The sequence below is a fragment of the Panthera onca genome, chromosome C2 (genome assembly GCF_046562875.1).
Source record: "Panthera onca isolate mPanOnc1 chromosome C2, mPanOnc1 haplotype 2, whole genome shotgun sequence".
NCBI classification, from domain to species: Eukaryota; Metazoa; Chordata; class Mammalia; order Carnivora; family Felidae; genus Panthera; species Panthera onca.
This window is the reverse complement of record NC_138347.1, coordinates 1,830,892-1,901,597: the sequence shown is the minus strand read 5'-3', so window position 1 is coordinate 1,901,597 and position 70,706 is coordinate 1,830,892. Positions and strand designations below refer to the sequence as shown.

General features: G+C 55.7%; 1 protein-coding gene across 4 annotated transcripts; it reads right to left on the bottom strand.

Moving 5' to 3' along the window:
• Positions 1-29,531: 29,531 nt before the first annotated feature.
• Positions 29,532-69,904, bottom strand: UBE2G2 (ubiquitin conjugating enzyme E2 G2). Of its 4 annotated transcripts, XM_078452683.2 has the most exons (7): positions 69,772-69,896; positions 69,166-69,254; positions 52,707-52,742; positions 52,567-52,612; positions 37,276-37,394; positions 33,595-33,735; positions 29,532-31,174 (listed from the first exon to the last, which is right to left on the bottom strand). In XM_078452683.2, exons 4-7 carry the CDS (start codon positions 52,605-52,607, stop codon positions 31,062-31,064), a joined length of 414 nt encoding a protein of 137 aa, XP_078308809.1. In that variant the 5' UTR covers positions 52,608-52,612; positions 52,707-52,742; positions 69,166-69,254; positions 69,772-69,896; the 3' UTR covers positions 29,532-31,061. The 4 variants fall into 4 exon arrangements, with proteins under 4 accessions (XP_078308809.1, XP_078308807.1, XP_078308808.1 ...); XM_078452681.2 differs by lacking the exon at positions 69,166-69,254 and having other exon boundaries at positions 69,772-69,904; XM_078452682.2 differs by lacking the exons at positions 69,166-69,254; positions 69,772-69,896 and adding an exon at positions 68,885-69,062.
• Between the last annotated feature and the right edge of the window lie 802 nt (positions 69,905-70,706).

Sequence of the window (70,706 nt, the reverse complement as noted above, 5' to 3'; positions counted from 1 at the left end):
GGCCTGGACCCCACCCACACGAAGCTGGGTGTCCACGGGCTCTGGAAACTGCCGTATTTGCGGTTCCGGGAGGGCCCTGGAGTTTCCCTTTGAAGGCGCTGGGCTCGGCCAGGTTTGCTCACTGTGGGTCTCGACGCGCTGTTTGGAGAGCAAACGCGGGCCGTCCCGGGGCACGTCGACTTTCTGACCTCGTGAACACCAAACCCCGTGAGGACGTCCAGGGGCACATTTACTGCTGGCACGGCCCGCTCCAAGGGGCCCCACCTGCTTTGTTTCCTACGGAGAACCGAACAGAGGGGGGCAAGAAGGAAACGTTTCCCGGGGCGCCTGGGTGGCTCGGTTGGTTGAGCGTCCGACTTCGGCTCAGGTCACGATCTCACGGTTTGTGAGTTCGAGCCCCGCGTCGGGCTCTGTGCCGACAGCTCGGAGCCCGGAGCCTGCTTCCGATTTTGTGTCTCCCTCTCTCTCTCTGCCCCTCCCCCACTCATGCTCTGTCTCTCTCTGTCTCAGAAATAAACATTTAAAAAAAAAAAAAAAGAAGAAGGAAACGTTTCCCTCCCTCCCCACCAAGTGGCCTTGGGCTTGTTTCAAATACCAAAAGCACTCGTATCCGTTGTCATCACTCAAGTGAGTTTTATTAACTGGTTATAAGGAGAGGGGATGCAAAAGGGGCCGGCCGGCGAGGCTCCGCCTCGGGCTCCGCTCTCCAGGCGCAGGAGGCAGGGGGCACGTTTGCTCCGGGGCCACCACCGCACAGCCGCGGCCTCCTCCCCTCACCGAGCCTGTCATCTCCAGCTTGCCCACGGCACCAGGTGCCACCTCCGGGCAAAGCATGTTCTTAAAATTCTTTACAGATTAACCTAGGTTAACCTAACCCCGATAAAAGCATAGGTTTTACCTTCTCCTGAGAGCTGCATTGTAATTTCCCCAACAACCTGCTGAAAAGACCCAGGAAAACTTAGCAACCGGCCTCGGCCCGGAGGGAAGCTGCAATTACCCGGGTGCGAGGCCGACGGGCAGCGGCGGCCGCTTCAAAGGCGCGCGGGCGGGCGCGGGCAGGGCTATAATTAGCACCGGGAGCCCCGCGCACGCAGAGCCGGCGGGAACAAAGGCGCCCACTGTTTGATGTGAATCACCCGGAGTCGGGGCAGAGCGAGGCGAGGGCCTCACCCTGCACCGGAGACCCCGCGGGCCGCCCTCCCTTTGCAGAGGCAGGGATGCAACCCGGAGGCCAGGCTTTGCGGAGACCCACGGCCTGCGTGCGTCCCCGCCCTGAGCGCCCCGGGCAGGAGGGAGACGCACGCGGCCCGAGCGCCCACACGTGTGGGACCGGGGGACCCTCGTGGACGGGGCCCAGTCTGCACAGCACCCGTCCGGGGCTGGGTATGCCCTTGGGTGCCCGCAGAGCAGGGGACCTTGATTGCTGGGGAGGGAAGCCCCCAGAAGGACCCACCCCCAGAGAGAAGGAAGTGTGGGATTCCCAATGGCCACTCTGGCCTCCGTGTTGGTGTCCTGTCCTTGTTATCTTAAGACATCTGTAAAACCGTGTTTGCAAGGACTCAGGGTGTGTGAATGCTATCACTGAGGCACCCACGCGTCCAATGGAAAACTGTGTTTTGTGGCCGGTGGTGACGGCGGGGCTCTATAATTAGTTCGGGCATAATTGGTTAGCTCCAATAGAAAGAGAGTTGGGGGCATTTGGGAATTTTCTTAGTCCTGAGCCCAGATTTTCTACGGCAACGTCCCCCTCCTTGCCTGTGGCCCCGGGCGAGTCTCTCTGCTGCCGGGGCCGGAGCCTCGTGCAGTCACCAACACCATGCCAGGCGCCTGCCTCTCCCGGACCCCCGCCTGCTGCTGGCCTGTGAGGCCCAGTGAGCAGAGGCCCCTGTGCTCTCCTAGGCGGCTCGAAGAACTGTCCCCTCTGGTCCCCCGTCCGACAGGAGGTGGGCGTCTGCTGCCTCCCCCACACGGCCGCACACCTGCCGTCCTGCCCGGCCCCCTGGTCCTGTGCACGAGGCTGCGCCCCCTCCCAGGCCGTGCTCGACACAGCCACCCAGGCGTGGTCCGCCCGCCTCCCCAGTCGGCCACCTCTTCCCTGCGCTCAGGGACTTCTCCAGGGCAGCCCTGCTGTCCGTCTGCGGCCCAGAAACGCCACCAGTGTCCTGACGCCGCTGGGGGAGCCGCTCCAGCTCAGCCCTCTCCTCTGCCTCCAGCTGGCACCTCTCCTGCCCGAGCCCTGTGCCTGTGCCCCCTCCACGCCCCTCCACCCCTCCTCCTGCGTCTCAGGACCGGGAGCCCCTCGCTGTCCCAAGGAGGTGCCGAGTGTGTGGACACGCCTGCCGGGCTGTGCGGCGAGGCCTGACTGCAGTCCTCCGGGACGAGGCGCTCCCGTCCCAAGACCCGGGGGCCCCTCAGGTACCAGGCTTTCCAGCAAGGTTGCCAATAACCTGAAACTGGCGTCCGTCATGCGCTCTGTACGTCTCGATGGAGCGTCTGCACGGTGCCAGGCGAGGGGCTGGGCCGCAGCCACCACGGGCAGGTGGCACCGAGCTGGGGGGCTGAGGGAGGGCCGGGGGGGGGGGCCGCAAGAGGCGCGGTGGTGGGCACACCCCGCAGTGTGTGAGCGCCCACCCGCCCCCAGGTGGGGATGCGCTGATGCCGGGACAGGCTCACGGGCAGCCCGCCGTCTGGGGGGCACACGCTCGAGGACAGGAGAAGGAGCGGGGCCGGGCCCGGGAAGGGGGCGGGAGGCCATGGGCGAACGGTGCAGGGGTGTGAGCCACGAGGAAAACGGCTTCTCCCCGAGTCTGGGTCCTCGCCTCCTCTCCTAGGAGGATGCCAGCCCTGGGGGTCAGGCCCAGCCGCGCCTCCCCTGGGCCTCAGTCGCCTCTCCGAGGCCGCGACTCCAAACACCTCCTGGGTCCTGGGGGTCAGGACCCCAACGTAAGACTCTGGGGGACGCAGCCCCTCGTACGAGACACAAGGTGCCATTTACTGAAAATACAAGTAGACCCAGGAAGCACACCTGGCGGGGCGCTGGCTGGCGTCCGAGCGCGTCGCGGCACTGGTCGCACGGGACTCGCACACCTGCATTTCTTCAGGCAGAATTCGGGAATCCGCACGTCCGCGGCCCGGGCCCGACCTCGCCAGGCAACGCCCCTCGTGCTGACGGGAACGGGCTCGTGTGTTGTGTGCTCTGTGAAAACAACAGTGACAGAAGGGCCACCGCACGCTTCGGCATTATTCTCCGCGGACAGACCTGACGGGCCATTATCCCCAGCAAACAAGTTACATCACTTAGACACACATTTGCTTTTAAAAATGACTGTAGTTTTGTTACACAAGGAAAAATGGGGTCATTGTTGAAACTTCGTATCACGTGGTGGCAAAAAGGAGGAAATAAAAAGTATCCATAACCCTACCGTCAGGGAGAATCGCCTGGCACCTTGGTATATGCTGCAGCAGGAACGTAGCACATTCACACACACACACACACACACGCACACACGCACACACCACACACGTGTGCATTCATGCATGTGCACACACACCTGCACATGCACATGCACATTCACACCCACGCACACACGTGCACACCACGCACGCGTGCACACCACACACGTGTGCATTCATGCATGTGCGCACACACCTGCACACGCACATGCACATTCACACACACGTGCACACCACACACGTGTGCATTCATGCATGTGCACACACACCTGCACACTCATGCATACGCGCACACACACCACACCCACACACAAATGCACACACACGCACCACATACCCCCCCACACCACACACACCACACATGCTCTCGCGCACACACACACACACACAACATACGAGGCAGCTACACGTGGACCCACACACGTCTCTTCCGCCCTCTCTTCGGAGCCGGTGCTGCAGCTGACCGTATGGGCCCCTCTGCCGGCACAGCCGCCCTGGCCCACCCTCACCGAAGGAGGCGTGCCCCTTCCCCGAGGGGACACGGGGCGCGTTAGTGCTCCGGCCTGTCATTACGGTGAACTTGCTTCACGCTGACACACGCCTCGCTTGCTGACCTGAGGCCCCCGACCTGTCACAGGACTTACTCTCTTTGACATCTGCTGACCACGGCCCCGAGGAACGTTCCCAGGCCGCAAAGGCCACCACGCCTGCTGAAGCTGCTTGGCTTTTTTCTTTTTTAATTTACCTCCAAGTTAGTTAGCATCTAGTGCAACAGCGATTTCAGGAGTAGATTCCCTAATGGCCCTTCCCCATCTAGCCCATCCCCCCCCACAAGCCCTCCAGCAACCCTCTGTTTGTTCTCCATATTTAAGAGTCTCTTCTGTTTTGTCCCCCTCCCTGTTTTTATCTTATTTTTGCTTCCCTTCCCTTATGTTCATTTCTTTTGGATCTTAAAGTCCTCATATGGGTGAAGTCATATGATTTTTGTCTTTCTCTGACTAATTTCACTTAGCATAATACCCTCCAGTTCCATCCACTTATATATATATATACACACACACCACATCTTCTTTATCCATTCATCCATCGATCGATGGACATTTGGGCTCTTTCCATCCTTTGGCTATTGTCAATAGTGCTGCTATACATGGGGGTGCCTGTGTCCCTTCGAAACAGCACACCTGTATCCCGTGGATAAATGCCTAGTAGTGCAATTGCTGGGTCGTAGGGTAGTTCTGTTTTTAGTTTTTTGAGGAACCTCTGCATTGTTTCCCAGGGTGGCTGCACCAGCTCGCATTCCCACCAACAATGCAAAAGAGACCCTCTTTCTCCGCATCCTCGCCAACGTCTGTTGTTTGAGTTGTTAATGTTGGCCATTCTGACAGCTGTGAGGTGGTATCTCATTGTGGTTTTGATTTGTATTTCCCGGATGATGAGTGATGTGGAGCATTTTTTCACGTGTCGGTTGGGCATCTGGATGTCTTCTTTGAAGAAGTGTCTTTTCATGTCTTTTGCCCATTTCCTCACTGGATTATTTGTTTTTTGGGTGTTGAGTTTGAGAAGTTCTTTATAGATTCTGGATACTAACCCTTTATCTGATATGTCATTTGCAAATATCTTCTCCCATTCTATCGGTTGCCTTTTAGTTTTGCTGATGGTTTCCTTCACTGTGCAGAAGCTTTTTATCTTGATGAGGTCCCAATAGTTCATTTTTGCTTTTGTTCCTGGAGAAACGTGTTGAGTAAGAAGTTGCTGTGGCCGAGATCAAAGAGGTTGTTGCCTGCTTTCTCCTCGAGGATTGTGATGGCTTCCTGTCTTACACTGAGGTCTTTCATCCATTTTGAGTTTCTTTCTGTGTCTGGTGTAAGAAAGTGTCCAGGTCCATTCTTCTGCCTGTCGCTGTCCAGTCTTCCCAGCACCACTTGCTGAAGAGACTGTCTGTGTTCCATCGGATACTCTTTCCTGTTCTAAGATTAGCTGCCCATACGTGTGTGGGCCCATCTCTGCGTCCTCTGTTCCATCCACTGAGGTGCCTGTCCATTCCTGTGCCAGGCTTCAGCTTTCTGATGAGCCCAGCGATCTTCTAGCAAAATGTCTTCTTTTTCAGGGCACACAGATGGCTCTACAGACCTCTCTTTGCACATCTGAGGACCTGGCTCCCCTTTGTAGCGAGAACCGAGCCTTCCTGCGCCTCACGACACGAGAACGGGAACCCCGCACACCCCCGAGCACTGAGATGACTCCAGGGCCGGCACCATGGAGCCTGCGGGTGATGAGGAATCACAGCCGTGGCGCCCCCTGGGCCGGCCCAACCCCTGGGCCAGGCGCAAAGCTCGGAGACGGCTTTGGGACAAGAGTCTGCCTTCTCAGGCGGCCAGCCTCGTCAATACAGCTCAGTAACAGGAGGGGAGCTGCCCCCGGGGTGCCCGGCCCGCTCCTGCCCCGTGGGGCCGGGCAGTGCTGACCCTCTCCGAGCCCCTCACTCTAACGGAAGCCAGGACGTTGCCGCTCACGGGACCCCCCTCTGCTGCCCTCAGACCCAGCAGCGCTGGGACGGGCGGCCCGGGAGCTGTGGGGCCGGAGCTGTAAGCACACACGGCAGGTGAAGAGGCACTAGGCGCTCTGAGCTGGAGAACGAGTGACGGGCCGGGGCCTGCTTCTGGGGGCTGCCAGGGGCGCCAGGGCTCCCTTGTCCAGCCGCCTGCAGCCCAACCGGCCAGCCTGCCCAGCCAGCACCCACTCTGGGCGCCCCCCACCCCATGCTCCCCGGACACCTTTAGCCAACAGAGGCCCTGCCTTCTGACGGCAACTTAACATCGAGAGGCAAGAAAAAGACGCCGCGTTTTTCTGGCTCCGTCCCACAGCAGACGGCGGGGACTCTCCTGAGACACCCCCACTGCTGCCGTTGGCTGAGCTCCAAACCTGCAGCTCGCCTGCCGAGAGGGGAAGGGTGACAGGCTCTCTCCGTCGGGCGTGTCACGTGCCCTCGTAATTCTCAGGGTCTCTGTTCCCCACGGGGTCATGGGGACGTACCACAGGCAGGCACCCCAGGGGAGAGAGGTGCCAGCTCTGTCCACGTGATGGCCAGGTGGGCCTGGGTGGCTCGGGATGACAGGTGTATAACTTACTTCGTGGGGCCACTACACGCACACAAAGGGGCAGCTTAGAACAACGTGGATTTATTCTCTCACATTCCGGAGGCTGCAAGTCCAGGGATCAAGGCATCGCGGGGGCGGGGCCCCTTCTGAAGGCTCCGGGAGGATCCGTCCTGCCTCGTCCAGCTCCGGTGGCCCCAGGGCCCCCTGGCTTGTGTCACGTCACCCTGCTCTGCCTCCATCATCGCGTGGCTTCTCCCTGTTTCTGGGTCATCACTCGGCCTCCACCCGAGCCACTGGATTAGGGCCCATCCCGCCCCAGTGTGAAATCTTCTTAACTAATCACACCTGCAGTGACCCAGGTTCTAGCTGAGGTCACAGTCACAGGCACAGAGCTCAGGACTCCGATGCATCTCTTTGGGGGACACCGTCCGACCACAGTAGGTGACCACCAAGAATCATGTGTGCTTTTACAGGCTGACCTGAGAGGTCATGAGGTCCATCCTGGGCAGCTTAGGCAGAGAGCCAGGGGCTTCTCCAAGGGAGCGAGGGCCTCGTCCCTGAGTCTCCTAGGCTCTCTAGGAAAGCGTCACCTTGGAGCTGTGTGTCACCCCGTTTCCACGCCCCTGGGTCCCTGGGCCCACCAACATCCCAACTCTATCCTCTGGAGCCACCGTGAGGCCCTGGGCACATGGCCCTCCCTGCAGGGCTGCCCCTGGGTACCAGCCCAGAGACGCTGGCCCTCCGTGAAGAGCAAACCCCTCGCCTCACCACCCACCGAGCGCCCGCACAAGGAGCAAACACGAGGAACACGCAGGAGGCCGTACCTCTGGAGGCCCAGGGGGAGGAGCCGGCAAGGTCAGGGCCACTGCATGCACAGGTGGCCTGCAGGAACCCGCACCTGGGTGTATGTCACCCCTCCGCCCGCAAGCCTTCTCTGGGCTGCCCCACCCGCACAGCCCAGGACAGGGTCCCTGTCCCGCTGGATGATGGAAACCAGTGTCCCAGAGGGAAGGGGAGGGGAGGGCTGCACATGGGGAGCAGAGAGTGATGGATGGGCTGGGTTAGAGAAGTGACTTGACAGAGGAGTCCGTGAAACAAGAGGAACAAAGCTCGAGTTTCCAGAAAACAGCTGGAAAGGGGGAGAAATGGGGAAGGGCCAGTGGTGGGGGAAGGGGGAGGGGAGGGGCCAGGGAGAGGATGAAGGACAGGATGAAAGGAGGAGGGGCTGGGAGAGGGGGAGAGGGGGAGGGGCAGGGGCAAAATAAGAGAAGGAGGGGAGGGGCGGGGGCAGAGGAGTGGCAGAGGGGGAGGGGCAGGGTGAGAGAAGGAGGCGAGGGGCGGGGGCAGAGGGGGAGGAGCAGGATGAGAGGGGCAGGGGGGCAGGAGTCTGCAGGGCCTTCATCCTTGTGGGCCAGGGAAAGGGGTGAGGTCTTAGTCCAGGGCAACAGGGAGCCAGGGGGGCTTTGAGCAGAGTTCGGGGCACAATCTGAGACTTGGGGGCAAGGACGGAAGCCCGTGAGGAGGATTTGGGATGACAGAGGCAGAGGCCACATAAGACAGACACCCTCTGAAGGCCAAGCAGGCAGAATGCAGGGGTGTGGGAGGCAAGCAAGAGAGGGCCCTTCCCTGCACACCTCTGCTCAGCCAGACTGCGGACAACACGGTGACACCACATGGCCTCTGTATCTTTCTCACTTTGGTCAAAAACTGTGTCAAGAGTGATCTGGGGAAATGAAAAATAGACCTACCCTATGACCCAGCAATAGCACTGCTAGGAATTTACCCAAGGGATACAGGAGTGCTGATGCACTTGTACCCCAATGTTTATAGCAGCACTTTCAACAACAGCCAAATTATGGAAAGAGCCTAAATGTCCATCAACTGACGAATGGATAAAGAAGTTGTGGTTTATATACACAATGGAATACTACGTGGCAATGAGAAAGAATGAAATATGGCCCTTTGTAGCAACATGGATGGAACTGGAGAGTGTGATGCTAAGTGAAATAAGCCATACAGAGAAAGACAGATACCATATGGTTTCACTCTTATGTGGATCCTGAGAAACTTAACAGAAACCCATGGGGGAGGGGAAGAAGAAAAAAAAAAAGAGGTTAGAGTGGAAGAGAGCCAAAGCATAAGAGACTCTTAAAAACTGAAAACAAACTGAGGGTTGATGGGAGGTGGGAGGGAGGGGAGGGTGAGTGATGGGTATTGAGGAGGGCACCTTTTGGGATGAGCACTGGGTGTTGTATAGAAACCAATTTGACAATAAATTTCATATATTGAAAAAAAAAGTGATCTGGGGAGAAATAAGTTTAAAAGGGGTCATATTCCAGATAAAGCATTTTGAACAATAAAGGAAGATGTTTCTAGAAGTATGTGGGAAATAAATGACCCCCAGTCCTGCATGGCTCCCCGACCTGAGAAGCAGAGGCAGCCCCCTTCTGCCAAACGGCACACTGTAACAGAGTCTGTGCACAAGGTTGGAGGCTTTCTGGAAGAGAAGGCACTTGAGCCAGGCCTCGAAGGATGAGAAGGTGTGTGGGGGTGGAGAGAGGAGGGGACAGAAAGTCTAGGTGGAGAACATGCAGGAGTGTCCCATCCAGACATGCTCACAAAAAAGCCGCCTCTCATCAGAAAGTCCAGTAGAGGCCTTAAGAGCTCACCACCAACTGCGGGGAAGGGCGGGGGGGGGGGGGGGTCCCAAGCGGTACTGCTGTTTGCGCCAGGGGGCGCTGGTGCTCTTTTATCTGGCGGGAGCGAGGCCCACGGCTAGTCTCTCAGTATTTACAGCAGCAATCCCTTCTGACCCAGCAAATCCCGTTTAGGACACGGTCACATATTTACTCCCCCATCTGCACAACGATGCGTGAACAGGGCTGTGATGGTGGTGTTGTGTCCGAGAGCAGAAGATAGAAACAAGGTGACCGTCAATCAAGGGTCTCGAGAAAGGTTGGAACGTCCATGTGAGGGACACACTACAGACGCTAAGAGAAGAGAGGTACCTCTGCAAGTTGTCCATGGCACAGGAGCCCAGACGGGTCCTCAAGAAGAACAGGGGCAGTGGACGTCCCAACCAGCCACCCGGTGAATGCACAAAGCGGGCAGCTGGCAGACGCTGGTAGGGACAACTCAGTGTTGTGCAACTTCAGGCCGTGTGCATGCACTGCCTTGAGCCCGACAGGCACCAGGTGAGGCACCAGTGGCCCTCCTGCAGAGACCCCTGAGTGCAGCTGCCCAATGTCCCTCCACAGGGCCAGCCTGTCATCTGGAAGACCCACTCAGCCCACAAGAAAGAAGGAGGACCCATCCTGCAGCTGAGATTTCTCCTGTCCTGGGGCCAGGAGGCTGGACCTGACCCCCCTGGTTGGCGTGGGGCCCGAGGCCAGCAGGCAGCAGCTAGCAGGGCACAGGTGAGGGGCCAAGGCCATACACAGTCCTGCAGAGAAGGCAGCAGTGACCCCAGGGAGAGAGCAGCAGAGGAGATGGGGACAGCACAGCTGGACAAGAGATGAAGCCTTGGAGCAACGTCCTCAAGTGTCCTGGAGCTTCAAGGGAGAGACTCATCCCTGGGAACCATCGAGCGAGAGTATAGTGTGAGAACGGGGGCACTGGGGCTGCAGGGGGAGGCTGTATGGCTCAGGGACGGTCCTGTGTGAGTGAGAACAATGCCAAGAAGAACCCCAAGGTGTGGCCACGGGGGTCGCTGTGCCCGCCCCTCGCCCAACCACTGGCCACCCGTCCATCTCAGAGCTAGGAGACCCATGCGTGCAAAGTGCACCTGGTGTCATCCCTGTTCCAGGCAGCGAGAGGCCTCCCGCCCCCACCCCCGCTGCCCCTCCCCACAGCCTCCTGTCTGTGCAGGAGGCAACACACACGAGCACGTCTTTGGGACACCAGCCCCCCAGCATCTGCTCGTCTCTGGGTCTCGGAGCGTCCTTCTCTCACATTAGACAAGGCTGCTCTCTGCGGGGCCACGGGAAGTCCCCGCCCTGGTGGGACCACGTCAGATCATTGGGGCCGGTCCCCGCGGCTCCTGCCAGCAGGTGGTCCTCCTTGTGCCACATGGGCATCGGCTGGGAGCTCCTTAGAAGGCAAATTCTCAGTCCCCGTCAGACCCTGGAGGCCCTCTGGGTGGTTCTGGTGCTGGGTGAGGGCTGGGAACCGCGGAGGGTTGAAAGGAAACTCAGCGGTGATGAGGGCTTAGGAAAGGGAGCCCGTGGTGAGGAGGGTCCCGGGAGCCGGGGTGATGCAGAGGCGGAAGGAGGATGTGGAAACTTCCACACAAAGTCAGAGCCCCCAGACCCACAGGCCCGCAGTGCACGGACAGGACAACGCCGTGCTCCACATGACGTCAGGGAGCAGACGTCACAAAATAAGGTCAAGAACCATTTCCCCAACATGCAGCCCCTGCCCGGGGGCCACACCGCACCCACATTTCCCACAAAACGCTTAGTTGTTCACAAACCCACGCTCGGGACAACCAGGCCGTCCCGGGGTCAAAGCCACAGCAGCGAGAGAAGCCAGACCCCAAAGAGCAGAGAGCGCGGGACTTGGCTCCCATGAAACACCCAGGACAGGCACAGCCGCGGGGGGGGAGGGGGGAGGTGGACTGGGGGGTGCCAGGGTTGGGGAGGGGATGCGGGGACCGCTAGCGGGCTCGGGGCTTCCTCTGGGTGACGGGAATGTCCTGGAACTGATAGAAGCCACGGCTGCACAAAAGTGTGAATGCACTGAATGCCGCTGAGCCGTTCACAATAAAGTGGCTAATTTTTTTGAGCGAGAGAAAGGGCGCAAGTGAGCAAGGGGCAGAGAGACTCCTGGGCGGGGGAGGGGGAGGGAGGGGGAGGGGAAGCGGCGGGAGAAGCGGGGTCACCCGGGGCAGGACTCAGAGTCGCGATCCGAGCCGAGAGATCGCAAGCTGAACTGAAGTCAGATGCCTAGCGACTGAGCCGGGCGCCCAGGAGAACGGTTACTGTCACGTGCATTTCGTCCGGCCTCACCAGCGCGGCTGAGCTCCAGAGCAGCGTCACCCCTCGGCCTGGCTGGACGGAGCCGCGTCCGGAAGCAAACGCCGGGCAAGCCGAGCTGCGGCGAGGGCACCGCGTATGACGGCCCGGCCGCTGCTCCCTGGGGTCCACCTGCCCGTGCCGGTGACGTTCTTCCCAGGGCCGGACGCGTGGGGCAGGGGACGTCCCCGAGGGAGCGGCGCGTGGCAGGCAGCGTTCCCATGGAGCTCGCCAGAACCCCGCAGGGCCGACGAGGGTAAGCGCGGAACGAGGAACGTCCGGGCGGAGCCCAGGCCCCTCCGGCAGCAACTCTGAACACTTTCCGGGCAGTTTCGCTTAACGGGAGCTGCGCCTCTCACCCGCTGTCCTTCGGACTCGGGACATGTGCGTTTACAACCGCGTGGGGTGGGCGCTCCAGGGTCTCCTGTGGGGAGACCGAGGTGGGGGGAAGGCTTGGGGTCACAGAGCCGCGGGGACGTCCATCCCGAGACGGGCACGTGTCCCCGGGACCCTCGGCTCCGGGCTCGCACACCACCCTCCGGTGTCCTGCCCGACCGCACGCTGTGGAGACAGGCAACCCCCACGAGGGAACTGGGGGAGGCCCTGGGGAAGAAGCAAGGCCCCTTGCGGACCGGACCGCACGGCCCCGGCACCGACCACGGCTTCAGCCAGCGGGCCCCTGCCCTGTCTTCCGCTCCTGACCCCTGGGCAAACCCTGTCGCTTTGCCCTGAAAGCCTCTCGGGTGCGCCCACCGCCTCCACCCCCACAGCTCCCAGCTGACCCCCTGCCCCGCCCCACCCCACCCCTAAACCTCCTGCGGGCCCACCGCCTACAGAGTGACAGCCAGTGCGACGGGGTGGCCTGTCCCCGCGCAGCCGCGCCCAGGGAAGCCGCCGCTCACGGCTGTGTGTATGTGATGTGTGTGCATGATGGGGGCACGTGCCGCGCCCGCGCGTGTGTGCGAGTTTGTGTGTGTGCGTGCACGTGCGTGTGCGTGGCCGTCCAGCCAGCAGGGACAGCGGCCCCACTAGACTCCGAGGCTGCGTCTGAGTCACCTCCCGCCGCAGGGAATGCGAGCTGGGGGCAGGAAGGCAGGATCTAGGCAGACGGTGGATGATCGCATCTCCAGGTGGCTGAATGGGAGGAGGCTGGACACGTTCCGAGTGTGGCTCTGGCTCCGAGGGTGAAGCACCGGGAGCGACACCGCCGTGCGCCGTCGCTCATGAGGCAGCTCACGACTGGTCCGGGCTCGCGTCTCCCGCACAGGAGGAGAGAGGAGCCCCGGGGCTCACACGTCACCCCAGCGCCGCTCGGAGGCCCGGGCCCGTCCCGGCGTCCCCGGCGGCGGGCTGCTCCCGGAGCCGGTCATCGGGCTGTGGGGGGGTGGGCAGCACGAGGGAGCAGCTTAGTGGGAAGTCGACTGTCCACGCACCGGGCCCCCGAGCCCTCGGGGGGTCCCGCTCTGTGCGCCGCGGGGGCAGCGTGGCGGACAAGGGCAGCAGCAATAACGAGCTCCGTGTGTCGCACACGCAGCCTTTTAGCGGTGGGGCCAGAACCAGACCCGGGTCCGCCGGTCCCCCGGCCAAGTTCCTGACCGGCCCCGGGCCGCCCCGCCAACGCCGTGGTCTGACCTCGGAGTGACAGCCGTCGGGTGAGCCTCCATCAAGTCTTCTCTGGTCACGCGGCGCCCCCGACAGGCCGGCTCCTCGGGGCGCCCTCGACACAGGACGCAAGCCCCAGGCTGCCAAGGGTGTGAGGGAGGCGAGGCGGGACGCGGGGCTGCAGGGAGGGGACGCGTCCGCCTCCGCACGGCAGCCAGGTGGCCTGCTCTCTCCGCACGCCGGGGGTGGCTCACGGCTAGGAAAACGGGACGAACGCCTCGTTGACGCGACTGCACAGCAACAAGTACAGGGCAGCACGAGGCCGAGACCCGTGGGGGGCACCAAACGAGAGAGAGGGAGGCCGGGGCTCGGAGCCGCTGTGCTCTGGTGGGGGGGCGGCCGGGAGCCCCGGCTCTGACGACGGCAGGCAGGCCCGCCCCACAAGGGGCCCCAGGGGAGCACCCCCCGCCCCCGTCTGGCCTCGGCCCGGAGCTCGGCACCCCCAGAGCTACTGTCCGCAGGGGCCCAGCACGGCCGTCCAAAGCCCTGCCCGCAGGGTAACGTCCCGGGCCTCAAACTCTTGTTCCAAACACATCTTAAAACAAAGTGCCCAACAGACGAAGGGAACAGACACGCAAGGCCACACCGCCACGTGAACAAAACCGGCCAAATTACCAAAAAGCGGAGACGGGCCCTCAGAGACGCCGCCGTGGGAGCAGCGGGTAGACGTGAAAGCCGGGACCGGGTCGGAGGTCCTGCCAGAAAGCAGAAACCGTGGAACGTGAAATGTCCATGTTCGAAACCCCCACACGGGAGCCACACGGGAGCCACACGGGAGCCACACGGGAGCCACACGACCCAAAACACAGGGACTCTCTTAGCTTCCCACAGCAGCACACGAGCCGTCACAGGACTCGCACTCTGGGCTCTGGACGAGGTGCCGGGCCTAAAGCCAAGGAGCCCCAGGAGACTTCCGTCTCCTTCTACAGGCTTCTAGAGGCGCCCCATCCCTCGTAGCAGCTCCCCGGCCCCCGTCACGTCTCCTCTGACGCGGACCCTCCGCCCGCTCTTATGAGGACCCGGTGATGCATGGGACCCACCTGGATAATCCAGGGTCACCTCCCAGCTTGAGACCCCTAAGTGAATCGCACTCGTGTGAGATGTGAAGACGGGGGAGGCGGCACGTTCAACAGGGCTCGGCTGGGGCGTGGACATCTTTCGGAGACATTGCCCTGCCCGCCTCAGCTTCCCCCTCACTCAGTCACAGGACAGGGACTTGACGGATGGGTCTGACAGCGAGTTTAAATCACAGCTGAAAAGACACGTAGCAGGGTAGGAAATAGATGAGAAGAAAACACGTCCAGAAAGACGTGGGGACGAAGAAGGGACGGAAGGCACCGGGCAGAAAGAGACAGAGGGCACCGTGCGGCGGCTTCTGTAGAGTCCAGGAGGAAAGAGGGAGAGGTGCACTGATCCACAAGCCCCAGAAACGCACAGCTGGGAGCACGGGTCCCCGGGGCCGAGCTCCCGCCCGCCCGCCGCTGGTGCCCTGGACGACTTTCTCCCTCGTGAGGCAGCTGGCTCGGAAAGCGGGGACCCCGAGATGCCGTCACCCGAGGGCACCACTCCCTCCACGAACATGCACACAGCAGCGGCTCCAAGCCGGGCACCTGTGTCAAGGCGGGTGAGACGCCGTGGGGCCTGAATGCTCGTGTCCCCCGAAGCCCCACGCCCAGCACGTGGGTTTAGATGCAGTCATGAAGGAGGGGCCCCCGTGGTGGGACTAGTGTCCTTACAGAAAAGAAGAGATTCTGGGTCTGCTTCTCTCTGTGCCGCGTGAGGACACAGTGAGCAGGAGGCCGCCGGCGAGCCCGGGACGGAGGCCTCACCAGAAGCCGACCGTGCGGCGTCCTGATCTCGGCCTTGCTGCCGCCGGTCTGTGAGCGCCGTACGCAGCCTGAGCTAAGACACGTGTCCCCTGTTCACGTAGCTGAGTCAGACAAACAAGACAAACGGGGGCTGCTGGGGAGGGTCCGATCTAGGAGTGGTGAGGTCAGACAGCCCGCAACGACACTGGAGGGAAGGAGGCGAGGGAGCGACCACTGGGTGTGCAGAGAAGACAGGCTCAGCGGGCAAACAGCAAAGGTCCTGGGGTGCGCTGTGTCCTGAAAATCAGCCAGGCTCCCGAGGAAGAGGCAGGATGGTTTTCAGTATTTTGCAATGGATTAGAACTACCATGTTGACTTGCCCGTCATTTCTTTGAGATTCCCCAACCAAAATACAAGTTACTTTTTTAATTTTTAAACTCTACAGTTTTTTCAAAGCTTTTTTTTTGAGAGAGAGAGAGAGAGCATGCACATGTGCACATGGGTGGGGGAGGGGCAGAGAGCGGGGTGGGGGAGGGGGTGGGGAGTGGAGAGAGAGAGAATCCCAAGCAGCCTCCATGCTGCCAGTGCAGAGCCTGACGCGGGGCTTGAACTCATGAACCGTGAGATCGTGACCTGAGCCGAAACCAAGAGTCAGGCGCTTTAACCGACAGCCCCCCAGGCGCCCCTCAAACTTCGCGTTTAAATGAGCAGGACTGGAGTGACGGAGAAGAGGGGTGGGCATTCCTACTGCAGCTCAGAAGTGTGGGAAAGTTCTAGATGGCCAATGGCCGGAGTATGCAAGCCCCTGGACGAGTAGGGAGGTCCTGGATGCCAGCCAAGGCCCAGGCACCCACGATCATCTCCCCAGGGCCTCAAGACCCGTTTCCCACCGGGGCGTCTAGACGAGGTCTCAGGGGCCTCGGCCTCCGAGCTGCCCGCGGCACGGCCCATTCACCCTAGGTACGATCAGGACTGCGAACAAAGGTGTCATTTCCCCCCGGGTTTTGTGGGAGCAGAGGCCGGGGCTCCACGGGGAGGCCTGGCCGAGCGGCGGTGGTGTCTCTGGGGCGGGAGGGCTCTCTTGGAAGGGCGCAGGTGCAGCGCCCTGAGGGCAGTGCCCCCGCTTGCTGCAGACGGGGCTCCCCTGGAGGGGGACCGTGCACTTGCCTGAACTAAAGTGTGAGTGCAGGGACCAGCGCAGGGCAGGCCAGGAGGCGAGAGCCTGGACGGGGGGTGGGTTTACTGCAGCTCCCGCTCTGTGCTAACCTTCACCTTTCCCGGTTGCTCAAACTGGGTTTCCAAAATGAACACAAACTGATTTTGCATTAAGCATTTTAAACTTTTTTCACTTTTTTTTTTTTTTCTAGAGGCCACGGTCACGGTCCAGGAGAGGGAGGGCGAGGTAGGGAGGGAGTGGAGTGGTCTGAGTACACAGGGCGCGTGTGAGAGGTGGCAGGCTCCGAGGCCGCAGGGGCTGCTCCTGGCTCGCAGGTTTGGGGCAGAAGAGCTGGAGGCGGGCAGCTGCAGGGCAGGTGCCCGGGGAGCAGGTGGCCACGGGAGCCAGGCTGGACCCGGGGAGGCGGTGTGTGTGGGGCGGGGGGGGGGGGGGGGGGAGTCTGAGAAGGCCCGATGCCCAGGAGGGCAGGGCGGCTGCAAAACCAATCGGCCTCCTCCGTGCGTCCGAGGCCGACCCCTGGGCGGGAGCCCCAGGCCGTCGGGGAGAGGAGGCGAAACCCCGCTGGCTCCTGAGGGCTTCTGGGCTCCGGGCCTGGCCGAGCCCACCAGACAGAAGGCGGGTCCCAGGGCCCCCGCGACGGGATGTCCCCTAGATCCCACGCCCCGGCGAGCTGGGATGCCCCGAGGGCGACGCGTCTTCACGGCCACAGCCCCAACGGCGGGGGGGGGGGGGGGGGGCGCCTGGGAAAGCGGCCCCTGCGCTGAGCAGAGCCGGGGAAGCCTGGGGGAGCGGCCAGCAGAGCGGGTGTGCCACACACGCATCCTCTGGGTGATCAGAACCAAACCTGTCCAGGCCGAAACGGGCCGGCAGGGGCACCGAGGCTCGTCTGAGGAGGAACAGAGCCAGTGGTGCGCCTGCACCCACAGAAGCGAAGGCGAGCACGGGCCGGAGGAACAGGCCTCCGGGGAGCACTCGGGACACCGCGCGCGCGGGGAGGCCTCGCGAACCAGGACCCGCAGAGACGACGGCCGGCGGGGTGGAGGCCGACCGGCCTAGACCTGGGACACAGAACCGCCGGACTCACCCTGTAACCCGCCGGGCTTGCTGTGTTCGAAAAGTGGCTGGGAAACCACTCTTCACTTCCTGACGGCCCCCAGGGAGGGCGGCCCACGCCTCTTCCACATGGACCTCTGACCTCCTGGGCAGGGGGAGGGGACATGGGACTGGTCCAAAGAGCCACGTTTGTCACGTGCGTTTGCAAAATTTAAAAGGCAACGATAGGGTTTGTTTGGTTGGTTTTTTTTATTTTTTTAACGTTTATTTATTTTTGAGACAGAGAGAGACAGAGCATGAACGGGGGAGGGGCAGAGAGAGAGGGAGACACAGAATCCGAAGCAGGCTCCAGGCTCCGAGCCATCAGCCCAGAGCCCGACGCGGGGCTCGAACTCACGGACCGCGAGATCGTGACCTGAGCCGAAGTCGGACGCTCAACCGACTGAGCCCCCCAGGCGCCCCCGTTTGGTTTTTAAGTACAGCTGAGCAAAATCCGGGCTGGCGGACTCCGAGCTGGAAGACACCCCGATTGCAGGTGCGCCCGCACCCCGCGAGTAGGGGTGTCACAGCCAGGCGAGGGGGGCCCCGAGAGGTGAGCCCCGGTCTAAGACCCGTGTGGGCACCACTGGTCCCCAAGCCTTCCAGGCCCAGGGAGGCTACGCCCTGGCACCAAACTCCAGTGCGATCGCTCCTGGCCGCAGGCCGTGCTCGAAGTGACCCCCACCCCAGAAGCCCACACGTCAGACTGCAGGTCACAAACAACACGCCGACTGCAGGGCAGGGTGGGGACCCATCACAGGGACTGGCTGCCGCGCCCGCCCCGAGGCCCTCTGCGGCATTCTCCGCACGGCTACCGCCCAGGTCCCGGGGCCACAGGCCGTGTCGGAGCCGCTTGATGGAGGGTCGTGCGGAGTTGTGCGCAGGTGACGAATCGGCACGGGGCCACCGTATCTCGGCTCCACTTAGCATTCTAGCCCGTGGCCTCGAGGGTCCTCAGGGGCGGACCTCAGGTCACCCTGGGGGCACTCACATCCTGAAACCCCCGGGACCGGCTTGCACGACAGCCGGTGACACCCTCACGCAGAACATTCAGATCACACGTGGTCTCTTTAAAGCACCTCCAAGTCATTTTCAAAAACTTGAGAGTATCAAAAGGTTACATTTAATAATTTTTATTTACATTTTATATTCATTAATGTAATCTGTGTTTTACAAATTATAATTTGCGTTTTTAATCTCAGGATATACATTTAAATGGTTTAGCAGAAAATAACTTTGAAAACACTGAAAAATACTTTTTAATTTTTATATCTAACTTTAATTTACATAGTACATGGAAATGTATTCACATTTGGTATACTTTGAACATAATTATAGTTTTTAAACATATTTTAATTTTTTAAGTTTTATTTGTTTTGAGAGAGAGAGAGAGAGAACAAAGGTGGGGAGGAGCAAAGAGAAGGGGACAGAGGACCTGAAGCAGGCTCCACGCTGTCAGCACAGAGCCCGACGCGGCACTCGAACTCACAAACTGCGAGATCGTGACCTGAGCCAAAGGGGGACGCTCATCCGACTGAGCCGCCCAGGCGCCCCAAGATATTTTAGACCAACACTGTTAATAGATATTTAATGAAATTCTTAAATAATATAATTAATGATTGTGTTGAAATAAGGGTAAGGAATATAAATTTTATGGGATAAATATATAACATGTAAATAATGCTCATCTACACACAGAAAACCAGACGCGCACGGTAACAGTTAAACTCCGTGTGTTTTCACGTTTTGCTGTCAGGCCCGGGAGTATCTCCGTCAAGATGGGGGATGGGGGGGGGGGCGCCTGGGTGGCTCAGTCGGTTAAGTGTCCGACTTTGGCTCAGGTCATGATCTCACGGTTTGCGAGTTCGAGCCCCGCGTCGGGCTCTGTGCTGACAGCTCGGAGCCTGGAGCCTGCTTCACATTCTGTGTCTCCCTCTCTCTCTGTCCCTTCCCTGCTCATGCTCTATCTCTGTCTCAAAAATAAATAAACATTAAAAAAAAAAAATTAAAAAAAAAAAGATGGGGGATGGGAACTTATTTCATAGTTTGTTAGCCCAGCGTTTTGGTCTCCCCACGTGCCCCTGCGGTAGCCCCCTTGTGCGCTGCCTCTGAGCCCTCTGCTGTCTCCCTGGAGGGCCACGTGGAGCGAGGGGCTCCACCAGCCGGTCCACGTGGTCCTGTGGGACCCCTGCACCGGCACAAAGCCCTGAGGTTTGGGGGTGCCTCCGCACGGCACCAGGCCACCCTGGCTGACAGAAGCAGGTCCCGCTGTGGACGCCCCACCAAGTCACACGCAGTCTGGGGACACCCAACGGCAGCACGAGTGGCCACCGAGGCTGGGCCCTGAGACACCCTCACCCCCCCCCCCCACGCCGGGTTCTACACCAGAGGATCCCCTTCCTGGAATGCAGGCTCCTTGGGCCACACTGGCCAGGTGGGGGGGCCGGCCCGTGCCCAAGGCAGACCCCCTGTCGTGCGGGAGCTCCGGGCAGGAGCCTCGGGTGTGACCCCGGTGCCGCCCGCGGTCTGCCGAGATGCAGGCAGGTGTGCGCAGGGGGTCCGCCTCCCCCGGTGGAGGCGGCAGGGCCTCTCCCCTGCGGTGACATTCCCCTGGAAGTCGAGCATGTGCAGGCTGGCACGCTGCACATGATTCGTGTGGCTGATTTATTACGACAAGCAGGCTAAATTTAGGTTAATTACTTTTTAATCGTTCTCTCGAGGGTATGTGGAAACACCTGAAGGCGGTCAGGCCCTACCTGGGGGACTGGACACCAAGCCAGGCGCGGTGGTGGCGGGCACAGGGGCGGCCGGCCGGCTGGCCGGAGGCAGCCTCCATCGTGCGTCTCTCGTCCGGCACACAAAGCGGTGGCCTCCGCGCGGGCCTTTCGGACGCTCAGACGCGAATCCGTGCACAGGGAGCTTGCCTGCTTGTCCAGCCTCCTTGTCCAGCCACCTTGGGGTGGCCTCTCCCGTGGCACCAGCTGGCCCCTGGGCCCCCTCGCCCCTGCCCGGGTGCTCTCCCAGCTCCCTCTCTCCGGCTCCTCCTCCCACCCACCTTTCCACTCAGCGGCACGAGGGAACTTTCCAGAAGGTGGATCTGGGAACGCTGGGACAGGGCACACCCACCCTGGACTGCCAGCGCAGTCTCCCAACCCCTTCTGCACCCCAGCCCCTCACCTGGCCCCTGTGAGGAGGCTTCAGCACCACCCCTCCCCCTGCCCCCAACCCCCACCCCACACTGGCTCAGCCCAGCTCCCTGCAGAGCAGCTCTGAGGGGCACACACAGCCAGGGCCTGCACGCCCTCTGTGCTCCAATCTATCCCCTCCCCCAGCCATGCCGGCAGAGTGGCCGGAAACCCCGTGCCGCTCCCCAGGACCGCACCTCCCGGGGGGGCCTGGCCCGGATGGCGGACAACCCCTTTGTGCAGTCCACTAACCACGCCCCCCATGGTCCAGCGGGCCAGGCACAGGCGCTCAGTGGCCTTGCCATGTTGGGGCTCGGGTCCTCTTTGCCTCTTTGAATACGTCTGTGTGAGGCCCCAGAACAGCGTGAGTTCATACAGACGACAGTCTAAGCCAAAAATTTGTGTGAAATATACTTCAAAAGTGATCTCAGGGGCACCTGGGTGGCTCAGTCAGTTGAGCGTCCGACTTCGGCTCAGGTCATGATCTCTTCATCTGTGGGTTCGAGCCCCGCGTCGGGCTCTGTGCTGACAGCTCGGAGCCTGGAGCCTGCTTCGGATTCTGTGTCTCCCTCTCTCTCTGCCCCTCCCCCGCGCATGCTCTGTCTCTCTCTCTCAAAAATAAACATTAAAAAAAAAAAGTGATCTCTACAGGGTGAAAAACTGGAATCAAAACCGTATTTAGGGTGCCGGGGAGGTGGGGGACTCCGACAGCTGAGCATCTGCCTCTTGATTTCGGCTCAGGTCACAACCCCAGGGTCATGGGATCAAGCCCCTGGTCAGGCTCCACACGGAGTGAAGAGCCTGTTGGGGTTCTCGCTCGCTCTCTCTCGTCCTCTGCCCCTCTCCCCCACTCACATGCCCTCTCTCTCAAAATAAAGATTTTAAACTTAAAAACAAGTAAGAAAACAAAGCTGCATCTACTTCGGTACCCCCTTCCCAGACCCAGTCTGCGAGGAGGCGCGTGAGCCGGCCCAGCAGCCTGGAACCCGGGCAGAGATGCCCCAGCACAGGGCAGGCAGCAGCTCCACCAAGGCCTGGATCTTTGTGTCTGTCCAACTATGAAGACAACACGCATCAGCCACAACAAGCCAAGACGACCGTCCCCGGGGTTCCCGCCACGGTTGTGACGGCGACCGGTCCCGGGCCAGTGCCTGTGCCCCAAACCGCCGGCACACGGGGCGGGCACCGGGCACGAGGGGCCCGGGCACAGCGGACGAGGTCTGGAGGCCGTGAGCCCCAGAGACGGGAGCGTGAGGCTGCGGGTGCCCGGGTCCCTTCCCAGGGAGCTGGACTCCAGGCTGAGCGCGCCAGGCAGGGGTCGGGGCAGAGTGAGTGCGGAGGGCACTGGAGAACGAGCTGCAGGGCGACGGGGCCCCAGGTCCTCGGCTGAGGACGAGTTCCGGCCAACGGGGACACGCGTGACGGAGCGTCAGCACCCGTCAGGGGAGGAGATCCCAGGGCCGGCACCGTCTCAGCAGCAAGTTCAGGGCACGCGTGTGGAGGGAGCGTCCCGCCGACGGAGGGGTGGGCGAGAGGCACCCCCAGATGGCACAGGTGCAGGAAGACCGGAAGCAGGTGTTGAGGACGGCCAGATAACGAACGGAAAGGAGAAGCATTAAGACAAAGGCGAGCAATCTCGGCAGAGAAAGAGAAGCTAAAACAACAAAAATTCCACTTCTCGGGTCCGGAATACCCGAAATGAAGAACTCACGGGGTGGGCCTGACCAGCACACAGGTGAACACAAATGAGCCAACTGAGGAAGAGGAAACCAGGCCGGTGACAAGTAAGCAGCCTGGGGACCCGGACGATCCTGAACGTCGCATCCCTCGTGTGGCTGGTGTGCCCGAAGGAGAAGGGAATACGAATGGGACAGAGAAATACTGAGATCGTGAACAAAACCTCCCCAGTTTGATGGAGAACTTAATGAAGGCACCAGGAGAGAGGGGGGCACGGGGAGGACCCTGCGAGGTGCTGACAACTGGCGGGCACAGCGCGGGTCCCACAGCAAGGCTGACTGGTGGGACGAGGGCGCCGCTCAGAAGCCGGAGGCCGGGAGGGTGCGCACGGGAGGCACCCGCACGGAGCCGCCACGGCCTCTCCCCCGATGACGACCCCAACCTCACACAGACAGAACGGGAGAAGCAGCCTTGGACCCACGAAGCAGAGCCGGGTGGACGGACCAGGACGGAGTCGGGCTCAGCCGGGACCCACTCACTCACGGGCCCGGCTCCCTCCCGCTCCCCCCGCACCAGGCACGCCCCAGCAGGACTGCGGGCGGGGTGGGCAGGTCAGCAAATCCCCCAAGACAAACCCTCTTTCCAGGCAGAGGTCCAGGCAAAGTCGGCCACGGGCCAAGGAACGAGGGGAACCCTCTCCTCTCCTCTCCTTCCTCGTCCCACCCCACCCTGCCCCGGGGCGGCCCCCCTGCAGCCCCAGCAGCCCAGAACCCAGGAGAACACCCACATCTCTGGCCACAGGGACTAGGAGAAAGGGCTGCGGCTGCCCAAGCTTGTGAGGGAGCTGCTGTTTCCCTCGCCCCCTCCACTCCCTGGCCTGACGGCCGCTCCAGCAAGCTGGCCGCCCGGAACTTCGGATTGTGCCAGGAGGGCGCGGGGGGCCCCGTGGAGGGTGTGGGGACGGCAGAGAGGGCGCCGGAGCAGGGGGTCTGCTGGACCAGGCCCTGCCCCCCCACCCCGACGCCACGCACAGAGCGGGCCTGAAGCACAGAAAATCTTGCGAGCCCTAACGTGGGATGCCAGCCACCCCCAGGCCCCTTCTGCCCCCGACACGGCCGGGCCGCACAGCCAAGGCCGTGGGACCCGGGCTGGCCCCGGAGCCAGTGCCCAGAGGCTGGGGGGACTTCAGGGCGCACCTGCGGGGCCGACTCCCCACCTTGGAGCAGCAGATCCCAGACACCCTGACCGAACCAGAGTCAGCAAACACGACGCTCAGAACATCCTCATACGACTGAAACCTTCCCGCCAGCAGGACATGTAATGCTCCACGTTCGGGCCACTCAAGGGGTCATGCTGAGCGGGGCCGAGAGAGATGTTCTCGCCACACACACATACACACCCCTAATGCTAGAGCAAAAGAGAACACAACACGTGAAACAAAGATTTTACCCTGAGGACTCGACGGCTGAGTGGAGACGGCACGGAGGAGCGTCAGCGGACTCAAGACCGTCGGGATGAAGCATCCGTCCTGAAGGACGAGAAGAGGCTTCCAGGTGACGGGCCTGGCGTCCACGCACAGGGGCCCCAGGCGAACAGAAAAGATCTGTGCAGAAACAACCGTTGAAGAAACGATGGCTGAACACTCCCCAAACTTGGCAAACACAGAAGCCTATGTACTGACACAGCCCAGCGGAACCTCAAGAGGACAAAGCCACCGAAAGCCACGACCAGAAACATCATCCAACTCCTGAAACCCAAAGCAAGGAAGGCGGCCTGCAAGCGGTCGGCGGGCAGGGTGATTACACCGAGGGGGCAGCCGCCGGAGTCCGCGGGCGTCTCTCATCCGAAACCAGCTGAGTGCGGGCAGCGGGCTGCAGCACCGCGGTATGAAGGCGGGCAGCCCCAGTCCCGGAGGGAGACACCTGCAGGAAGAAAGGCAAACGAGCCCCGTCCCAGTCGACGAAGCACAGAGAATCTGCGCTGGCAGCTTGTTCCCATGCTGAAGGCGCTCGGCAGGCCCAGCACAGCGACCCCGGCACAGGGACCCCGGCACGAGACCCCAGCACAAGGATCCCAGCACAGGGACCTTGGCACAGAGACCCCAGCATAGAGATCCCAGCACAGGGACCCCGGCACAGTGACCCCAGCACAAGGATCCCAGCACAGGGACCTTGGCACAGAGACCCCAGCATAGAGATCCCAGCACAGGGACCCCGGCATGGTGACCCCAACACAGGGATCCCAGGACAGGGACCCCGGCACGGTGACTCCAGCACAGTGACCCCAGCATAGGGATCCCAGCAGAGGCGCCTTAGCACAAGGACCCCAGCGCAGGGACCCCGACACAGTGACCCCAGCACAGGGACCCCAGCAGAGGGACCTTGGCACAGGGACCCTGGCAAGGCGACCCCAGCACAGGAACCTTGGCACAGGGATCCCAGCAGAGGGACCTTGGCACAGGGACCCTGGCAAGGCGACCCCGGCACAGGGACCTCAGCACGGGGACCCCAGCACAGCGACCCCAGCATGGTGACCCCGCTGGAGTGTTGGCCTTCGGACACACATGAAGAAAACAAATCACAAATATCTCAGTGAGTGTAATATGCTCCTTCCTCCCTCAGATTCTTTAAAATAATCACTGAGAGGGAAAGCCAGAGCATCCTCTGGGGTGGCCCGGTGGGCGCAGATGTGACAAATCCAAAGGCAGGAAAGGGTCCTGTGTGGCTGGAAGGGTCCTAGGTTTTACTTAAACTGGTAAAATAGCGACTCTATATGGACTGTGAAAAATTTCTCTAATCCCTCCAGCAACCGCTACAAGATCAATACAACACCCAATAAAACACTATTTATTTACTAATACAAATAAGTTACATTTAAAAAACAAATAAGCTAAATGGAATACTAACAATTATTCAAATAGTCCAAAAGAGAGTAAGAAAGGCAGAACAAAGTAACAAACAGAAAGCAAAGAATAAAACAGTAGACCAAATCCAAACATCTCAATAGTTACATTAAACATAATTACACTGGTTACAAGATGGAGATTGTCAGATTGCAAAAAAGTAATAAAAACTGGTGTCCCACTGGCTCAGTCGGTGGAGCATGTGACTCCTGATCTCAGGGCTGTGAGTTCGAGACCCACGTTGGGTATGGATTTTACTTAAAAAATACATCTTAAAAATTCAAAGAAAAAAATGAAAGATTTTTAGTACTTTTTAATGTTTATTTTCGAGAGAGACAGAGACAGAGACAGAGCGTGAGCAGGGGAGGGTCAGAGAGAGAGGGAGACACAGAATGCGAAGCGGGCTCCAGGCTCTGAGCTGTCGGCACAGAGCCCCATGAGGGGCTTGAACTCACAGACCGTGAGATCATGACCTGAGCCGAAGTCGGACGCTTAACCGATGGAGCCCCCCAGGCGTCCCAAAACAAAAGAGCTTTAAAAGACCCAAATTTACGCTATCTATAAGAAATCCACTTTAACTATAAGGCTATAGATGCTTTAAGTGTTAAGGAGTTTTTCCCCAAAGAGAGCAGAGCCGAGAGGGTTCACACCTGAGTCCTATAAACTCTCCGGGAACGGGTTGTCCTGCAGGAGCAAAGAACGAACGTCACTCCCCGAGGCCCGTGCCACTCCGGTGCCAAAACCAAGACACGACAAGCCGGAAAGAGCCGAGTCCACACTCACCGGTGCGGACGGACACAGCCACGCGACAGGACACGAGCCGGCCCACGTGGGTCGCGTGCTCCGGGGAGGACGCACCCCAAGCAAGCTGGACGACCCCAGAAACAGGAGGACGGCTTGCACACAGAACACCCGCAGGTGTAACCAACCCACTGGTAGGTTAACCAGGAGGACGAGGGGCTGCGGGACGCGGGCGGGGGAGGCTGGCAGGACGGCACGCGTCACAGAGCCACGTCTCCGCCGCTCCCCAGGAACGACCAGGAGCGGGGGTACCCGGGACTCGCCCGGGGGTGAGCGAGGCGGCTCCCTGTGGCTCCTGGGAGGGTGGGGTGAGGCAGTGGGGCTTGTGCTTTATGGGGCCACTTAGATTGCCTACAGCCCCCTCTGCACGTGTCCCCTCAGCCCCGGGCAGCCCCGGCCGCTCCCTGAGGGGCAGCAGCGTCGCAGAAGGCGGTGGCCACGCTCCCTGCGGCACTGGGACAGGGTCCTGCTGCGTGTCTGCTGTGACCCGACACCAGATGCACGTAGCTACGCAACCAGGTCTGCACGTGTGCGAGCGTGCAGGTGTGAGTGTGCACGTGTGAGGGGGTGTGCGTGTGTGTGCACGGTGCATGTGTGCACACGAAGCCCCCTGGGCCCGGGGCCCACCTGTCAAGCACAGCCCTGTCTCTGCCCGCCCCGCCCCCCTCCTGGCCCACTGCCCCTCCCCCATCTGTTCCACAGCAGGGGGAGGGAGGGAGGGAGGGAGGGGTCGTGCCTGAGGCAGTTGAGCCGCACCCCTACCTCTGCCGATGGAATCCGCGGCGCACACACCTGCCCGTTGTGACAGCCAGCCGCGTCCGCGGGCCGTGTCCAGCGGGTGCCGGGGGCCAGGCTCCCCGACCACACCGAACGGGGGTTGTGCCTGCCAGTCTCTCGCCAGAAGCCCCGAGAAGGTGGGCTGACTGCAGGGTCTCTGGCCGGGAGGCCACTGGCTGTGACGCCCCGTCCTGCTCCCAGGGCGCGGCACGTCGACCCGGACCGAGCCCACCTCTAGTGGTTCTGCTGAGCCCGCCGGGTGCCGACAGACGGTCAGGACCCGTGCCACAGGTCGGGGGGGGGGGGGGGGGGCCGGCCCACCGCAGAGACATGACCACCCCTGCCCCCATGCTGGAGCCAGGAACACAGCTCCCCAGGCCCCCGGGGCCACAGCATCGCCACCCAGCCCCGCGGCCTCTGCAGGCAGGCTCGCGATGAGGAAACGCTAAGGGCACGAGTCGTCATGACCCAGCCCCGCGGGTCGCAGGGGTGGTGTTCTTGCCACAGGTGTGTCCCAGCTGCCGCCACGGCAGCAAACAGCACCACGGTCCGGCAGCGGGCGCCGGGTTCTGCTGCTCTGGGGTCCCAGGTGGGCGGACCCCCGGCGGGACCCCCGGGCGGGCGCGGCCTCTGCCATCCCTCCGGGGACCGTGCTTCCTGGGAAATGGCTGGGAACCAGCCCCCACAGCTCCAGGGGCTGCTTGCCGTGGAGGAGCGGTGGGTGAGCGCGTGTGCAGGAACGAGTCTTGATGGAGGTCTTGATGGAGCCGGGGGCACGCTCGGGGAGGAGGTGCCCAGGGCCCAGCGGGCGGGAACTGGTCCAAGGGAGAAACCCGGGAGAGTCCCCGAGTGGGCTGTGCTCCAGTCCGTTCGCCCATTACCCGGGGTTTCAAGAGCCGTCAGCAGGGGACGGGCCCTCAGTCTCTCGTGTCCAGCGCAATGGGTTCCAACAGCAGGTCCGCTGCCAGAAAGGTGAACCCGTGCACACGCACGCCACGGAAGGAACCTGTCAGCACTGCCTGTCTGCAGCAAGCAGGAGTCCGGGGACCACGGCGGGCACACACAGCTCACCACGGGGGCCGGAGGGGCAGGCCCCGAGCACCCGCCGCTGGAGCGTGGGAGACCCTTCCCCTCTGCCCCGCGTGGGAGAGCCTGCGCCGTCACCCTGGCGGGGCCCTGGCAGCTTCCAGGGCCACGACCCCAAGCCGGCAGGGCCCAGCCCCTCTGAGACCCGCTGGCCCCGCTCCCCACCTTGACAAGGCAGGCGGCCCCACAGCTGCGCAAACTGCCTGCCCACGGCGGGGCCGGCGCGACACAGGGGCTCAGCACCTCCCGAGGCCAGCACGCAGGTCGACGGCTATGGCAGCAGCAGCCGCCTCAAGAGAGACAGCACGGTCCCGCCATCTCCCACCAACTGAGACCCCCGCCCTCGCCAGGCCGTGGCCCAGCCTCTCCCAGCCCCAAGCACTGAGCCCCTTCTGAGCAGGACCCAACGCCCCGGGACTCCAGGGGAGAAGCCAGAACTACAGGGGCCCCCTCGTGTGCGGCTAAGGCAGGGGATCCATGACCTGTGCATCCACTGGGCGGGGGGGGGGCACGCGGGGCTGCTGCCCACGAGGGTCCCCAGGCCCAGCCCCCCTCACCGTGCCAGGAGACCCGACTCCACTGGGAATCGGTGCGTTTCGCGCCCTTCGTGTTTTAAACACCGGTTCCTTTCACTTAGAGTGTCCCAGTGTGAGATGATACACTTCAGTCAAAAGGGAAAGGGAGGGCACAAGAGCCTTGCCACACGTGTCCCACGTCCAGCACAGCCACCTGCCACATGCACGCGCTTCCGTGGAGTCCCGGTGTTGACCCCGCCCCCCACCCCAGCCCCAGACATCAGTATCTCCTGGTTCAGGTGAGGAGGCCCGGGGGGAGGGGGGGGCAGGTCAGTGAGGGCTCCCGGGCCCCCCCTCGGAAGCAGGAGAAGCACGAGCCAGAGGGAGAGGGGCCACAGACACTCCGAGTAGCTTAGCCAGAGGCAGCAGCGGCTGGCGGGCAGGAGGAGGTGGAGGTGAGGGCCCGGCGCCCACCTGGGGTCCAGGAGACGAGGCTGGCTGGGTTGCACGGGGCGCTGCGGGCGGCCGCCGTGGGACTCCCTCTCCAAGCTGAGGGTCGGCAGGACTCCACACCCAGTGGAGGACACAGCAGGGCTTCTGGCCGCCAGTGAGGCAGCTGGGAGGGCAGCACCAGGGCAGAAGCCGGCCAGTGACCAGCCTCCCAACAGGCCTCTGTGCCCTCCACTCACCAGGTAAGTAACCAGAGTCGAGGGCCAGCTCGACAGCGATGGTCACCGCAGGCTCGGGCCAGAGTCGCCTGCTTTCTGATGTCTGCAGAACTCGTGTGGTCTCAACGTCACCCCGGCTTCTCCTCACCGCCCAGTGGCAGGAAGCACCAGGATCCAGGGAGAGGCTGGGGACAGCGTGTCCCCGCACATCCCCCATGTGCCCCAATTCCCCCATGCACCCCCACATGCCCACAGTGCACCCCCCTGTGTCCCACGCACCCCCATGTCCCTGCACACCCCCACTCACCCCCACGTGCCCCCGCACATCCGCACACATCCCCCATGCCCCACGCACACCCCCGTGCCCCCGCCACCAACCGCACACCCGGGCCCCTTAGGGAACCCAGAACTCCCGCAAAGGAGCACAGCAGGGGGAGGAGAGGAAGAAGGGCACGGGTCCCCAGAATAAAGGGGCGCTCCGAAGGGCTCCAGCTGCGGCCACGCCTCGCTACGAGGCCTCTGGCACCGACCCCGGGCACAAACAGTTTCGGTTTTCTAGGATTACACAAAATTCTGGAGCGTTACATAAAAGTCCACAAGGAAAAATACGGTACAGAATAGGGGGAAAATATATAACTTTATTTTTAACATAGTAATTAAACTCCACCACAAAGTAAGGACATGAGATTCTCTTTGTTTCCATTTAATAAATACAAGTGAATAAAAATATTTTGCTTGCAAAGAGATCGCCTCTCTCCCTTCTCCAGATTTCATGGAAACCCTGTGGCCACAGCGCCCACACACCAGCCGTGTCCACGGACCACATCCCCCCACGGACCAGTCCTTCCCTCTCCATGGAGAGGGCCGCGTCTCATTTCATACGCCCGCAAATACTATTCAGGTACAACCCCTCTCCCTTCCTGATCCCCTTCCAAATACAAGTTCTCGTACTGAGTTCCAAATCTGAAATGGTTCCCTTCTGAGAAAGAAAGAATCTGCTTTCCTTACAGAGCCAGCATGGACGGAGCCCCGTCCACCAGTCTCGTGAACACCAAGCAACCCTGTGGCAGGTGTCAGTGAGACAGATTCCCGCCCACTGGACAGCGACTGAGGAGAGAAGGATGAGAAGTAAAACCCACGGTATGTCCTGTAGACTGTCCCCCACTTCAAAAATAGAAATTCCTATTTAGATGTAACCTGTCTGACAGGCCAAATCCTTGATTCTGCAACAGATCTGTTATTGCTTAGAACGGAGCCCCTGGTGCCAGGGCAGGGACATCACACCCCACACTGAGTGCCCCGCCCCCGCCCCCGGCCCCGGTCAAGGTTGGGATAAGGCACGCCTCTGCGCTCACTAGGGGTGCACATTCCCTTCCAGCCCCAAGTGAAAAGAACTGTCTCAATAATGAACGTTCCTGCTGCGGCCACGACGTACAGAACGTCAGAACTTCCCCGTGTTTATGTGGAAAAGACAGACCCCCGTGCGTCCTGAAGACACTGACCAAAACGTCCAGTCTCACGTGCTCCCGCCCTGTGATGCGCCAGTAAACCCGGCCATCGGTGTACCTCCCCGCTAAACGGGACCAGGAAGAAGCGGTCAGTCCTTACGACCAGCAGTAAACCTCTCTCGTACACACCCCGTTTTTCATTAATCCACATTTTTAAAAAGTATTTATTTCCTGAAAGCATTTCTAAGTGTGATAGTTTGTAATGCACGACAAACAAAAAGCTGTAACCAGATGACAAGGACAACACCCCCGAAGCACTAGAAAGCAGGGACGCAGACAGCCGTCCCCCTGGGGCACGCGGGGAGCAAGGCCAGAGCTGTCCCGCCCACCCTCTGCTGCTTCTTCAGAAGGACAACTGGTTCTGGCCGCCCCCTGCCCGGCAGACGGAAGGGAAGCCACTACCGACGGGCGGGGCCCCGGCGGGGAGGGGCAGTGGCGGGGCCTCCGACCACCCACCCGAGTACGGGGAAAACTGCGCCCGGCGTCATCATCCTACATAAATCACCATTTCAGAAGAGAAGCCTGTTTGGAGCGGGAAAGGCAGGGGAAAACCAGACGCTGTGCTTCTGCAAGCTCGCCTTTTTGGGTGCCAGCACAGGGTGTCACTGTCACTGCGCGTGTCCGTGTGCGTGCCGGGGCCTCACAGCCCCAGCGACTTCTGCGCCAGCTGCCGGGCGACCCTGCAGAACTGCTCCCGGTCGTCCCGCCACATCTTGGAAGCATCCACGTTGGCGCCACTCTCGTCGTTGGGCTCTGCAAGAGAAGGACAGGCGCTCCGTGTGAAAGGGCGCCAGAGAGCAAGGGCCCGGCGAGGTCTCCCGCTTCCCTCGAGAACACCCGCGATCCTTCTGGAACCGTGTCCCAGACACGAAGGACAGGTGCTGGTGTCTGTGAACCGCCAGGGAAGGAGATCAGCTCTCTGAAAGACGGACGGGAGCCTCCTCACCCGCGAGACAGGGAGGCCGGAGGCGGCGTGAGGTCGGGGACACCGCGTGAAGACCCGCCCTCGTGACCCCTGCCTCCCGAGGGTCTCCAAGAGCCAGCCTGCGTTCTCAGTCCTGCTCCGGGAACACCGGGTCCCCACCGCGCCTCACGGTCGGTGCTCCGCGTGGCCCACTCCTCCCCACCGCCGCCCACCCGGCTCCCGCTGAAGGACCCTGCGAGGCCGACGTCCGGCCGAGGGGGACGCCTGAGCCCGGCAGGCGCTCCGGACAAATCAGGACGCACACGAAGAGGCAGCGGGGCCTGTGGGGCAGGGGACTGGAATGCCGTGAAGTGCTGCATCAGAAGAGGCAGAAAAGGCAGCCCAGAGGCCGGCGCGGCCGCCAGCACGACCCGGGCGGTTCCCCAGCGCCCCGGCCTGGCTTCCCTCTGCGGGCACGCCGCCTCCGTTCCTCCACCCACAATGACTTTCTTCCTCCCTTTACTCAACAAGCCTTTCCCCACCGGGTCCCGTGCGTGAGGCCTCGTGCAGGGCACCGGGTGTGCGGAGAACACGGCGACACGGGCCCTCAGAGGGCACCGTCTAGTGGGCCTACAGACGCAAATGACCACGCGTGGTCTCAGACTCGGTGCTACCAGGTGGGCAGCGGGAGAGGAGGGGGCAGAGGACCGGCGGTCCCGCAGGCCCCAAGGAAGGCGTGCGCTCAGGGGACCCCTGGCCGGGCCCGCTCCCCGCCCCGCATCTGCGACGCGGAAACCCCAGGGCCCGCACGGCTCGCGGTGGATGGGGGGGGCCTCGGTCTCCTGAAGCGGGCCGGAGGGCGCCGAGCGCGGCAGGCCGTGGCTGCGCTGGCTGTGGGGACAGAGCTGGAGAAGAGGGAGGTCGGGACAGAGGACACGTGCTGTGAGAGAAGCGCGTGAGGAATACACCAAAACCTCCAAAGAAACGACGTCTGCGAGGGTGCAACTTACCGCGGACGGCCGGAGACGACGTCGCCTCTCGCCTGGTCGTTCACTCGGCGTGTGAACAGAGGCCGAAGCACCTCCACCTTCAAACTGACGTCCGCGACTTCGCGGTGACCCAAGGGGCCCACCGAGGACCCGCCGGCCTCCTCCTCCGGGCCACCCACGGCACCGTCGGCCCTCCCCCGGCTCGCCTCCGTTCCCCTTCTTCCCGGTTTTCCGCATCGTTCCTCCCTACGTTTCTTTGAGGACTCCTCTCCTCCCGCCCACCCGCCCTCTGTACCTCATCCCCCTTGTCCTGCCCACCACCCACTGTCTTCCCCAGATGTGACCCCGCACCCTCGCTCCCACTCCTGGCCTTGGCTGAGCGGCTCCTGAGGGGGGACGGCCACTGAGGATGGACACTTACATCCCGGACTCTCCTCCCATTCCTGCCACCCCCCCCCCACCCCGATTCCTGTCCCCAGAAACAGCATTCCTCTACCCAGGCACTCAAGTCAGAAACACAGGCGTCACCCTGCACGTCCGTGAGCCTGTGTCTCCCAGACACACCCTGGCTCTTGGCCCTGCAGCTGCTCGAAGCCCTCGTCCTCTCGCCCGGGCCACGGGGACACCTGCCCAACGGGCACCCGGCTGCAGGGACGGTCGTTCTAAGGCACAGCTGCACGGTCTAACACCCGCACGGAGGCCTGGGCCCCAGTTGAGCACACACTTCCACAGGGCGCCCTGGCCCCTGCCCCCGCTGAGCTTGGGCCGTAAGCGGTCCCGGCAGGGCCCCCTCGAGGCTCAGCTGCCTCCCTTCCCCGGTCACCTCCCACGTGCTCTCAACTCCTCCCACCCAGTCCCGTCGCGGGAGCTGGCGCCACAGTCCCTGCATCTGAGGAGCCGTCGGTGACTGGCAACCACTGCTGGGCCTGCAAAGTCTCCTCAGAAAGCAGGCCTTCAAGTGGGGCCCAGGGTGCACCGAGCTGGACCCCCCAGGGCCCCAGGGCCCGGCGTCTGCGACACAGCAGGCCCCCCGATAAACACCCACCGCGTGAGCGCGGTGCCCGCGGATCGGGGCGCGGTTAGTTCCGGTCAACACACGATACACACAACGGGAAGGCATCCTTGAGACCCGTAAGAATGACAGGCGTGCGACACGCGGACGAGCAGGTACAAAGAATTCGGCGAGGAAGCAGAAAACCGCCCCGTCCGTACACCGCACGCAGGAGCGAAGTGCACGGGAGACGGCGGCAGCCGCCGTGCCGTGTGGCCGCGGGCCTTACCTGCCAGCATGCTCACCACCGACAGCAGGATCTTCTCCACGCTCTGCACGGGGCTCCACCGCTCCGCGCTGCTCTCGTAGCCCATGGGGTCGTCGCCCGGCGCGTGGAGGATGGAGATACAGACTCTGCCGTCGGGGTAGACTGTGGGGTCAAAACACACCGGGTGAGCCCCGCGGCGGAGAGCGGGCGAGGCGGACGCGCACGGCAAGCCGCGGGCACGGCTGGAGCAGAGCAGGGCCCCGGGCGCCACGCTCACGGCCACGAGGCCCCACTCGCTCCCCAAGGACGAAAGGGAGGATTATCGGCCGTGAGACATTTCACCAAACGAACGCACGTCATCTCCAGAGCTGGTTCCAGAGCGACTTTCCTAACTCCGCCCCGAAAGCCCTGAGCGAGGCCGCGAAGACCTACGTCCGCAGAGCCAGGACGAAGGCCGTGCCATCCAAGGAGGAAGCTGTCCCGACTTCTCCAGGGAACTCGCTCCAACAGAGAGACGGACGGCCGTCTGCGCCTCTGGAGGTCAGCTGTGTCCGACCTAACCCGCCCCCGCGCACGGCGCCATGAACCAGACGCCCACGGTCTGGGGAGGAACCGCGTCTCCGGCTCGCGGTTGTCTCCAGTCCCGCCGAGGGTGCCGCAGGCGCCGTCACTCCTCCGGCACACGGGGCGGGTCCTGAGGCGGCACAGCGCATACGCAGACACGGGGAGTCCGGTCGGGCACACTCAACTGTCCAAGTGCAAGGCCCTCCGGTTATAACGACACGAACAGCAGACAGTTGAGGACGAGTTTTAGTAATTCCCCTTTGCTCGTGAGCTCACAACCCCGTGACCACTGAGAAGCCCGGGTGGGTCGGAGCGGCCCTCCTGTGGCACCTCACTCCTCGCGCGTCCATCCATCCCCGTCGCGGCACTCTGCTCCCAGCTGCCTACGGTCGGTGCTTCTCGGACGGAGAGCGCGTGCGCAGCTGTTGTGGGCGTCAGGGGGCCCGGCGGCGGTGCCCACGCCCGGGGCCTGGGCGCCCAAGGCTCCGGACGGCATCCCTGCCGTGAGGTGTCCAATCTCAGCGGACCTCCTCCTGGTGGTGGCACCGAACGGTGACAGTGTGTCACAACACACGGTGACAGCACAAACCCAGAAACACGGAGGCGGCGGCGTCCCTGCCGCCTCCTCTCTCACCGGGCGCCCCCCTGCAATCCCTCCCTCGTCGGCGCCTGTGCTGGGCTCCGCACCGCTGGCCTCTCTTTCCCCAGGCCGCCGCGTCTGTGTCCCAGCCCTGCGGTCTGTCCTCTACACCACAGCCAGTGACCCTTCCAAGACCACACTGGCCACACGACTCCCTCCCTCACTCTGATGCCCTCAGTGGATCTCCACTCCTCCCGCACAAGTATCAGGATCCTTCTTCCTGGCCAGAGGGCCTGAACCGGTTTGGCCCTTCACTCCTTGCACAGGGCCTTTGCACGAGTCAGACACACTTCCGCCTCTCACACGTCACTGGGTTAACTCCCACGGCTCTTCCTGCAGATGTGAGCCTGACCACCACCTGCCCGGGGCCCCTCCCTGGCCTCCTGGTGTGACTTCCTATTTACCTGTAGGACTCGTCCGACCGTGTTCACCTCTGCCCTCAGACTGGCAGCTCGTGATGGTCAAGGCCCCCACCTTCTATTATCCGTTCACCCGTGTATCCCAGCAAGTGTCAGTAGAGGTACTCAATTATTCTTTCAAAGTATTTAGAGACTTATCAATATTCATGTCATTGGCAAACCTGAATAGTTCTCAAAAATGATTTTCACAAGACAGAAATAACACCCATCCACTTAGAGGACAAAGTTTAAAACTACTTGAATTACCTGAACATGACAAACTCCTCAGCACAACATCAAACTGTCAGCTCACAGCCACATCTGCCTCTAACACCGCGTCACCAGCACGGTTCTAGAGTGTCATATCTTCGATATAACCGTATTACTTTTTAATTGCCCACAATCCTCGTTATAGTTCCGTTTTCTGGTTAATCGATTTGAAATCGCGGACTTCTTCAGTTGACTCCATCTACTGTCACGTATTTTTAATTCTGCATTACAGAACACCCGGAACACACGCCAAAGTCAACAGCAGCGTGACGGATGCCCACGTGCACGCGTCACCCGGCCTCAAAGCCCTGCCACCTCGTGGCCAGCCTTCGCAAAGGAAGGGGTAGTCCTGGGTACCTACCAGGCAGGCAGAATTGCATTAACATGAGAGAGCACTTGAAAACGATCTCTCTGAGGAGGGAACTGATGACCCACACGTAACATCAGCGTAGTGAGAAGTTTCAAAGGAGCGGCAGGAAGCGCTTCCCCAGGCGGGCAAATCCTGAGACCCTTCACTGAGGGCGGCGGGATCTGGGCAGAGCTCTCCCAAGAGGAGGTGCCCAGGCAGGTGCGGGCCAGGGGAGACCGTTGCAAAGTGGACTCATTTGTAAGCTGAGAGGTGTCAAAGGCTCAGAAAGTTCTAGAAATGCTCTCATGAGTTCAATTAGCCGTCAGCTATCTTATGTGCAGAGAAGCATAGGAAAAGGAATTCGTTTCAAATAAAATATTTCTACAAAACGGTGTATCTTACTTACTTTTCTTCTCAACTATGAAGATCACGATTTTTAGTAAAATTAATCATTTATAAAGAGAAATATTATCCTAAATATGATCACTTAAAATACAACATATTTTCTTACTAATCCTCCAGGAAGAAATAAAAACCACAGCTATTGAGGAATTCCAATTCCTGCTACTAGACACTTTTCCAACTTAAGTCCAGTGAATTTCTTTAGTGACGGTATTTTCCCCTCTTCTTAAAATACGCGTTTATTTTAGAAAAAAGATTAACCAAAAACAAATAAAAAAGAGATCCCATTATGGAAAGAGAATCACTTTCAACATTTTTGTGTTACACTTCCAGTTATACATATTTACATGTGAATTCTTTTTCAAAAAAGTAAACTGTAGGGGCGCCTGGGTGGCTCAGTCAGTTAAGCGTCCGACTTTGGCTCAGGTCATGATCTCACCATCCGTGAGTTCAAGCCCTGCATCAGGCCCTGTGCTGACAGCTCAGAGCCTGGAACCTGACTTGGATTCTGTGTCTCCCTCTCTCTCTGACCCTCCCCTGTTCACGCTCCGTCTCCCTCTGTCTCAAAAATAAATAAACATTAAAAAAAAATTAAAAAAAAAAAAGTAAACTGTAATAAGCCTGATTGACCTGCTTTTCTCATTCGGTATAGACCAAATACCATTCCATATCATTAAATATTATTCTAGAGCATCTAAAGTCTCTCTACAGCGCTCTAACATACGGACTAACCAGGCATGTGTTGTTGCAAACCTAGTCTGCTCTGACCAGCCCCCGCTGTGGAACACCACACCGTGCTGGAGGCCTGCAAAGCGCTCTGCGCACGCCCGTGCTCACGTGCTCTCATCGGCCCACTGGAAGGAGCGGGAGGGTCAAATGGCACCCAGTGTTAGGTCCACATTTTTTTTATCTCCGTTACCCTGCTTTTCGGTTGATGTCAATCCCACCATGACTAAGCGACGGAAGTTCAAAACATACACAACGTCTTCCACGTGGCACCATCGCTGAGGGCACCTGTCCCACGCGCACAACTCCGTGCCTCGCCCGGTGCCATCAAAGCCACTCCCCAGAGCACTTACTGTTGGGATGAAACATCTCGCAGGTAAATCTCATCTTTGGGGGACTTAATGGGTAATCCAGTGGGAAACTCAGGATGGCAGGAAATACACCAAACTCAAAACAGGTGTCTTCTGGGCCCCTAGAAGACAGAAACACAGGTGCAAGTAGTCTTCTCAGCGTCTCACTGCAGCGGCCAGCTGAGCAAGTTCCTAGTGTTTCACAAACGCGCGTGGAAAGGTTAAGTAACAGCGATGGGCAAGCGAGTGACGAACCACGGGTGTCTACCCCCAAAACCAAGAGCTCACTGGATACACGGTAGGTCAGTCAACTTGACAATAAATTATATTGAAAGTTTCTTCCTCTACATTAAAAACAAGTAAATGAATGAATAAATACATGACAGTGATGAACCAATACGTTTTTCTTTCTTTTTTTTTTTTTTAATCTTTATTTTTGAGACAGAGAGAGACAGAATGTGAGCAGGGGAGGGGCAGAGACAGAGAGGGAGACACAGAATCCGAAGCAGGCTCCAGGCTCCGAGCTGTCAGCAAAGAGCCCCACGTGGGGCTCGAACTCACAGACCGCGAGACCATGACCTGAGCCGAAGTCGGACGCTCAACCGACTGAGCCACCCAGGTGCCCCGCCGATATGTTTTCCTGAGTGGAAAATGACGCTCACTGTCCCGCCCCAACCTGGCTGGAGTCCCAGGTACCAGCACAGAGACCACGCCTCGGGCACAGGTTCTGCGCTCACGAAGGTAAGGGTGGGGCAGCAGACAGAGCCTCTCTAGAGCCGGGATCGGAGGAGAGGGCTCCGGGCAAAGCTGCAAAACCCAAGGACCTTGTAAACTTCCTGTATGTTCGCCGTCATTTCACCTTCAAGTAAGGATATGGATTATGCCCGTTAGAGAAAGACTATCATATTAAATGATAGGGGTTAAGAGTTTTTTTTTTACTTCAAAGGCTATTTTTACTTTTCTTATTTTTTTTAAGTTTATTTGAGACAGAAACAGAGCACATGAGCGGGGGAGGAGCAGAGAGAGAGAGAATCCCAAACAGGCTCTGAGCTGTCAGCGCAGAGCCCGATGTGGGCCTCGAACCCACAAGCCCCGTGAGATCATGACCTGAGCCAAAACCAAGAGTCGGACGCTTAACCGACTGAGCCCCCCCAGGCGCCCTCAAGTGTGCCTTAGAAACGGGGTTTCTGTAACCTTCAAGGACCGGATGAAAAGCACACAGGTGATCCCCGACAGGCCCACGCGCACAGCCAGGCGTGTGCACGCGCACGGCCAGCCCTGACCCGCGGGCCTGCACTGGGTGCCTGTCACGCGGCCCACGCCACACGGTCACCGGCACGCCTGTCTGCCTGGCTTTATGGCCTCGTCACGTGGAAAATGGCAGAAATGGAATAAACCGCTTCTAAGCCCCATCAGATTTTAAAACCGTATGTGTAAATTAACACTATTTCCTGGCCCGTGTGCACGACAGGAGGGCAGCAGAGAGGCAGAGCCCCAGCTCAAGACAGAAAGACTCCCCCTTACAAAACCTCCCCTGGGGAACACGCGTTAGAGCGGCTGACAGGTTACCTAAGCCTCGAAAATAAGACACCGAACGTGTGTGGCGACAGCCGGCCGCGTGTGAGCTGCTGGGCCCGACTGAGTGCCTGTCTAAGCCACGACCTGTAATACGAGCTCTACGACGTCAACACGGCGTGGAGACCGGGCCCTAGTCGCTGCAGGCAGACACGCTGCCTTTCAAGAATGAATGCGAGGCGTGGCGCGGGAGACGATGACTGAAATACGCTTATTCCAAGACAACCTTCATTTTTTTAAAATCGTTTTTTCAAAGCACAAATTTTAAGTCAATGTTATTTCGATTCAGTAAAATAAATATAAACTTGCAAATATCGTGAACGATATTTCTCTCCACAACTGACGGAAAAAGACAAAGAATCCCCGAAGAAGCCGCACAGAGGGCTTCTCTACCATTTGGTGAGGACACTCAGAGCTTCCACTGGCATCACCGCAGTGGATGCCAGGATTGCGTCCCAGGGGAAAGAGGGCCGGGCTCCGGCAAAACAGAACAAGGACAAGGTCTAACCTGTTAAAGGGGGGAGGGGGGCAACTGGGTGATGCAGTGGGTGAAGCGTCTGATCTCAGCTCAGGTCACGATCTCACGGTTTGTGAGTTCAAGCCCCACATCAGGCTCTGCACTGTCAGTGCAGAGCCTGCTTGGGATTCTCTCTCTCTCTCTCTCTCTCTCTCTCTCTCTCTCTCTCTCTCTTTCTCTCTCTCTGCCCCTCACCCGACGGCATGCACACACATGCTCTATCTCAAAATAAGTAAAACTTAAAAAAAAAAAGAACAAGGTAAAAAGTGTTTTTTGGAGTCCATTTTTTTCAACTTAAGAGACCGACCATGATTCTGAAAACCGCATCCTTGCTACTTTTTGGAGAAACCATAATGAAACGGGGGGGAGGGGGTCACGACAGTGCCCAGAGCCCTGGCGTCAAAGCAGGACAGGCGAAGCCACGTGAAGAGGGTCGAGTGTGGGGCCGGGCCGGCTCCGGTGCCGGGACGGTGTCCGTCCAGGGCAGGGCCTGCAGGCGGCACGGGGAGCCAGCACCGCCACTGCCTGGCTGCCGGACGAGGGCCACCACCTGGCTGCCGGACGAGGCGGTCCCAGCCCGCCCCGCGCCCTGAACAGACGTCCTGGAGGCCCCTTCCTCTGCACACGGGCCTGGCACGGACCGAGGAGGAGACCACCCCATGCGTCTTCCGGTAGAGGAGCCCCAGGCAGCCGATGAGAGCCCCCCTTTCATCGTCCCCAGGCCCCCGACGGAAGGTGCCCGGAAGCGTGGCGCTCACGCCCCCCCCACCCCGGGAGGCAAAGCTGGGAGGCTCGACGAGTGATGGCAGAGCTGAGGTCCGGGGTAGAAGGCAGTTTGAACGGCTAACCCGGGAGGCTGGGCGGACGCTCCCCTAGAAAGGAACCCCGTCCTCGTCGGGAACGCCTGCCCACGCGCCTCGGGACTCTGGCACGTCCGAGTCAGAAGAGGGAACGTCTGGGTGGCGTTTTGGAATGAACCGAACGGAATTCGCTCAGGGCTGCGTTTCTCACCATAGGGCTTCCTTCAACATTAAAAGAGCCCACTGGGTCGTCCGTGGCCTCAGGAGCGCGACCAAACATTTCCTGAAGCGCTCCCACACCTCAAGCATCAAAGCGGTTTTCAAATGTCCCTGGTCGGCTGCTGGTTCGAAACCAGGGCTTCCTCCTCCAGGCCGCCCCGCTGCTGGGCCAAGCAGGCAGGGGGCCCGCGTGTGCAGGGGCGTGCCTGCCGACTCCGGAACACGCCACCGGGCTGACTCCCGAAACGACACCCAGACAGAGCCGGTGCGCTCTCTGGACAAACCCTGGCACCCCCGCTCCAGGCGGCCCCACTCTCTCTCTCGCTCAAGGCCTCGTCTCAGAAATCCTCAGGTGAGAAAAAGGAAAGCACAAGACGAAAGGAAACAGATTTATCTAAAGCAAACGGAACTCTTCAAAGGCTGCCAACTGCCGTCCACCAATGAATTAAAATAATGGCTACGCCGTTCCTGAAGGACGTACTTTCACTTTCTGAGACCAGAATCGGAGCAGGGCGAGACGCGCGCACCCTGCTCCGGAAAGGACACCGCACGTCCGACAGCTCGCGCTGATTTGCTGGCCTGGGTGAATTGCATACCCAGCGAGTACTGAGGGGGCGACTGCCCGCCCCGCCCCGCGCCCACCGTCGAAAACGATGTTACTTGCAGAGTCCGTGAAAATCGGAGAGATGCTCCTTCAGTCTCGGACACTAAATTAAAACGAAAACCGTCGTTCCTTACTTTCCACTTCAAAGCGTGTCCGGATAACAACAGATGCCGCGGGCAGCACGCTGAAGGCACAGGGAGACCAGCGGGCTCGGCAGTGCAACCCAGGTGTGTCCGGGTGTGACTGAGCCGTGTGCCCACGGGGCGTGTTCCAGGACGGCGGCCTGCACGTCACTCGGCTGTGGCAGGTGCTGAAGAGGCTGCCTGTTCTCCTTTCCAAGTCCGTCACGGCACAAGGACAATACACACGACACACGTATGACAAGGCTCTAAGTAACGGAGACTGTAAACCACTCGTCAGCACTTGACTCGAACTGGATTACTAAGGGACGATTATTCCCCAAAGTCACGACCACCTGAGGCCTAAGAGGGAAAGGTACGCTGCTTCAGAGACACCCTCCACTGGCAAGGGATGGGTCCCCGTGGCGCTCAGGCCGCTGAACGTGCACAGGGCACCCAGCAGGCGGGCCAGGAGGGGCGCCACGTCCCTCCTGCCCTCACGCTCCGCAGTCGGCGCCCCCCGCTCACCCGGGCAGGAGGCTGGCCACACACCCGTGCGGGGCGCCCTTGAAGGCCGAGCTCCCGGCCACTGGGCTTCAAGCCAGGCAAGTGCGGGAGGAGCACCAGCTACAGGAAGGCCCCTCGCCGCTTCAAAGTGAGCAGGGAGGGACCCGGTCGCGGGCCACCAGCAGGACAGACAGCAGGTGCCCTAGGGAGCGCAACCTGCAGGGAGCGCCCCGGGGAAAGGAGCAGGTGGGCTCGGCCGCCCAGAAGCAGGTGCCCAGGGGGGGGGGTCTCTGGGATCGACCCAGACGGTGGGTTTGTTGCGTTTTTGTTGCTTTTTTTTTCTTGTGCTCTGTGCTGCCCACTAATTCCCAGGTACAAAACCAACGGTGAGAAGCGCGGGAAGGACGGGGACAGGACAGGTGGCCTCCGCCTTGGGAAACCATGGCAGTAGCAAACTCGGGTTCTCTCCCATATAGTCTTCTCGGATTCAATCTGTCCAGAAGGAGGCTACAGTCATACCCTGGGTTTGGTGTATTTTGTTCTGTTTTGCGATACGGACGTCTCTGAAAAAACCTGCAATCAGATATGCTTGAACTGTATTAAAAGCACACTAAATAAGTCCATCATTACAAGAATTTCATAGTCAATTCTGACACACAACTTTTACAACATGAACGGACTTCAACTAGAGAAACATATTTTGGAAAACAGTCATATACGTGAAGTATAGAAAACTCCGCTCCCTCCGGAATCGCCTCCCCAAGGCAGACACAGGTTAAGTGTGGGTTCTCCAAGCCTGTCTCCGTGTGCTTAAACCCACATACCTTCATCCACAAAGTTGGGTTTTTCAAATTAAAAATGTATCATTGCACTGCTGAGAGGAATTCTCAAAGACCTCGCTAAATGGAGACACATGCCACATGCCCGGATGAGAACGCTCAGGACTGTCAAAGTCCTCATCCACACAATCCCTATCAAAATGCCAGCTGGCTTCCCTGCAGAAATTGAGGAGCCGATCTTAAAATTCAGACGGAATTGCAAGGGACCCGGGAACAGGCAAAACAATCTTGGAAAAGAAGAACAAAATCAGAGGACTTGCACTTTCCAATTCCAAAACTTACCGGGAAGCTACAAGAACAGAGACTGTGCATGCGGTAGCGGTCCAAGGATGGGCCCAGCTCGAGGGAACAGAACTCAGAGCCGAAACATACACCCCTACATTTACGGTCATGTTGGACCCAGGCGCCGCGGCAATTCAATGCAGAAAGGGTTTCCTTTTCAACAAACGGCATCAAGGCAATCAGAGAGCCGAACGCAAATGAGTGACTTTGGACTCCTACCTGACGCCATGTCCAAAATCAGCCCAAGATGTGTAACAAGAGATGAAGAAGGGCATCATATGATAATTACAGTGTCTACCCATCAGGAAGAGCTAACAATTATAAATGTCTATGCACCGAATACGGGAGCCCCCAAATATATAAAACAATTATTCACAAACATAAGCAACCTTATTGATAAGAATGTGATAATTGCAGGGGACTTTAACACCCCACTTACAGAAATGGATAGATCATCTAGACACACGGTCAATAAAGAAACAAGGGCCCTGAATGATACATTGGATCAGATGGACTTGACAGATATATTTAGAAGTCTGCATCCCAAAGTGACAGAATATACTTTCTTCTCGAGTGCACATGGGACATTCTCCAAGATAGATCACATACTGGGTCACAAAACAGCCCTTCATAAGTTTACAAGAATTGAAATCATACCATGCATACTTTCAGACCACAATGCGATGAAGCTTGAAATCAACCACAGGAAAAAGTCTGGAAAACCTCCAAAAGCATGGAGGTTAAAGAACACCCGACTAAAGAATGAGTGGGTCGACCAGGCAATTAGAGAAGAAATTAAAAAACATATGGAAACAAACGAAAGTGAAAATACAACAATCCAAACGCTTTGGGATGCAGCGAAGGCAGTCCTGAGAGGAAAATACATTGCAATCCAGGCCTATCTCAAGAAACAAGAAAAATCCCAAATACAAAATCTAACAGCACACCTAAAGGAAATAGAAGCAGAACAGCAAAGACAGCCTAAACCCAGCAGAAGAAGAGAAATAATAAAGATCAGAGCAGAAATAAACAATATAGAATCTAAAAAAACTGTAGAGCATATCAACGAAACCAAGAGTTGGTTTTTTGAAAAAATAAACAAAATTGACAAACCTCTAGCCAGGCTTCTCAAAAAGAAAAGGGAGATGACCCAAATAGATAAAATCATGAATGAAAATGGAATTATTACAACCAATCCCTCAGAGATACAAGCAATTATCAGGGAATGCTATGAAAAATTATATGCCAACAAACTGGACAACCTGGAAGAAATGGAAAAACTCCTAAACACCCACACGCTTCCAAAACTCAATCAGGAGGAAATAGAAACCTTGAACAGACCCATAACCAGCGAAGAAATTGAATCAGTTATCAAAAATCTCCCAACAAATAAGAGTCCAGGACCAGATGGCTTGCCAGGGGAGTTCTACCAGACATTTAAAGCAGAGATAATACCTATCCTTCTCAAGCTATTCCAAAAAATAGAAAGGGAAGGAAAACTTCCAGACTCATTCTATGAAGCCAGTATTACTTTGATTCCTAAACCAGACAGAGACCCGTTAAAAAAAGAGAACTACAGGCCAATACCCTGATGAATATGGATGCAAAAATTCTCAATAAGATACTAGCAAATCGAATTCTACAGCATATAAAAAGAATTATTCACCATGATCAAGTGGGATTCATTCCTGGGATGCAGGGCTGGTTCAACATTTGCAAATCAATCAACGTGATACATCACATTAATAAAAGAAAAGATAAGAACCATATGATCCTGTCAATCGATGCAGAAAAGGCATTTGACGAAATTCAGCAACCTTTCTTAATAAAAACCCTCGATAAAGTCGGGATCGAAGGAACATACTTAAAGATCATAAAAGCCATTTATGAAAAGCCCACAGCTAACATCATCCTCAATGAGGAAAAACTGAGAAGTTTTTCCCTGAGATCAGGAACACGACAGGGATGTCCACTCTCACCGCTGTTGTTTAACATAGTGTGGGAAGTTCTAGCATCAGCAATCAGACAACAAAAGGAAATCAAAGGCATCAAAATTGGCAAAGATGAAGTCAAGCTTTCACTTTTTGCAGATGACATGATATTATACATGGAAAATCCAACAGACTCCACCAAAAGTCTGCTAGAACTGATACATGAATTCAGCAAAGTTGCAGGATACAAAATCAATGTACAGAAATCAGTTGCATTCTTATACACTAACAATGAAGCAACAGAAAGACAAATAAAGAAACGGATCCCATTCACAATTGCACCAAGAAGCATAAAATACCTAGGAATAAATCTAACCAAAGATGTAAAAGATCTGTATGCTGAAAACTATAGAAAGCTTATGAAGGAAATTGAAGAAGATATAAAGAAATGGAAAAACATTCCGTGCTCATGGATTGGAAGGATAAATATTGTCAAAATGTCAATACTACCCAAAGCTAGGGGCGCCTGGGTGGCTCAGTCGGTTAAGCGTCCGATTTCAGCTCAGGTCACGATCTCGCGGTCCGCGGGTTCGAGCCCCGCGTCGGGCTCTGGGCTGATGGCTCAGAGCCTGGAGCCTGCTTCAGATTCTGTGTCTCCCTCTCTCTCTGCCCCTCCTCCGTTCATGCTCTGTCTCTCTCTGTCTCAAAAATAAATAAATGTTAAAAAAAAAAAAAAAAAAAATTAAAAAAAAAAAAAAAAAAACAACAAAAAAACAAAATGTCAATACTACCCAAAGCTATCTACACATTCAATGCAATCCCAATCAAAATTGCACCAGCATTCTTCTCGAAACTAGAACAAGCAATCCTAAAATTCATATGGAACCACAAAAGGCCCCGAATAGCCAAAGTAATTTTGAAGAAGAAGACCAAAGCAGGAGGCATCACAATCCCAGACTTTAGCCTCTATTACAAAGATGTAATCATCAAGACAGCATGGTATTGGCACAAAAACAGACACACAGACCAATAGAATAGAATAGAATAGAATAGAATAGAATAGAATAGAAACCCCAGAACTAGACCCACAAACATATGGCCAACTAATCTTTGACAAAGCAGGAAAGAACATCCAATGGAAAAAAGACAGTCTCTTTAACAAATGGTGCTGGGAGAACTGGACAGCAACATGCAGAAGGTTGAAACTAGACCACTTTCTCACACCATTCACAAAAATAAACTCAAAATGGATAAAGGACCTGAATGTGAGACAGGAAACCATCAAAACCCTAGAGGAGAAAGCAGGGAAAGACCTCTCTGACCGCAGTCGCAGCAATTTCTTACTTGACACATCCCCAAAGGCAAGGGAATTAAAAGCAAAAATGAACTACTGGGACCTTATGAAGATAAAAAGCTTCTGCACAGCAAAGGAAACAACCAACAAAACTAAAAGGCAACCAACGGAATGGGAAATGATATTTGCAAATGACATATCGGACAAAGGACTAGTATCCAAAATCTATAAAGAGCTCACCAAACTCCACACCCGAAAAACAAATAACCCAGTGAAGAAATGGGCAGAAAGCATGAATAGACACTTCTCTAAAGAAGACATCCAGATGGCCAACAGGCACATGAAAAGATGCTCAACATTGCTCCTCATCAGGGAAATACAAATCAAAACCACACTCAGATATCACCTCACTCCAGTCAGAGTGGCGAAAATCAACAAATCAGGAGACTATAGATGCTGGAGAGGACACGGAGAAACAGGAACCCTTTTGCACTGTTGGTGGGAATGCAAACTGGTGCAGCCACTCTGGAAAACAGTGTGGAGGTTCCTCAGAAAATTAAAAATGGACCTACCCTATGACCCAGCAATAGCACTGCTAGGAATTTATCCAAGGGATACAGGAGTACTGATGCATAGGGGCACTTGGACCCCAATGTTTATAGCAGCACTGTCAACAATAGCCAAATTATGAAGAGAGCCTAAATGTCCATCCACTGATGAATGGATAAAGAAATTGTGGTTTATATACACAACGGAGTACTACGTGGCAATGAGAAAGAATGAACTATGGCCCTTTGTAGCAACGTGGATGGAACTGGAGAGTGTGATGCTAAGTGAAATAAGCCATACAGAGAAAGACAGATACCATATGGTTTCACTCTTATGTGGATCCTGAGAAACATAACAGAAACCCATGGGGGAGGGGAAGGAAAAAAAAAAAAAAAAAAAAAAAAGAGGTTAGAATGGGAGAGAGCCAAAGCATAAGAGACTGTTAAAAACTGAGAACAAACTGAGGGTTGATGGGGGGTGGGAGGGAGGGCAGGGTGGGTGATGGGTATTGAGGAGGGCACCTTTTGGGATGAGCACTGGGTGTTGTATGGAAACCAATTTGACAATTAATTTCATATATTGAAAAAAAAATCAGCCCAAGATGGATCAAAATTTAAAAGGTCAATAGAAGAACCACAAATATGTAACGGAAACCCCTTGTAACCTTGGGTAATGCAACACCAAAAGCATGACCCACAAGAGAAAAACATTGAGGTTGCACTTCATCAAAATTAAAACCTTTGAGCTTCAAGAGGCTCCATTAAGACGACGACCAGGAAAGCTGCAGACTGGAAGAAAACGTGAAAATCACGGGTCTGATAAAGGCCTTGCACCCAAAATATATAAAGAACTCTTAGGACTCAAAAAGACACCAATCCACATGATCTCACGGTTTGTGGGTTCGAGCCCCACAGGAGGATCTGCACTGACAGCTCAGAGCCTGCTTCAGATTCTCTGTCTCCCTCTCTCTCTGCCCCTGCTTGTTCTCTCTGTCTCTCAAAAATAAATATTTTTATAATGATAAAATTAAATTAAGAAAAAGAAGACAAGCCAATTAAAAATGGGCAAAACTTCTCAAGTTCACCAAAGATACACGAATGGCTAATAAGCCCATGAAGAGATGCTCAACACCATTAGTCCCTAGAAAACGCAGGTCAAGTCCAGGGTGAGGTGTGGCCTCACGCCCAGGGCAGCTCCAGCCACACGGCAGGCGTGGGTGAGGGAGCCCTCCTCCATGCTGGTGGCAACGTAAAACTCTGACCTACTGTGGAAGACGGCCTGGCAGTTTCTGGAGACATTAAAACATCAGCTTCCTCTGTGTCACGGCACCCCCACTCCCGTGGACCTAGCGATGCACCGACAGCGACAACGGGGTGCACGCCGTACGCGAGGGACCGCAGCAGCACTGGTCACAGCGGCCAAAGGCCCCTGGCCTGGCGGGTGGGGAAGAAGGTGCGGCCCATCCCCCCAGGGGCTGGGGTCAGTGGCAAAGACGAAGGCGTGACACCCCCGGCAAGGGGACAGAATCGCAAATGCACAGGAGGGTGAAAGAAGCCGGACACACAAGACCGGCTGCTTTATAATTCCATCTGCAGGAGAAGTCCGGGGACGGCCAATCTCGAGGGTCAAAAAGAAGAGAGGCTGCCTACGGCTCAGGGTGGGAATGGGGACTGACCGGGGGCACGAAGACCTTTCAGGAAATGCTGTAAAACTGTTGTGGGAGCGGCCTCAAAACTATAAAATTACCAGAATCTTCAACTTATACACCTAATGCAGGCAAAACTTGTTTCTCGACCTCAGCACCGGCATCTTGGGCCCAACGGGCCTGTGCTGTCTGCGCGGCGAGGTGCTCCGCGGCTCCCCCCAGACGCTGGCAGTGGACTCCCCTAGTCCCCCAGCTGTGACAACCACAACTATCTCCAGATGCCACTGAGTGTCCCGGGGGGCAGGAAATCAGCCCCACGGACGGCACTGGTCTCGGCCCGCTGTTCCCTAATCTGCTCTTTCCACCCGGTGACACACGAGGGACGCCTCTCTAGGCCAGCATGGAGATTCTGCCCGAACCTTGTCGGTGTTACACGGCATTCCGACGTCGGGCAGTACGGATGTTTCATAAACTATGTTGGACAATGTTGTTTCCATTTTCTAATTACTGCAGTGCCTGCAGAAATAAACCTCACGCAGAGCTCTTCAGAACACCGTCTGCTGAAGAGACCAAGGCTGGGGCTGCCGGGTCAGACCGCTCTCGACACGAATTACGAGCAGTGTCCCCCACGTCTGTTCATCTGATGGCAGCAGCCCCGGCCCCCTTCTTGGCCGCTCGGCTCAGCCAAAAGCCATCGGGGTTACCTTCTACTTTCAATCAAAGAAGCGGCGGGGGCAATTTTACCGTTTAGCTCTCCCGTTCCCATCCTACGGCCTCCCTCCCGTTCTCTCGGGGGGAGATCTGGGGTCACCGAGGATGCACCCGCGTCCTCAGACGGGAACCCTAATAGAACGGGCACCCCGTGCTTGTGGCCCGAGCCCCTGAAAAGCGGTCTTCCCCGCCGCACAACTGACAAGAGACGGAGGCCCGGCAGAGGAGCAGGGCGGCTAAGCCGGCGGCACCCTCCCTCCCTCCCTCCCTCCCAGAAAATGGGGCAGGTACGGGTTTAGAAACGCCGGGGCACAGAGAAACTCTGCAGACAATCAAAGAATAAAAAGAAAGCAAAGCAGAGCGATCACTGAGGAGTGAAATCCAGCCAGCTGTCTGCCAAAAAGCAGGGTGAGACCAATCGCCGGGAGGACAGTTAATTCCTTAATAGATGTTTTAAGTACATTTGTAAACGGCCTCTTGTTTGTAAAAGGGTCTGGAACGGGACCAAGACCCACAGGCTCGGCAGACCCTGGAGCAGGGGAATCCCACGCGAAGGCAAAAGCCCCATTCAAACACAAAAGCGCTCCAGCCGAGAAAGCCTCATCACCTCCTCTTAAACCGAGGCCTGACCGGGAGCGTTCTGTTCCGGGCGTGGGGCGCGAGGACTCCGGATCCGCAGACGCCGCAACGCGGGCACCCCGGTGAGGCCAGGGAACATCCGTCACCACACGGAGCCACCCATCTTTTTCTCGCGACAACTCGCAAGAGTCACCGTCTCGAAGGCTCTCCAACACGCACCACGAGGTCGGTGACGGCAGCACGTCCGGGACACGCCTGGAGCCGGACGCGGTACCTTCTGTCCGCCTCCGCCCATCTCACGCACCCCGATCTCCTCCATCCATTCATCCACCGGCGGACGCCAACTCAGGCCGCTTCCGTGTCTCGGGTGTCGCACGTAACGCTGCGGTACACACGGGGGTACAGACGTCCTTTCGAACCGGTGGTTTCCTCCTCTTGGATAAAGCCCAGAAGCAGAACTGCCGGGTGGAAGGGTGGCTCTCGTTTTCACTTTCTGAGGAACCTCCGTTCGGTCTTCCGCAGCGGCTGCCCGGGTGTGCGTTCCCAGCAGCAGCGCACGAGGGCTCCTCCTTCTCCACACCCTCACCCTCACCCTCACCGACACTTCGGATTCTTGTCTTGTTGGCGACAGCCACTCTATTCTGACCGGCGTGAGGCGGAATCTCGCTGAGGTTTTCGTGTGCTTTCCCCTGGTGATGAGTGACGTTGAGCATCTTTCCACGGACCCGTCGGCCGTCCGGAGGCCTTGCTTAGAAAAACGTCTGTTCAGATCCTCTGCCCACCGTTTAACCAGACTGTTTCTCCTTTTGCTTTTGAGGTGTACGAGGCGCTTCTATCGTGTGCGTATTAGCCCCTAATCAGACGGGTGATTTGCAAATAGGCTCCCTCCTCCTTCTGTTGGTGGTTTCCTTTGCTGAGCAGAAGCTTCCTCGTTTGACACAGTCCTACTTGCTTACTTTTTGCTTTTGCTGCCTTTGCATCTAACTGCTAACATGGGTTTTCAAAATATTCGTTTTACAGTGCTGATCTAAAGCTAGTAACGGTTATGCCAACAGGTTTTAACAAACACCTTTTTAGAAACCATTCCGAGGGCCTGACGTGTCCCTTAAAGGGTTTCTAAAGGAGTCTGCTGATGTCAGAGGCCAGTGTCGTGTGAGACGGGGGCCCACTGACGGGAACCCGTGCACCTGTGTCGTCAGCACAGAAGCGACACACGTGACACGGTACGTGAAAAATGGCGGTGACAAATCACGTTCATATGATGTAATCTCCTGTCTCCTTAAAAATCAAAGGACCTACAGGGGCGCCTGGGTGGCGCAGTTGGTTAAGCGTCCGACTTCACCCAGGTCACGATCTCGCGGTCCGTGAGTTCGAGCCCCGCGTCAGGCTCTGGGCTGATGGCTCGGAGCCTGGAGCCTGTTTCCGATTCTGTGTCTCCCTCTCTCTCTGACCCTCCCCCGTTCATGCTCTGTCTCTCTCTGTCCCAAAAATAAATAAAAAAAAACGTTGAAAAAAAAAAAAAAAAATCAAAGGACCTACAGCCGACACAGCAGATAATGCCATGTCCCATTAGACGCGGGACGCTGCTGACCAGGAGACGCCCCGTCCCGTTTAGAATTGCTTTAGGGGACAAAAGCTACAACACCCTTTTACGTGCCCAGATAAGCTGTAAAGACGTCCCCATGCCAGAAACATTTGAACACAGGAAAAACTGGGTACCACAGGCCCAAGCGATCAGGGTATTACAAATTATCAGGGAACGTTAGGCGTGCTGTATTTCCTCTGGACAATGTTTACTGATGATTTTTAAATATCCTGCTTATCAGAAAAGCCTCCTTTTCTCATCCATTTCCATATTATCAATCTCACCTCCACAGACAACACTTGCCAGCAATGTGGTTCTCGAACACGGGAAGCGGTAAGAACTCGCGTGGCGGACGCACCGGGCATGCGCAGACAGCGCGAGGACGTGTGCGGCCACAGCCCCGGTCCCTCCCCTGAGAGCACGTCTCAACCCCCCAGAACCCAGCCTCGACACGTGCTGGCCACCTGAGAGGTCTCATCGTACCGAAGAGAAACCTGAGAGACCGAGGATAAATCCCAACTTCCTAACTTTTACTTAACCACGTTTATTTGAAAATACAGTAAATCTAAGAATGGTCAAAAATGTACATCTGAAGTGGACAGAAGGCAATCGAAGGGCCTGGCTCAAAGGGCCCTGGAACACTCTAGAATAGGGGGTCCATTTGCGGCTCTAAGCAACATCACCAGGTGAAAGATCACGAGATCCAGTCAGGATCTTTCTAGAACAGGGCCAGGAGTCACAATGCTCTCCTTAGAACAAAGCCACGTCTTGGGGTCAGGGACAATGGAAGGCCATGCAACGCACAGGAAGAAAGCAGCAGCAGAAGAGGGGCTGAATGGAGACAGAGCAGGAGGAAGAGGAAAACGCAGGTGCACAGGGGGCAGGGCCGGAGGCTCACCTGCACCCAAGGGACCTTCCCCTCCCCACCCCGGGGGCCTTTCCCCCTTCAAAGCTGCAGGCCTTGGGGCACCTGGGTGGCTCAGCTAAGCATCTGACTTCAGCTCAGGTTATGATCTCACAATTCGTGGGTTCGAGCCCCGTGTCGGGCTCTGTGCTGACAGCTCGGACCTGGAGCCTGCTTCGGATTCTGTCTCTGTCTCTGTCTCTCTGCTCCTCCCCAGCTGGTGCTCCGTCTGTCTCTCTCTCGCTCTCTCAAAAGATGAATACAAGTTTAAAAAAAATAAACCAAAAAAAACCCGTGGGCTCCTAGGGACTTCCCGAAGTCAAAGCCACCGATACCGTTTGAGGCTAACCCAGCACTGCCACTCAACGTTCAAAACTTATTATTTTAAAACTCTACAAATATAAAGTATGACAAAACTTTTTTATTGACTCTCAGGAAACATTTTCATTCCTCGGGATATACGTCTCTGCTGTTTTCTCCTCAGACCAGCAGGCTAAAAAAGAGCTCAATTTAACAGGTGCGTGAAGCCTTTTCTTCGAATGGAGACTTCTGAGCACAGCCCTGCTGCTAGCTGGATTCCGGGGTCTGATGTCCAATAACTCTTGGAAACTAACAGCACATATAACTAACTTACATGATCAGCGCCTCCCACTCAAAGAAATTCTCTTCGTTCATGGGACCTGAAAAAAACAAAAAAAAAATTCCACAATTAACTTAGAAGGCCACTTTGGCAATTAGAAGTAAATTACAAAGAAGCTAACTTTAGTGCCTTACCCGCCACAATTCCTTCCGGAGGATTCAGCGTCAGTTCTACAAAATGAAAAAGCAAAAGCATTATGAAACAGAACGAGTATCAGGCTGGCATTGTAACCAAACAACAACTGTGGAGTATATACATTAACAGATTAAAACCCCGTCTGTCCAAAGCGAACGCCTATTCCCGTTACGTTTCCGACAACGACTACGTATGCGGCTCTTTACGGCAGCAAAACGCAGAATTCTGGAGCTATAAACCCTTTCATCTGACAAATGAAGAAACCGAAGGGGTCAATTATCTTTCAAAAATACCCCTGCCGGTTGTTTCGATTCAACTTCACACGTCAAGCACAGCGTCCGGTTTTCCGACGGGATGGTGCTTCCTGGCGCTGTGAGCGGCGGCACGGGCCCTTCTGAGCGTGAGAAACGAGGGACCGGCCGGCGCTCGTGAACCAGGACTCGGAGCACGCACGGCACAGCTGTCGGTCCCCGGCGCCACTCTACTCAATCTGTGAGCCCCCGACGTGGCACCCCACGGAGCGTCAGGCCCGAGCGCCGAGAATCGAAAGTAGGAAGAAGCAAGCAGGCGGCACTTCGGCAACCGCTGAAGACCAGTGGCCGCCGAGAGACTGAGGCCCAGCCCCGCCACCGAGAAACGCCGTCCCAATTCCTGGCCTCCTCGTCTTCTATGTGGAAGGCTCCAGAGTGAACCCAAACCCGCACACAGACGCGGACGAGTGACGAGAGAAGAACAGTCCTGGGCAAGAAGGGTGGCCACCCGGGAGTAGGGAATCGGGCCAGAGATGCACTTCCTGTAGGGCCCAGGCGCCCAAGACATCGCTGATGTGGCAAGAAACAGACAGACAGACAAAACCAAAAACTGGTTCCCTGAAGGGCCATAAAATTGCCAAACCCTTGCCAAATAACTACAAGCCGTAAGGTTCCGAAAAGTGGAAGTAAAACCATCGTTACTCACAGATGCCACGTCACATACGCCCAAAGTCCGAAAGAATCAGAAGACACACTAGAAGAAGTGAGTTGGCCAACACTGCTGACTATGAGGTCCAGACATGTGACTGAATGTGTTTCTATGTATGAGCAAACTAGAATAATCTTAAAAAGACGTCAACTCTACTAGGAAACACATACAGGTAAGTTTTTAAAAGCTGTGCAGACCTGTAGCCTGCGAGAACCGCCACGGCTCTGAAGGCCTTCCCAAGCAGAGACTCGAGCAAGTTCATGGATGGAAGCCTCAAAATTACAGTTCTCAATCCTCCTCAAACTGCACCTACAGATTCCGTGCAGCCTCAGCCAACATCCCAACAGGTCTTCTTGCCTGAATGCAAACAAGATAACTCTAAAAGATACACAAACATGCAAACAACTGAGAACAGCCCAGACTTCTTGAAAAAGAGTTAAGTTGAGGGGCGCCCGGGTGGCTCAGTCGGTTGAGCGTCCGACTTCAGCTCAGGTCATGATCTCAGAGTCCGTGGGTTCGAGCCCCGCGTCGGGCTCTGTGCTGACGGCTCAGAGCCTGGAGCCTGTTCGGTTTCTGTGTCTCCCTCTCTCTCTGCCCCTCTCCCACTCCCGTTCTGTCTGTCTCTCTCTCTCTCTCAAAAATAAACATTAAAAAAAATATTTTAAGTAGCACATTTAATTGTGTGCAAATTTTATCTCAATAAAGCTGACTCCCCCCAAAATTAATTTCAGTTGTTTTATGAAACATAAAACAATAAATAATTTAGACTAACTACAAAGGTAAAGCCAAAGAGCACCAACCATCAAAGGAAAAGATGGGTAAAATTAAGAGCGCTGAAACTAAGAACCTCTGCTATCAAGAGACCTTTAAGAGAATGAAAAGGGAAGCCCCAGAGAGGACGGTATTTGCTACAGACATAACCAGCAAAGAGCTAGTATCGAAACTTCTCAGAATCGATAAAAATACATAAACCACCCAAAAGAAAATCAAGCACAAGACTTGAAGACACGTCACAAAATAAAGGAACATGTCACAAGGTGCTCAACTCATTAACTGTGGGGAAACTAAGGCCACAGTGGGATGACCGTGCCCCCAGCGGAGCAGCCCAGGAGCCCGAGCCTCCAGATGGGACAGAAGGCCGCCTCCCCCCGCCGAGGAGCCACAGACACACCCTGCGGGCACGAATGTAAACTGGGACCACCGGGTGGGAAAGGAGGCCGCCGGGAGTCGCCGGGAGCCCGCGACCCTCTCCGGAGGACAAGCACACAGAAACACGCGCACGCGTGCACCGGGAGTTAACCTGCCACCTGACCACAAGTGCTACAGACCCAGGTACCGACCACCTGGCCGCATGCGCAGCAGCCTCTAGCCCCCTGCCACCGCCCTATGGATCAGTCTCCGGAGGAAGACGGGGACGAAATGTCCCTGGATGGAAGTAAGGGTCTGACGCTGTAACAGCTCACACTCTCCCTAAAGAGACAGAGACCACACTTCCCCCCGTGGGTAAAAGCTTAAGCGAGAGAGGCCGAGAGAAGGGCCACGGTGAATCTACACCTTGTGAACACAGGACACTCTAACTAAATACTTCACCGGTGTCATCAAAATATCGCTCTAACCGCTGGCCTGAAAGCGTGTCACGTCTCTGTTTTGCCACATAATTTGATGTCCTGAAAAGTGCCCAGCTACAATTCTAATTGCGGAATCACTCATCCAAATGGTATTTACTTACATTTGCCCTCTGGTCCTATCTGAAGCTTTGAGGGGCTGCACGAAGCCCCGGGGCAGCGGTGTCCACACTCCCCTCGGCCAGCTGGACTAGAAGGGGCCAGCCGCTACCCACGCGGCCGCCAGGCCCCACTCCTCCAGCCAGCGCAGACGCAGTGGTGAAGGAGAGACAAGGCCCCTCCTTCCACGGGCTTCCCTTCCGTTCCAGTGAAGGAAGACAGCCAATAAGTAAGGAAACACACACGAAAAGACATACTGAAGAACGTAGTGAGGGAGGTGGCAAAGTGATACAAAGACACACGCCCACCTGAGGCAAGAAAGGCCTCAGGGTGAAGGTGATGCCGGAGGGGGGCTCCTTTCTCTCCAACTGAGACAGAATTGACTTACACTGCCATATTAGTCTCAGGTGTGCAACACAGGGAGCCGGTGTTCGTATATATTCTGCAATGAGCAAAGTCCAGCAAGTTAACACCCATCCACACACAATCACAAATTTCTCTTTTGATGAGACCTTTTAACACCTAGCCCCTTAGCGACTTTCAAATACACAACACGGCACTGTTAACTATCATCGCCAGGCCGTACGTGACATCCCCTGGACTTAGTTTATAACTGGAAGTCTGTATTCTGACCCCTTCGCCCATGTTGTCCACCTGCTAACCCCCCATGGCTACACCAACCTGTACTCTCCTTCTGTGAGTTGTTTTTAAGGTTCCATACATGCGTGAGACCATCTGGTATCGGTCTTTCTCTGCCTTATCCCACTTAGCGTAATGCTCCCAAGGTCCATCCATGTTGTCACAAATGACAAGATTTCATTTTTATGGCTGAGAAATATTCCGTCGTGTCTTTGCTGCATATTTACAGCAGCATCACTCGTAACAGCCAAAAAAAAAGAAAACACCCAAATATCTAGCAACAGAAGAGGTCAAGAAACCGTGGTGAATTCATACAGTGGAACAAAAGTGAAAATAAATGACACACAGCTACACGCGACACAGTCATGCAAAAGAAACCAGCCCCGTACTACACACGACACATAATACACCACACATATGCGTACACACCCAGATATATATGCACAACACAGGGTGCTTGGGTGGCTGAGTCAGTTAAGTGCCCAACTCCTGGTTTCAGCTCAGGTCATGATCTCACAGCTCTTGAGATCAAGCCCCGCAGCGGGCTCTGTGCTGACAGCATGGAGCCTGCTTAAAGTTCTCTCTCTCTCTCTCTCTCTCTCTCTCTCTCTCTGCTCCTCCCCTGCTCTCACACTGTCAACAATAAATAAATTTTTAAAAAGAAAAAAAAGAGAATAGACAATATGTAACTACATTTATAGATGGATTACATCCATTAAAAAACAGGCACTCTAAACGACAATGTTTAAGAATGCGTGCTTCGGTGGAAACAGAGCAAAGCAGTGATTACCCCATGAAGACAGAGCTGCTCTGGTGGAGTGGGGGCCCCGCACAGTGGGGTTCTGGCGGGCTGGCAGCCTTCCTGCTCATCTGGGTGGTGATGCTCTGAGAAGCTCACCAAGCTGAACCTGAACCTGAACCCTATGCCGGCTGTAGTTCAGGCTAATAAACAGTTTTAAGCCATTACTGTGACAGTCCAGGCAGGGAAGGTGACAGCCTGAGTCAGAGTGGCGACTCTGGGGGTCTGTCCCGCAGACAGGGACGAAATGGGTGTGACATGTGAGGACTGGTCCCGGGTCCCCGGCCCAAACAACTAAGCGAACAGCACTATTACCGGGACGGGAGGGGAAGGAGCAGGTCTGAGGGGAAGGCAAGAATTCTCATTTAAACACATTAAGGTGGAGACTAGAAAACACACCAGCGGAGAGACCTCAGACGAGTCTGAAGCTCAAGGGAGAGAGGACACTAGCAGGAGAAACTTGGGGGCTGTGCGCACAGGGACAGGTGGAGCCGCGGGGACCTGGTGGCAGTTGCTGGAGTTTTCCCAGGGGACACTGGGAAACTCGGGTGCCACTGTCGGGTGTCCGCGGTGACCGGGGAATGCTACTGCCATTTAGGGGGAAGGGGCCATAAAGAAAGTGCACACGAGGACAACTCTTTCATTCGAAGCACCAGTAACACCTGCTAAGAAACCCTGAGCAGGAAACAAGAACGGGCACGGGGAGAGCCCCGTCTGTCGCCAAGGGCACCAGAGCCCAGCACGCGGGAGGAAGAGGAAGGGGCAGCGAGGGCCCCAACGCGAGGCCAGTGCCGCGGGACAAACGGCGAGGCAGCCAGCACTGCGAGGAGGCAGCAGTCAAGTGCAACGGAGGTCGAGTGCCAGGAAGGCTGAGCCCCTCGGGCGCAGTCACACACACTCCGACCGTCTCAGTCCCCCTTCGGGTGTCTGCGTGACAGCCGACCACCGGGAGAGGGAAGCCCAGAACCCAGCTCACCAGGAGCTACACGCCCAGTCATCTGAAATCCAGGCCAATCACCTTCGCATAACACCTGACAAATTAAAGCAGAGGACTGATAAACTGCTGGGGGTGGGGGACTCATCCTCCAGGGATCTGGTGGGGGGGGGCTCCCTCCAAAAAGGGCTGCTTCGTTCTTCATCTGTGGACCCACCCCTGGAGCCTCCCTCCCGCGCCCTCCTTCCAGGGCCTTCCAGGGAGGGGCAGCCGGCGGGCTGCAGTCCCAGCCGCATCCTTATTCGACAGCGGCACCTAGTGGTCAGGGAAGTTACAGTAACACGGGGGACGTTTCTGCGACACTCGTTTTATTTCCAAAATACACACCTGCACAGACAGCTTGGTGTCTACTCACAAAAACAGCTTCAAAAAGAAAAACAAAATCCTAGTATCAGAGAAATGTGCAAAAACTATGCCACTGACCCCTTGAGAATATTAATTCGTTAAAAACATATTTTTAATAGTGGCTTAAAAAGTAGCCGCCGCAGGCTCTGGACTGACAGTACGGAGCCTGCTTGGGATTCTCTCCCTGTCCCTGTCCCTCTCTCTCTGCCCTTCCCCCACTCGCGCGGTCTCGGTCTCTCTCAAAGTAAGTAAATAAACTAAAAACAAAACAAACTGGTAAGATAAAATCATGTTTTTCTTCCACAATTTTTAAAACAAGGCAAGCCATGGTTTAAGGGAAAATATTTACAAAATGTCCAACAAAAGACTTGTAGCCACAGTATATGAAGAACTCCTACAACTTAATAAGAAAACAATACACATGATTAAAAATCAGCAAAAGACTCAAGACGCTTATGATGGCAGATAAACACACAAAACGACACTCAATGTCATCGGTCGCAAGGGAGACGCAAATCAAAGCCACAAGGAGAACATGGCGATGCAGTGAGACCCTCGGCGCCCCTCCTCCCACGAACATGGAGTCTACAGCTACAAACGGAACAATCTGCCCCCCAAAGCACACTGAGGCCGGCTGGGTCATAACTGCGCATCAAGCAAATGAGAAGAAAACCACACTGAAGTGGCCAACAGAAGCTGGGACACAATCTCACCATGACCCCCCGCACAGTATCTCACAACCAGGAGGAAACTCAAAACCCAGAGCTGCTTCTTGAGGAGTAAAGGGTTTGAACAGCAGCACCCCAACTTTTAAGACGAACGCTTGCATACACGAGCCTCCAAATCATCTAGCTTTGAGACCCTATGGGACTCGCATCCCAAGACCCCCAAGACGGGAGCCATGTGAGAAACCTCCCTTCAAGGGCTCGGGGCGGGGACTGGCCCTCCCCAGGGCCCAGCTCCGAGGCAGCCCGTGGACCACGCCCAGACTCACGGAGGTGCGCCTGCTGGCATCAGAGTGGCCACCGGGGCGCAGGCGTCTGATTCATCACACTCAGCAGGAGCCTGGCGGAACACTGTTCTCTGCGGACAGAGACCGGGGGGTCACCTTTGCCTCTCCCTCCGCTGTGCTCCCGGGCACCAGCATCCACCTGAAGGCAGCTTTTACGCGTATCTAGTGCCCTGATTTCTGTGGCTGTCACCTAGGGGACACCTCTTGATCGCTTGGCCCTGGAGGCCAGGGAGACCGGAGCTGCTGGTCCCATGAACCTGTAACAATCAGAGTCACACAGGGAGGAGCTCAAACCGATCTGGTGCCCCAAATTTTGCGACTGCTTCCAGGGGACATCTCCACATCGCCTGGCTCTGGCGGCCACCGGACTCGTGCTGTGGGTCCCACAGGACTCTAACTAATAGAGAAGCAGTTCTTAAACAGCTACCACCCCCGGGGAAAGCAAGAGGCCGGTCTTTCTGGGCAGGAGGGCTATCAGCTGACCATGAGGACTGCAGCCTGCGGGGTGTGCTTCTGATTAGATGTGCATCTTGGGACCAACCTGATCCCTTCCAGAGACCTCAGCGGGCAGCCGCTATCTTCGCGTTCACCTTCCGCCGAAATCCAGAGTGTGATGTCTCCCAGAAGGGAGTTTTACACACAGCCGGCACCCTGCTTTTTACAGCTGCCACCGGGGGGAGATGTCCCTTGATCGTCTGGTGCTGGTGGCCAGGGGACCTTGCATTCCCGGGTCTGATGGGTCTACCACAGTCGGAGAAAGGGTTTTTGGCAGGCTGCCATCCCCAGGGCACTGCACAGAGGGCAGGCTGAGGCCCACTCCCCCATCCTTCCGTGAAGGAGGCCTCCCTGCGTGTCCTGGAGCTGAGAGGTAGCCTTCGGGTCTGGCACACATTCCACGGTCCACAGAGCTGCTCTCTACGAAAATACGGCTATGGCACCACCTTGGCACTCTCCCTCTGCCCTGCACCAGCTCAGCTCACTGGCATCGCCCAGAAAAGAACTTACACACTCATCTGGAGTCCCGATTTTTGTGACAGCCATACTGGGGACACCTGCAGAGTGCCTAGCTCTGGTGACCAGTGGGGCTTATGCTTAAGGCCCCACAGGACTGTACGTATCTGCACACCTTAAAAAGCTGCTGCCGGTGGGCCTGGCTTCCAGTCACCCTGAATCTGCGTGCTGAGACCCTCCGCTCTGGGACAATGACAAGTCTTGGCACACCCTCCACTGCGGGAGGTATCAAAGACACAACAGGTGCTGGGACAGCACGAAGGTTTGAGTGACAACCGAAAGCCGGGACGGGACTGAATGACGAGGTTCATCTCCTACACGAGGCCGCTCCTTCCAGACTGGGAGAGGGGGGTGTTCCCAGTTGGTATCGAGACCAACTCAGACAGTCCAGCGAAATGGACAAACAGGAATATGTTCCCAGGAAAGAACAAGATAAAACCTCAGGAAAAAGGATCTCAGTGAGACGGAGACAGTTTGCCGATAAGGAGTTCAAAGTGATGGTCACGAAGACGCTCACCAAACAGGAGAAAAACCGATGGACACAAAACCTCAACAGAGGTGGGAAATATAAGAACGTACCAAAGAGAAATCGCAGAGTGAATAACAGAACGGCTGAACTGAAACACAGACCAGATGAAGCAGAAGAAAGGATCAGCCACTCGAGGTCAGTGGAACTCAGTCAATGAGAGCAGCAAAAAGAATGAAAAAAAGTGAAGACAGTTAGGAGCTCCTAAGACATCAAGTAGACTAATATTTGGATCATGGGGCTTCCAGAGGAGGAGAGAGAAAGGGTCAGAAATCTCTTGAAGAAGTAATGGCTGAAAACTTCCCTCATCTGGGGAAGGAAACAGGCATCTAGATCCAAGAAGCCCAGAGAGTTTCAAGGAAGAAGAACCCAGAGAGACCCACACCAAGACACCTTATAATTACCTACCAAAAAGTAAAAGCCAGGAGAGAATCTTCAAAGCAGCAAGATGAAAACCACTTGTTATGTACACGTACGTGATGCTAAGTTATCGGCAGACTTTTCGGCAGAAACTTTTCAGGCCAGAGGCAGAGGCACGATACATTCAAAGCACTGAAAGGAAAATCTCCAACCAAGAATACTCTCCCCGGCAAAGTTACGACTCAGAACTGAAGGAGAGATAAAGGGCTCTCCGGAGAAACAAAAGCTAAAGGGGTTCATCACCACTAACCCGGCCTTGTTACGGGGAATTCTTTAACTGAAAAGAAAGGGTGTTCACGAGAACACATGTGAAAGAATAAATCTCACTGCAAAGGTAAGTATATAGTAAAAGTACGGGGTTAATCACTTACAAAGTTAGCATGAAGGTTAAAAAAAGTAAGTAGTAAACATAACTGTAAGTACAAAAACTAGTTAAAGGACACACACATTAAAAAAATGTAAAGTGTCAGGGCGCCTGTGTGGCTCAGTTGGTTAAGCGTCTGACTTCAGCTCAGGTCATGATCTCACAGCTGTTGAGTTTGAGCCCCGCGTCCGGCTCTGTGCGGACAGCTTGGAGCCTAGAGCTGCTTCAGATTCTGTGTCTCCCTCTCTCTCTGCCCCTCCCCAGCTCATGCTCTGTCTCTCTCTCTCTCTCTCTCTCTGTCAAAAATAAATAAAACATTAAAAAAAATTTTTTTTAATGTAAAGTGTGAATCAAAAACATCAAATATGGGGTGAAAGGAGAACAACAGTATTGAGCTTTAGAATGGGATCAAACTTATTATCAACTGAAAACAGACTGTACAGAAGTTGTCACATGTGAGCCACGTGGTAGCCACAAAGCCAAACCCTGTAGCAAATACACAAAAAAGAAAGAAAAGGAACATAAGCATACCACTGAAGTCATCAAAGCACAAAGAGAACAGAAAAGAAGAAAGGAACAGAGAGAAACTACAGAAACGGTCAGAAAACAACAAAAATGGCAACAGGCACGTGCCTGTCAGTAATTACTTTAAGTGTAAATGCACTCAATTCTCCCATCAGAAGACACAGAGTGCTGAACAGATTAAAATATAGGACCCAACTATACGTTGCCTATAAGAAACTCACTTCAAATTTAAGGACGGACACACACACACACACACACACACACACACACACACAGAAAGTGAAGGGATTGAAAAAAAGAAAGAAAGAAAAGAAAAAAAAGCTGTTCCACACAAATGGAAACCAAAAGGAATCTGGAGCAGCTATACTTGTATCAGAGAAAATAGACTTAAAACAAAGAGACAAAAGAAAGGCATTACATAACGCTAAAGGAGCCATTCCAACAGTAAGATACACTTGTAAATATTTACACACCCAACACAGGAGCGCCTAAATATGCAAAGCAAATGTTAACAGACCTAAAGGGAGACACAGCAACTCAACAGTAGAGGACATTAATATCCCACTGACATACAAAAATATAAGAAAGCACTGGCCTTAAATGACACATTAGACCAGATGAACCAGAACATTCCATACAAAAGCAGAATACACAATCTTCACAAGTGCAGGTGGAATGTTCTCCAAGACAAATCACCTGTTAGGACACAAAATAAGTCTTAACAAATGTAAAAGGACTGAAATCATATAAAGCATCTTTTCTGATAACGGTATGAAACTAGAAATTACTTACGTGAAGAAAACTGGAATATTCACAAATACGTGGAGATTAAACAACATGCTACTGAATAACCAATAAGTCAAAGAAGAAATCAAGAGAAATAAAAAAATACCTTATGATCCTCCCCCAAAAAAGGAAATGTGACGTACCAAAATTTATAGATGCAGCAAAAGCAGTTCTAAGAGAGAAGTTCATAGTGATAAATGCCTCTGTCAAGAAGCAGGAAAAATCTCAACTAAACCTTATTTTACAACTCAAGAAACTAGAAAAAAGAAAAAACAAAGCCCAGAGTCAGTAGAAGGAAAGAAATAACAAACATTAGAGCAGAAATAAATGAAACAGACTAAAAAGACAATAGAAGTGATCAATGAAGCTAAGAGCTGTTCTTTGAAAAGATAATGGTGATAAACCTTTAGCCAGACTCGCCAAGACAGAGACAAGACTCGAGAAGAGAAACATCAGAAATGATGGGGTGCCTGGATGGCTCAGTCAGTTACATGTCCAACTCTTAACACCCGCTCAGGTCTCGATCTCAGGGCCATGAGTTCAAGCCCTGCACTGGGCTCCATGCCTAGCATGGACCACACTTAAAAAAAAAGGAAAGAAAGAAAGAAATGACAAAAGAGATGTTACGACTGACACCACAGAAACACAAAGGACCATAAGAAACTACTATGGACCATCGTATGCCAACAAATTGGACAATCTAGAAGAAATGGATACACAAACACATAATCTACCAAGAGTGAATCATGATGAAATAGAAAATCTGAACTGATTGCTAGTAAGGAGATTGAATCAATAATCAGAAACCTCCCAAGAAACAAAAGTCCAAGACCAGATGGCTTCACTGGTGAATTCTACCAAATGTTCAAAACAGAATTAACTAATACCAGTTCTTTTCAAACTCTTCCCAAAAAAGAGAGAGAAAAGAAAGGAAAGGAAAAGAAGAAAGAAAGAAAACGGGAGGGGAGGAAGGGAACATTTTATGAAACTAGGATCACCACAATACCAAAACCACAAGATTGCCACAAGAAAGTCACAGGCCAATATCCCTGGTAAACACAGATGTGAAAATCCTCAGCAAAATATTAGCAACTGAATTTAACAATATATTAAATGGATCATACACCATGATCAAGTGGGATTTATTCCAGGAATTCAAGAACAGTTCAGTATCTGCAAATCAATGTAATCCACCACATTAACAAAATGAAGGATGAAAACCGTATGATCATCTCAATCGATGCAGAAAGGCATTTGACAAAATTCAGTGTCCACGTATGATAAAAACTCTCCACAGAGTAAGTACAGACAGAACATACTTCAACATAATAAAGGCCATAGATGAAAATCCAACAGCCAACACCATACTCGATAGTGAAACGCTGAAAGGCTTTCCTCTAAGACCAGGAACAAGACAAGAAAACCCATCCTCACCACTGTTATTCCACATTGTATTTGAAACCCTTGCCTGAGCACTTAGGCAAAAAAAAAAAAAAAAAAAGAAAGAAATAAGAAGTATCCGAATTGGAAAGAAAAGAAGCAAAACTGTCACTATCTGAGGCCGACAAGATATTATACATTAAAAAACCCTAAAGACGGCATCAAAAATCGTTAAAATAAGTTCAATACAGTTGAGCGGTACAAAACCAATACATAAAAATCTGGTGCATCTCTAAAATTTTTTTTTTAACGTTTATTTATTTTTGAGAAGAGAGAGACAGAGCATGAGTGGGGGAGGAGAGAGAAAGAGGGAGACACAGAATCTGAAACGGGTTCCAGGCTCCGAGTTGTCAGCACAGAGCCCGACGCGGGGCTCGAACTCACAGACCGCGAGATCATGACCTGAGCCGAAGTCTGATGCTTAACCAAGTGAGCCACCCAGGTGCCCCAAAATCTGTTGCATTTCTTTCTTTTTTTTTTTTTTTTTTTAATTTTTTTTTTTTCAACGTTTTTTATTTATTTTTGGGACAGAGAGAGACAGAGCATGAACGGGGGAGGGGCAGAGAGAGAGGGAGACACAGAATCGGAAACAGGCTCCAGGCTCCGAGCCATCAGCGCAGAGCCTGACGCGGGGCTCGAACTCACGGACCGCGAGATCGTGACCTGGCTGAAGTCGGACGCTTAACCGACTGCGCCACCCAGGCGCCCCTCTGTTGCATTTCTATACACTGATAGTGAACTATCAGAAAGAGAAAGTAAAAAAAAAAAAAAAAAAAAAAAAAAATCCCTTTTATAATTGCATTAAAAAGATAGAACACCCAGGAATATATTTAACCAAGGAGTGTGACTGACCTGTTTGTTGAAAATGACAAGACATTAATGAAAGACTGAAGACACAAATGGAAAGATACTTCATGCTCATGGAATGGAAGAATTAATACTATTAAAAAGTCCATACTACAAAAAGCAATATATAGATTCAATACAATCCGTATCAAAATTCCAATGACATTTTTCAAAAAATAGAACACTCCAAAAATTTGCATGGAACCATTAAATACCCAGGGTAGCCAAATGTGAGAAAGAACAAAGCTGGAGAATCAGGCTCATTGATTTCAAACTATAATACAATGCCGTAGTAGTTAAAACAGTGTAGAAATGGCATAGAAACAGACACATGGATTACAGAAACAAAACAGCCCAGAAATAAACCCACACATATATGGTCAAATCAACTTACAACAAAGCAGCTGATATGCGATGGGGCAAACACAGGTAGGTACATTGGTTCTTTTTAGACATAATGTTATTGCACATTTAACGGATTACAGTACAGTGTAAACATACTTTTATATATGTACTGGAAAACCGAAAAAAATCGGTTATATACGGTAAGAAAATATATATATATCAAAATATATGTATTATACATACCTAAAATATATACACGTTAAAAAAAATAAGCTCATAGATACAAAGAACAGGCTGATGGTTGCCAGAGGCAAGGCAGTGGGAGGGTGGGAGAAATGAGTGAACTGTGATGGTTTGTTTGTTTTTTAGTGTAAATAAACTTAAGGTAAAAACTGAATTTGAAAAACAAGGACAGAAAATGGCAGAATTAAGATGTTTTAAAATGAAAACTACAATGAGACACCATACCACTCTAGAACAGCTAAATATGTAAAAACCCAGCATACGAAGTGTGGACAGGGGAGCAGAATCAGTGGAACTCCTTAATACGCTGCTGGCAGAAATGTAAAGTGGTACAACCAGTCAGAAAAATAGCTTGGCTGCTCCTTTAAAAGTTAAACACAGGGGTGCCTGGGTGGCTCAGTCCGTTGAGCGTCCGACTTCAGTTCAGGTCATGATCTCACAGTCCATGAGTTCGAGCCCTGCATCAGGCTCTGTGCTGACAGCTCAGAGCCTGGAGCCTGCCTCGGATTCTGTGTGTATGTCTGTCTGTCTGTCTGTCTCTCTCTCTCTCTCTCTGCCCCTCCCCCACTCATGCTCTCTCTCTGTCTCAGAAATAAACAAACATTTAAAAAAATAAAAATAAAAAAATTAAACACAGAGGCGCCTGGGTGGCTCAGTCGGTTAAGCGTCCAGCTCTCAATTTCAGCTCACGTTGTGGTGTCACAGTTCCTGAGATGGAGGGGTCTGTGCTGTAGAGCCTGCTTGAGATCCTCTCTCTCCCTGCCTCTTCCCTAGTTTGTGCTCTCTCTCAAAACAAATACACTTAAAAAAAAAAAAAAGTGAGTCATCAAGGGTGAATTTAAGGTTTGAGCCCCAAAACTTGGAAGAACACGACTGCCACCAAGGGAGGCACGGGGACTGCGGGAGCAGCAATGGTGCAGGAGGAGCCAGAGATCAGTTTTACACGAGCAAGTTTGAGGTTCTTATTCAACACTGAACTAGGCTGAATAATGTCCCCCAGAATCTCCAGATGTGACTCTGTTTGGAAATGGGGGCTTTGCAGATGGACTGCAGTTAAAACGGGTCACATGGGACAGGGGTGGGTCCTAAAGCTATGACGGGCACCTCCAGAAGAGGGAAGACAGGCAGAGATGTGAGTTCCGCTGCCACAAGCCAAGGAGCAGCAAAAATTGCCGGCAACTACCGGAAGCTCCAGGAGGCCAAGAGGGACTCCTCCCTAGAGCTTGCAGAGCGTGGCCCGGCCAACACGGAGTCGGGACGCCAGGCCTCCAGAACAGCGACAGAGCAGACTTCTGTTGTTAGCCACTTAGCCTTCTTGAGGAAACCCCCAGAACCCAATACCTGTCTGTTTTTGAACCTTCTCGGGAAGGCTGGGTGATGGGTGACGACAGAACGTCAAGCAAAGACACCCGTTTAAAATATCTGGGTTCTTTTCCTGGTTCTCCTTTCTCCTGGCCGTAAGGAGCTAGGCCAATCGTTTTGCCTCTGTTACTCAACTGCCTACACAATTTGGAAAACCAGGGGCTGTACAGAATCATATCCAAGGTTCCGCCCCTCGAAATTTCTGCAGGCCTGTGACTATTCCCAAATACGATAAAGTATGCCTGAACCCTGTCCCAATCCACTGAAACCCCATTTCACAGAAAGGTCGTTCCTGCAAAGTCCACCTTTACAATGAATGAGTCACCTTCCGGTGTGGTAAGACAAACCGGATGCTAATTCACACAAGATGAGAGTCACTAAATGGAATTTACGATGATTCTAAGATACAGCAACCACAGAACCCCCTCAGTAACATACTGCATTCATCTTCTATCGCTGATGGGACAAATCACCACAAACCCAACGGCTTAAAACGACACCCACCGATGACCTCACGGTTTCCGTGTGTCAGAAGGGGCAGGTGGTTCTACTCTCACAGGGCAGCGGTCAAGGCAGGGCACTGCCCAGATCCACTCAGGTTGGCGGCAGAATCCAGTTCCCTGCAGCCGTGGGACGGAGGCTCCCGGTCCTCACTGCTGTCGGCCAGCGACGGGTCTCACGTTCTCGGGCCACCCACGCCCCTCTGTTCCTGGCCTCTCCAGAGCCAGCCACGGCAGGTGGAGTCCTCCTCGTGCTCTGCACGTCTCAGACGCCCCCTCCTGCCTCTCCTCTCCCGCCTCTTCTGTTCCGGGGCCTCGTGTGGTTAACGGGTTGTACCCCAGTAACCCAGGATGATCTCCCTACCTGCACGACGGCTGTTTAGTAACCTGTGACACCTGCGGGGGGGGGGGGGGGGGCGCTCACAGCAGCGCCCAGATTAGCGTCCGACAGGATCACCAGGGGGGCAAGCTCAGGAGAGCTCCTCAGGGCTCTGCCTTCCCGCGGACTCTGAGAAGTCACATTAACACATAAAAATGCATACGATACCCTTCTGTGATACGGCTTTGGAAGTCAGGTGTTATTTGTGTTTTATTACTGCAAAATGACAACATGGTTGAAATAACGGATGAAGTTTCTGCAAGTACAGTAAAGGGAAGAGTAACCTTGGCCACCGCCAATATCCTTAGGAAACACAAGTTCAACAATGCAGAGACTGGACTGAAGCAGCAGCCTGAACTTAATTCCCCTTGCAGCCTTAACAGATTCCTTCCCTAAAGACACAAGAAAATAACCTTTTCTCGAAGTCTAGAAACAGGGCTAAACAGCCTAAGACAGACACCGAAGCACGGACGGGGAAGGCAGGAATGACAGGTGTGCCCACACATATGACCCCCGGCCAGGTCTCCCGTGAGGACACAGGCAACGGTGCCCCGCTCCCACCCAACCCTCCGTTCATACTCTGCCCCCAAGTCTCTCAAAGACACTCCCACTGTAGGGGACACTGGCAGCGAGCAGTGTTTAAACATTTCTTTCATGAGCCCACACGTGAATCACCCTGGTGTGCTCCCGCCGAACGCGGACCCTCCGCGTGCAGGGCCACCAACCCGGTTACGGGACTGAGCTCCGTGCATTTTTACCAATTATTTTTATTACAGTCATTATTCTGGCCTACTCTCAACCTTCTTCTAAAGTACTCTCAATGTCACCCTAACAACACCAGCTACCAAAATCAGAGTTATCTATCAAGTATCCTGAAAAGCATTAACCTTCCCAGAGGACCAAAGTGCAGAGGTCAAGGCCTGAACCGGGACTGCGGCTGCAGAGACCCTCTCTTACCCACACGCGGGCGACCACCCCGTCTCCACCAGCAGCTCACGACACCTGCCACACATCCGTTTCACCCATGACCTCTCCTGGCAACTCTCCCAACGGGGCTGTCAAAAGGCAGAACACGGAATGTTCTTCGTCTTTCGTTTCTCCCTTTACTTTCCCCAAACATTAAAACCTTTCCCTGGCGAGGAAAGCACAAAGGAGGCTCTCTGGGCACCACCTAGAAAGCGTGACAGGTGGCACTACTCAAAAACTGTTCCGTTATTAAAGAGAAAGCCAAATCTGACCTTTCACCCCAAATGCATCACAATGCGCTTTTTCTCCATACGCTTTTGGTTTCAGCTTCTCAGTAGGCAATTCCGGTTTTCCTGCAAGGCTGGAATGAGGGAGTCCTCTAAATTACTAAAGGAGCCAAAGACAAAAACAAAGGCTGCGTGGAACTGTTGACGCATTTCTAAACTCGTGGAGTAGTGATGCCGACTGTCCTTTTCCAAGGGTTCCTTTTACGAGTTCGTGTATGAAGTCAAGAGCAGGCAGTGGGCGCAGCGGAGGAAGGGGACCGCAGACTGTTAGGGCTCACGGTTTCCCAGGACCAAACTCCCGTCCCCGCGCCTACGCGGGAACAAGCGGGCATGACTCAGTGCTTTCGGCGTCCACGGCTCCCACATCTCCACCAACTCAGGCCGCCACACACGGCCGTGTGCGCCCGGAGCCTCCCCGAGCAGGGACTCTACCGCCGGGTGGGAGCCCGGGGACTGGAGGAGGGGGGCGCAGGGCCGGGGGTCGGCAGAGGGGGGGCGCGAGCTCGAGGGACGCGCGGGACACGGGGCGGACGGACGGGGCGGGGGGGGAGGAGCGGGTCCCCAGACTGGAGGCGCGGACCCCGCACTCACGTTTGTACTCGGCCATCAGCCTCTTGAGCGCCGTCCCCGCCATCGTCCTGGCAACAGCTATGCTGCGCGACCTCCCCTCCCAAGCGCCGGCCTCTCCCGCCCACCGCAGGGCTGCTTCCGGGTCGACGCCGGGACCCGGAAACCCTTCCGGGACGCGGCGTGCGCGTGCGCGGTGGCGCCGTCGCCACGGGGAGCGGCGCAGGCGCGGCGGCCGGGACGGCCTGATCGCGGGGTTCCGAGGTTCCTACCCAACGCCAGGGCCTCGGCCCCTCTGTGGGTTAACGTCGCTCCCGGGGATCCAGATTCCTGGAGGGCCTGGGTCTTCCGGGAGATCCCGGAGCCGCGGGCGCCCAGAGCGGGTTACATCCTACCGGTGGTGTCCCAGGAAGGTCTGATTAAAGGATCGGGACCAGGGATGGAGATGGAGAACTGGAATGAGGGACGGGTAGACGGAGGACGGCGGCCTGGGGGACTTGACGAGGGACAGCACGGGGACAGGACGTTCATGAAGACGGAGGGTGGCGCCTGGGGGACTTGACGGGGACAGCACGGGGACAGGACGTCCATGGAGACGGAGGACGGCAGCCTGGGGGACGTGGCGGGGGACAGCACGGGGACAGGACGTCCATGAAGATGGAGGGTGGAGCCTGGGGGACGTGGCGGGGGACAGCACGGGGACAGGACGTCCATGGAGACGGAGGGTGGCGCCTGGGGGACAGGACGGGGACAAAGTATGGAGACGGAGGGTAGCAGCCTCCATCCTGCCTCCATCACTCGGTGGGAACCGAGGGCAGGTAGACTGATGCCTGAGCAGATCTCATTCCAGGTGTATATTCTTTAAAGAGAACGGAGATAAAAATTGAAGATCCTACCCATCCGTTAAAGTACACATTGTGGGGGGGGCGCCGGGGTGGCTCAGTTGATTAAGAGTGGGA

Excerpts from the sequence above, each read along its gene's own strand:
- UBE2G2 (XM_078452681.2), bottom strand. The coding sequence starts at position 69,814 with ATGGCGGGGACGGCGCTCAAGAGGCTGATGGCCGAGTACAAAC. Across the intron at positions 52,743-69,771 it reads GCTGATGGCCGAGTACAAAC|AACTGACGCTGAATCCTCCG; the intron begins GTGAGTGCGGGG and ends TTCATTTTGTAG. Across the intron at positions 31,175-33,594 it reads GGTGGTGAGCATGCTGGCAG|AGCCCAACGACGAGAGTGGC; the intron begins GTAAGGCCCGCG and ends CTTCTCTTGCAG.